At 40.1% G+C, this 72089-nt stretch overlaps 2 protein-coding genes, 3 non-coding genes and 1 pseudogene across 5 annotated transcripts; all 6 read right to left on the bottom strand.

The window, feature by feature from the left end:
* Window positions 1-12086: 12086 nt before the first annotated feature.
* LOC124896494 lies at window positions 12087-12242 on the bottom strand (annotated as a pseudogene).
* A 4661-nt stretch (window positions 12243-16903) lies between these two features.
* Window positions 16904-20289, bottom strand: LOC124896466. Its single transcript, XR_007052828.1, has one exon. It is a non-coding gene; the product is annotated as a 28S ribosomal RNA (ribosomal RNA).
* Window positions 20290-20517: 228 nt separating this feature from the next.
* Window positions 20518-20672, bottom strand: LOC124896451. The gene has a single exon (XR_007052814.1). It is a non-coding gene; the product is annotated as a 5.8S ribosomal RNA (ribosomal RNA).
* Window positions 20673-24278: 3606 nt separating this feature from the next.
* Window positions 24279-25746, bottom strand: LOC124896156 (uncharacterized mitochondrial protein AtMg00860-like). Its single transcript, XM_047407694.1, has 3 exons — window positions 25446-25746; window positions 24508-24585; window positions 24279-24421 (listed from the first exon to the last, which is right to left on the bottom strand). The coding sequence occupies exons 1-3, from the start codon at window positions 25744-25746 to the stop codon at window positions 24279-24281; spliced, it is 522 nt and encodes a 173-aa protein (XP_047263650.1).
* Window positions 25747-54526: 28780 nt separating this feature from the next.
* LOC124896440 lies at window positions 54527-54682 on the bottom strand. The gene has a single exon (XR_007052803.1). It is a non-coding gene; the product is annotated as a 5.8S ribosomal RNA (ribosomal RNA).
* A 13995-nt stretch (window positions 54683-68677) lies between these two features.
* LOC124896157 lies at window positions 68678-69619 on the bottom strand. The gene is made up of 2 exons (XM_047407695.1): window positions 69269-69619; window positions 68678-69226 (listed from the first exon to the last, which is right to left on the bottom strand). The coding sequence occupies exons 1-2, from the start codon at window positions 69617-69619 to the stop codon at window positions 68678-68680; spliced, it is 900 nt and encodes a 299-aa protein (XP_047263651.1).
* Window positions 69620-72089: the final 2470 nt, after the last annotated feature.

A 72089-nucleotide genomic window follows, 5' to 3' on the forward strand; every position in this document is an offset into this window, starting at 1 on the left:
GCAGTTCAGGGTGTGATTCTTAGAAGTCATCCTTGTGTTCCAGAACTATGTAGCCAGCGTAGGTTGAGACATCTTAACCTGTCAAATTTGGGTTGATGAGGTGGCTTAACCTATTAGTTTAGGGTCCCACCGTTCTCACTTTGAGTACCTACCGGATAAGGGTCACTCATAACTGTCCTTACCTGTGGTGCGGTATTGACATCCCTCTAGTCGGGATAGAGATTGGACCCCAGCTTAGTTGTAACGGTATACATAGGGCATGTTGGTTAAACAACTACCTCCCATAGTTTTAGTATTAGTCTCAATAAAAGAACTCAGATAGTTCTTCAGATATTAGTATACCAGGACTGTTAGATATAGTCAAATTCAATTAGAGCATAGGAATCAGAGAGTTCTACCAGATTCAGGACTGTCAGATATAGTCACTCATATTATCAGAACTACAGTTCCAGTTATGTATTAGCGTACAAATTTAGCTACCATGTACTCATGATCTCAGTTACTATGTATGTATATTTGTACTCTTACATTTATATCAGTCAGTTAGTTAGCATTATTCATGCATGTAGACCCTTTGCATTAGCCTACCTCACTCATATACTTAGTACTCCAATTGTACTGACGCATTTGTGCTATGGTGCTTTCTTTTCATGTTACACCATAGGCCCAGAGCCATAAGTTCCAGACCAGCAGTAGCTTTCCAGTCGCAGTGTTGTAGTGAGTCCTCATCCATCCAAGGATAATATGATTTGATTTATTCATTTATTACTTCAGTTCAATTTTACAGAGTTAGTTGGAGACATGTTCCTTTAACTCCTTAGTCAGACAGTGCTTAAAGGCTTTCAGATTTAGTCAGATTTAGCTATTAGATTCAGTGTTCAGTTTTATATTCAGTTGTTTTAGGTATTCATTACTGCTTGAATGTTACTATATCTCTTCAGTTGAACCTTATGTCCTAAATGTTCAGGTTTTCCACATATTATATGTATATTATGCAGTGTACAGGGACAAATATCAGTCATGAGTTAGCTTGTGGTCCCTCAGGGTCGTAGCACTATGTAACATTCCAATTTAGAAAATTGAGGCATTACAAACTTGGTATCAGAGCCTAAGGTTCAATAGAGTCCTAGGAATTCTTAAAGCCGCATGTAGTAGAGTCTTGTGCATGGGTGTGTTGCGTGCCATATTTATGTACAGGAGGCTATAAGATGTTTTAGGAACTATTTCCCTTCTTTCAATAATCATTTCATGCTAATGAGCATAATCTCAAGTTAAACTCCCACTCCAATCCATTCTTCTCTTGTTTTAGAATATGGCCGCAAAGAGAAGAAACCAGCCAGCTCCTCTGCCGAAGATCCTTTTGGCAAACATGTTTCTCATGCAGAGTTTAGAGCCGTATTCACCACACTTGCTCAGTATATGGCTGCCCAAAATGAAAGGGCACCAGCTATTTCGGCCAATCCAGTGGCAAATTCTACAGTAGCTAGGATTAGGGACTTTACCCGAATGAACCCTCCATATTTTCATGGGTCTAAGTCTGATGAAAACCCTAAGGAGTTCATTGACAAAGTTCAGAAGGTCATTGACATCATAGGTGTTACTTTTATTTAGAGTGCTGAGTTAGTTGTATATCAGTTGCAATATGTGGCTCATACTTAGTATAAATAGTAAAAGTCCAAGAGGGTAGATGGAGCAGGTCCCATTGGGTGGTAGGAATTTGTCACAGCTTTGTTAGATAAATTCTTTCCCCAAGAGCTGAGGGAAGCCAAGGTTCTTGAGTTCATCAACCTCAGGCAGGGAAATATGACGGTTAGGGAGTATTCTCTCAGATTTACTCAGCTATCCAGGTATGCCCCTCATGTGGTTACAGACAATAGGGCTACGATAAGCAAGTTTGTGTCAGGGGTGAATGATAGCATGGTGAATGAGTGTAGATCTCTGAAGCTGAACAATGATATGACCTTAGCTAGACTCATGGACCATGCTCAGTAGATAGAGGAGTAGAAGGTTAGGACTAGAGAGAGGCAGAATAAAAGAGCAAAATCAAGCAGTTTCAGTTTTGCTCAGCCCAACTTAGAGAGAGAGAACCGTTCACAGTTTCATCCCAAGTTAGCAGCTCCAGCTCCTTCCTCCGTTAGTACCCCAGTGCTAAAATTCACAGACGGTAGCAGAGATAAAACGCCAGGCTCTAAATCTAAGGGTAGCGTTAACAGAGCCCGACCAGATCCCCTTTGTCAGGCTTGTGGTAAGAACCATAAGGGTATTTGCAGAGTCGGTAGTGATGTGTCTTTTGGTTGTGGAAAGCCAGGCCACAGGATTAGAGAGTGTCCACAGTCAGGTTCAGGGCCAACAAATTTATTTCGGAGCTCAGTCCGGTCACCTGAATTAGAAGGGTGCCACTTCCAGTCCTACTAGTGGGAAACGTCCAAATAGACTCCAGGCATTTCTCCTGAAAGGAAAATAGACTTTGGCATAGACCTTCTCCTAGATACTCAACCTATCTTTATCCCGCCATACAGAATGGCACCAGTAGAACTTAAGGAACTAAAAGATCAGTTGAAGGATCTCTTAGATAAGGGATTCATCAAGCCTAGTGTATCCCCATAGGGTGAGCCAATCTTATTCGTGCGCAAAAAAGATGGTTCTCTCAGGATGTGTATTGATTACCATCAACTCAACAAAGTTACGATCAAGAATAGGTATCCACTTCCCAGAATAGATAATCTGTTCAACCAACTTCAGGGTGCCAGTTATTTCTCTAAGATAGACCTCAGATCAGGCTATCATCATTTCAGAGTTAGAGAATGTGACATCCCGAAGACAGCTTTCCATACTCGGTATGGTTTTTTCAAATTTCTAGTCATGCCCTTTGGTCTAACCAATGCCCCTGCAGCTTTCATGGACTTAATGAACCCTATGTTCAAGAAGTACTTGGACATGTTTGTCATAGTCTTTATAGATGATATTTTGCTCTATTCTCGCACTGAGTGTGATCATTCAGACAATCTTAGAATTGTTCTTTAGACCCTCAGAAATCATCAGTTATTTGCCAAGTTTAGTAAGTGCGAGTTTTGGCTAAGATCAATATCATTTCTTTGCTATATTATTTTCAGTGAGGGCATTAGAGTAGATCCTCAGAAAACCAAAGTTGTAAGAAATTGGCCCAGACTCATATCTCCAACAGATATCAGGAGTTTCTTGGGTTGGGCTGGCTATTACAGATGGTTTGTTGAGGGATTTTCTTTTATTGTGTCTCCTATGTCTAGGTTGACTCAGAAAAAGGTCAAGTTTCAGTTGTCAGATTCATGCGAGAAGAGTTTTTAGGAATTAAAGACTCGACTCACTATAACTCCAATTCTAGCTCTTCCAGATAGTTCATATGGGTTCATAGTATATTGTGATGCATCCATAGTGGGTTTAGGTTGTGTCCTCATGCAGTATGGTAAGGTCATAGCCTACGTCTCCCGACAATTAAAGCCCCATGAGAAGAATTATCCTACTCATGATCTTCAGTTAGAAGCTGTAGTTTTTGCCTTAAAGATTTGGAGGCATTATCTTTAAAGAGTTCATGTAGACGTCTTCACAGATCATAAGAGTCTCTACTATGTCTTTTCTAAAAAAGATGTCAATCTTTGTTAGAGCAGGTGGTTAGAGCTCTTGAAGGACTATGACATAAGTGTCCTTTATCATTTGGGTAAGGCCAACGTGGTGGCCGATGCTCTCAATAGACTCTCCATGGGCAGTATTTCTCATGATGAAGATAGTAAGAAAAAGATAGCTCAGGAAATCCATCAGCTTGCCAGACTAGACGTTCACTTAGTCGACTCTTCAGAGGGTGGTGTATGCGTTTAGAGTAGTTCAGAGTCATCTCTAGTTTCCAATGTGTAAGAAAAGCAAGACATGGATCCTGGCCTTGTCAAGCTGAAAGAGTCAGTTCAGAATCAGAAAGTTCAGTTTTTTTCCCAAGGGGGAGATAGTGTTCTTCATTGTTAGGGTCATTTGTGCATTCCAGGTGTAGATGACTTGAGGCAACGAATTCTTACAGAAGCGCATGGTGCGTGATACTCCATTCATCCAGGGGCTACTAAGATGTACCATAATTTGTGGGAGATCTATTGGTGGAGTGGGATGAAGAGTGATGTTGCAGAGTTTGTGGCTAAGTGCTCTACATATCAGTAGGTTAAGATAGAGCATCAGAAACCTAGTGGTTCCATACAGGAGTTCACTATTCCTACTTGGAAGTAGGAACAAGTGAACATGGACTTCGTGATTGTTTTACCTAGAACTCGTCATCAACATGATTCAGTTTAGGTCATTGTAGATAGAATGGCCAAGTTAGCCCATTTCCTTCCAATTTGTACCTCCTATTCAGCCGAGGATTATGCCAAACTCTACATCAGGGACTTGGTCAGATTACATGGTGTTCCTTCATCTATTATCTCAGACAGAGGTACCCAATTCACCTCTCACTTCTGGAAAGCATTCCAAAAAGGTCTCGGTACCCAAGTTCATCTCAGTACAACATTTCATCCTCAGATAGATGGTCAAATAGAAAGGACCATTCAAACTCTTGAAGATATTCTAAGGGCGTGTGCAATTGATTTCAAGGGAAGTTCGGATGACCACTTCGCCTTGATTGAGTTTGCATACAACAATAGCTATCATTCCAGTATTCAGATGGCTCCATTCAAAGCTCTCTATAGTAGGAGATGTAGATCTCCGATCGGTTGGTTCGAAGTTAGTGAGGCCTCAGTCATAGGTCCTGACTTAGTATTTGCCGCCTTAGATAAAGTTCAGTTGATCAGAGAGAGACTCCGGGATGTTCAGAGCCAACAGAAGTTTTATTCAGATGTTCATAGGAAGGATCTCGAGTTCGAGGTCAATGACTATGTCTATCTTAAGATCTCTCCCATGAAAGGAGTGAAGAGGTTCGGCAAGAAAGGGAAACTCAGTCCCCGATATATCGGTCCCTTCAGGATTCTCAGTTGCTTCAGCAAGGTAGATTATGAGCTAGAATTGCCTTCAGATCTAGCCTCAGTTCATCCATTCTTCCATGTTTCTTTGCTCAAAAAGTGCATAGGTGACCCAACAGTTGTAGTCCCTGTTCAGAGCATTGACATTCAGAACAGCCTCTCTTATGAAGAGATTCTAGTGGAAATCTTAGACTATCAGACTCATCGATTGAGGAACAAAGAAGTCCCTCTAGTTAAGGTTCTTTGGATAAATCAGTATCATGAGGGAGCTATTTGGGAAATAGAAATAGATATGCGTACCAAGTACCCTCACCTCTTCCCCTCAAATTCATATCAAGATCAAGGTAACAGTTCTCCTAAATCTTATTCAGTTTCATATTCATGTCCCCATTTTAAACTTGGTATCTATTACCATTGCATCCTCAATCATGCATTCATGTATCAATTCAATTATAAGGTCATGCATCAGATATGTATTCTTATCTTAAGAAGCTCAGTTTATCAGATTGCTCAGTTACTCATCCATGTACCAGTTATCCATGCATCAAATATACATGAGTTTAGTATGTTTATAATGTCAGTCATGAGATCATGTTTCAGTTATTCATGTTCAGTTCATGTTTGGATTTTCTCATTCTTCCCTCTCAGTTAAGTCTCATTCGAGGTCAAATATTCCCAAAGGAGAGATATTATAATACCCCAAAAATCCAACTCAGTATTAGCTCTATGTTTCAATCTCATGCATAGTACATCATGGTTCCTTGGTAGTTTTATGATCAAGGTTTATGTGAATTAAGGTCTCAAATATGTCCTAGCTATTGTGTGAATCAAAACATTCCGTACCGATTGAATTCTTGCAAAGGATATTAGTATCGTCATCTTCAAACAATTATATCTCTCATTATACTATGATTTTTTGATCCCATGACCTACCAATGGATAGATAGTTTAATAATATTTTTGTTGATACCAAATTCACCTAAAACGGACAGCCGGTGAAGAAGTTATAGCTATTATAAGTTTCAGTTGTAAGACGAATGCCATTTCAGTGTATCGCGCGTTGCGCCGAAGGCTAAAATGGCACTCGTCAATTTCTATAAAGCCTCCGCGATAGCCCTGCTTCACACCAAGCTTCCAAGTCGCAATAATTGGTATTTTAACAAGCTCCGTGTTGCGTCGGGGCCCTAAATCGGGATAAATTTTGCGTAGTTTTCAGTTTAAATTCCTCAGGGCAATATGGTAACACCCCAAAACCCTATATATACTCTTTAAAAAAAGGATTGAAGCCCTAAAGAATCCCTTTACATTAATTTTATCAAAATTCACTCAAGAACAGTCAAGAACAAGTCCATGGTTTCCATTGGGGTTTCAAGCTTCAAGCAAATTCAACCGTAAATTCCACAAATTCTTAATCTAAGTTATGCGCAGTGTTCATCTATGGATACAATCTATTCATAGAGCTCAAGAACCATGTTTTTAAATGTTATTTTGTAAACTTTTTGTGGTGATATAATCATGTACATGTTGATGATTGTTGTTTAAGTTTCAAAATGATATCTAAAGATGTTTTCATGAAATATATGTGGTTGTTAGTTGAAAAATATGAACTTTAGGTGGTTTGATGTGATGCAAGTATGAAATCCACCTATGCTTTAAAGAATGCATGCAAGGTATTTGATATAATGCCTAGGATGTTAGAAACCCATAATTACATGATTCCATGATATCTAAATGACAAGTCCATATTAGCTATATACTTCCATATGAGTTTCCATGCTATTTATGTATTGTTGTTGTTGTGGCATGAAGCATGTGTGATAATGTAAATATGAATTATACACACGAAATGTATCCATGCTTTCCTTACCATGTTGAGATGTGAATAAATATATGAAGTATACTATCCCCTACTTATAATATTATGAATTGTGGACTCTAATCTTGTGATCAAGTCATGTCATGTGTGCCAGTTTCCTTTTATCGAGTCCTGGGGGTATTCGTGCCCAAAAAATATAGATCTGTGCCTAGAGCTATTTCATGTGCCACGATAAATCTGATTCAAGCTATACTCTATAGAACTCAGTCAGTCATGTGACTCAGGACACATCATAAATCTCATGATCTCAGTTAACTCTCAGATAATAGTACTACTCCATCAGTCAACAGATGTCAGTTATTCAGTCCATGTACAGACAGTTGAATCATGTTCAGTCCCTTTAGATGGAAGTAGAAGTTAGCACCGAGTGAACCCAAGGATGGGAACTCACCTGGCAGTTCAGGGTGTGATTCTTAGCAGTCATTATTGTGTTCCAGAACTACATAGCCAGCGTAGGTTGAGACATCTTAACCTGTCAGATTTGGGTTGATGAGGTGGCTTAACCTGTCAGTTTAGGGTCCCACCATTCTCAGTTTGAGTACCTGCCAGATAAGGGTCACTCAGAACTATCCTTACCAGTGGTGCGGTATTGACACCCCTCCAGTCGGGGCAGAGATTGGACCCAACTTAGCTGTAATGGTATACATGGGGCATGTCGGTTAAACAACTACCTCTCACAGTTTCAGTATCAGTCTCAATAAAAGAACTTAGACAGTTCTTCAGATATCAGTATACCAGGACTGTTAGATATAATCAAATTCAATTATAGCACGGGACTCAAAGAGTTCTACCAGATTTAGGATTGTCAGACACAGTTGCACATGTTATCAAAACTACAGTTCCAGTCATGTATTAGTATAAAAATTTAGCTACCATGTACTCACGATCTTAGTTACTATGTATGTATGTTTGTACTCTTACATTCATATCAGTTAGTTAGTTAGCATTATTCATGCATGTAAACCCTTTGCATTAGCCTACCTCACTCATATACTCAGTACTTTGGTTGTACTAACGCATTTGCGCTATGGTGATTTATTTTAATGTTACACCATAGGTCTAGAACCACGCATTCCAAACCAGCAGTAGCTTTTCTGTCGTAGTGTTGCAGTGATTCCTTATCCATCCATGGATAATATGATTTTATTTATTCATTTATTACTTCAGTTTAGTTTTACGGAGTTAGTTGGAGACATGTTCCTTCAACTTCTTATTCAGATAGTACTTAGAGGCTTTTAGATTTAGTCAGGTTTAGCTATCAAATTCAGTATTCAGTTTTATATTAAGTTGTTTTGGGTATTCATTACCCCATGGATGTTACTATATCTCTTCAATTTAGCCTTATGGCCTACATGTTCAGGTTTTCCGCATATTATATGTATATTAGGCAGTGTATTGGTACAAATATTAGTCATGGGTTAGCTTGTGGTCCCTCGGGGTCATGAGCACCGTGTAGCATTCTGATTTAGAAAATCACGGTGTTATAGGCCGGCATGTGGCAACCCAGTCTAGCCGCAAAAGCAGCTCAAGTAGTCCACCGATAGCCAACGGGTTTGGTACTTGGACTCCCGCGCCCAAACCTCAGAGCCAATTCTTTTCCCAAAGTTATGGATCTGTTTTTCTGACTTTCCTTGCCCATATTGTTCCATCGACCAGAGGCTGTTCAACTTGGAGACCTAATGTGGTTATGAGTACGACCGGGCATGGACAACATTCGATCCTTCAAATTTTCATGGGCCGCCAGGAGTGCACCATACACCATGCGACGTGCGGTGCTCTTCTAGCAGATAGACACTACCTCTAACCCAGCCGATTCCAGGGTAGGCAGGCTATTAAACAGAAAAGATAACTTTTCCCGAGGCTCCCGCTGATGTCTCCGAACTTCCTAACATTTTCGTCGACCGCCACATCCCGGTTCAGGAATCTTAACTTGATTCTCTTTTTGAGTACGTGTGAAATACGCTATCTGTCAGGTTTCCCCCGACCCTCAGGGTCGACTAACCCATGTGCAAGTGTCTTTCACATGGAGCCTTTCCCCTCTGTAGTGTTCAAAGTTCTCATTTGAATATTTGTTACTACCATCAAGATATGCGCCGACGGCCGCTCCGCTCAGGCTCGTGCCCAAGGTTTTGCAACGACCACCGCGCCCTCCTACTTATCAAGGCCTGGCACTTGCCTTTATGGCTAGGTATAGGTCATGTGCTCTAACCATTTTCAGGGCTATTTGATTCGGCAGGTGGGTTTTTACACACTCCTTAGCGTATTTCAACTTCCATGACCACTGTCCGACTGTCTTAATCGACCAACACCCTTTCTGCGATATAGGTTAGCGCATAGTTTGGCACCATAACCCGGCTTCTAGTTCATCCCGCATCACTAGTTCTGCTTACAGAAAATGCCCCACTTGGAGCTCTTGATTCTGTGGCACGACTCAATAAAGCAGCCGCGCCAATCCTTCCTATTTAAAGTTTAAGAATATGTCAAGGGTATTGCGCCAACGAAGCCTCTAATCATTGGCTTTACCCGATTGAACTTGTACACGAGCTCCAGCTATCTTGATGGAAACTTCGAAGGGAACCATTTACTAGATCGTTTGATTAGTTTTTTGCCCCTATACCCAAGTCAGATGAACAATTTCCATGTCAGTATCGCTGTGGGCCTCCACCAGAGTTTTCTCGGGCTGCACCCTGAACAGGAGTAGTTCACCATCTTTAGGGTCCCGATAGGTATGCTCACACTCAAATCCTTCTCAAAAGATCAAGGTTAGTCGGTGGTGCAACCCTCAGGGGGATCCCACCAATCAACTTCCTTACGCCTTACGGGTTTACTCGCCCGTTGACTTGTACAAATGTCAGACTTCTTGGTCTGTGTTTCAAGATGGGTCGAATGGGGAGACCACAGGCCAACGTCCGAGCGCGCAGATGCCGAAGCACACCAGGGGTGCATGCTACTTGCCAAAATCAAGGAGATGGCATTCCATGAATGAATTGAGAACCTAGGCTTTGGCTACCCTTTTAACCTATGCTTGTCCACGCCTTGAGTCGATCGGTGGACCGACTCGTCACTGTTCCACATCTAACCAGGCCGCATCGCGGCCCCCATCTACTTCTCTCCCGATAATTACAAGCACTCTTTGACTTTTTTTTCAAAGTGCTTTTAATCTTTCCCTCACGGTACTTGTTTCTATCGTTCTCTCGCCTGTGTTTAGCCTTGGATGAAATTCACCACCTGATTTGGGATGCATTCCCAAATAACCCAACTTGTTAATAACGTCTTATGATATGACAGGTTCCAGACACAACGGGGCTCTCACCCTCTCTGGCGCCCCTTCCTGGGGACTTAGGCCTGGTTTGCCACTGAGGACACTTCTCTAGACTACAATTTGGATGATGAAGTCGCCCGATTCAAAGGTTGGGCTATTCTTGGTTCGCTCGTCATTACTAATGAAATCCTTGTAAGTTTCTTTTCTTTCGCTTATTGATATGCTTAAAATTAGTGGGTAATCTCGCCTGACCTGGGGTCACAGTTGGAGCAACTAAGCACGATAGGGTCCTAGAGTCCAGATATACGATGGGCTATAGCCATGACAACAAAGAGAGTTGATTTACAACCACCACTTGCCGTGATGTCCATTGATGTGGACTCATATTTAGGCCAGCCACGAGCTCAGGCGTATGAGAGGCCAGTATCTGATAACACTCAAACTAACCTCTCTAATGAGAATGTAAGTGATCGTTGTCAATATAAAACCCAACTAGGTTAGGGTCGAATCCCATAGGGAATATGGTGTGAACGTAAGTCGTTTGAGATTTAATCAACTGATAGTTGGATGTTTTCAAGAAAAGGTTTTTTTTAGTTTAACAAGTAATTGTTGGTTACTTTAGATTCAGTGTTCGTAATCAAGAGTTTATAAAAAAAATCAGAATTATGTTCACTTGGGGTTTTGGTACTTGACAGATGCTACTAGTGGTTCAATATTCTCAAGGTAGGTAGGTCAACAAGTTATCTTTATTGAAGTTATGCTTAAATGTCTCTTGACCTACCTAAGTATTTAATTACCTAATCCTCTCACACATAGGGAATTTATATTCACTGCCTAGATTTTACCTCAGGTTAACCAACCTTGTTACAACGCTGATTATTAAATGGAGTATTTTCAAGTCCCTATTGATAATTCACTTCCTACTATATTTGATTTCTTTCTCAAGCAAATCAAAGAAGGTGGTATCTATTATTTGCAACCAACAGACAATAATTAGAATATCAAAATCATCAAGGAGTCCTACCACCTTTCGAATCTTGAACACTCAACACCTTATCAAGACCTAACCCTAGATCTCATAATCCAGGTTAAAGAAATTTAGCCGCTGATGATGTAATAATAGAAACACCTAGATGAATTCATGCTTTGAAAGATAAACTTACCACAAGATGAATAGAAACTAGAAATTCTCAGATTAACTCACAAAGGAAATCCCAAAATAATGAATATAATCTCTTCAAAGTAATTTCTTTCTCAAGCCAAGAAATTAAAGAGAGAGAAAATCAAAGTATATTGCTCAAAACTCAAGGTCTGGAACTCCTAAGAAAACCATAAACAAGGCTTTAAATAGTTCACCCTAATTATGGAAACAAAATAAAACAATTCAGAAATTCTTTGGATTAGGTGATGCCATTTGTGATAGCCTATCAGGAGGTCGACGACTTATCACAAATATCGGTAACTTTCTTTATGATTTGGTGCTTGCTTCCTACCGCTAACGACAAAAAGTGATGCCCTATCAGCTTCTTGATGACCTATCAAAAACTATCATCAAATCTCTTCTTCAGTTCTTATGTGCTGCCTTAGGTTGATGACATTATTGACGGCTTATCAGATCCTTGACGACCTATCTTAAAATTTTGTCACAGCTTTCAATCTTAGGCTAATTCTCTATCTTTGGCTGACGATGAATCTGATAGCTTATCACAACGCTGATGAATTATCAGAAATATTGTCAGCCACACTTTTGCCTCTATTTACTTCTGATTTCAACTCCTTTGCTTCCATTGTTGTTGGTTCTTCTGCAAAACCAAACATAAACCAATCAAAAACGACAAAAGTTTCTTAAGACTTCACAATTATTCTTATTTAAAAGCCTTAAATGTGTTATCATTAGCTCACATATCAGTATTCGCCCCGCGATGATAGTGCGCCAGGTGATTTAGGAATGATGCGATGGGGGCGATGCAATGCAAGATGCCCAGAGAGATGTGCCCTCGGTCTAATGGCTTTGGGAAAAACCTACGTTCAAAGACTCGATAATTCACGATATTCTGAAATTCACACCAAGTATCGCACTTCACTACATTCTTCATCAATGCGAGAGCTGAGATATCTATTGTCGAGAGTCATTTTTGTTTACAAAAGAAGCACAGGTCCCCCCGACACTTGCTATGTATGGGGCATGAGTGGCAGACTATCAATTTTAGTATTTCTTGGTGCTTTTTGCATCGAGGGGGAGGCGCTCGTGCTGAGGTCTGAAGCACCCTGTCCGTGAGGATTCACCAGGTATTAAACACGTTTGCAGGTTGTTCTGCTGTGCAGGTTTTGACAATGATCCTTTCGTAGGTTCACCTATGAAAACCTCGTTACGACTTCTCTTTTCTCTAAATGATAAGGTTCATTTGACTTCTCATGACATCATGGGCTGCGAACCACCAACGTCAACGCGATTTGAACATTTCACCGTATCATTCAATCGGTAGGAGCATCGGGTGGTGTATGCAATGGTTAGGGAAGTCTTCAACGCAAGCTGATGAGTGGCGCTTACTAGGAAATCTTTGTTGAAGACCAACAACGTATCCCATCACGATGAAATTTCAAAGATTACCCAGGCCTGTCAGCCAAGGCTATAAACTTGATGAATACATCAAAGTATCACGCGTAAGGCCCAGAATATCTAAGGGCATCAAAGACCTGTTATTGCCTCAAACTTTCATGGCCTAAAATACCGTAGTCCCTCTAAGATACTGGCTGCGAAGGGATACCTCTGCAAAGCTAGTTAGCAGGCTGAGGTCTCATTCGTTAATAGAATTAACCAGATAAATTGCTCCTCCAACTAAGAAAGACCATGCACCACTACCCATAGAATCAAGAAAGAGCTCTCATTCTGTCATTCCTTACTATGTTTGGACCTGGTAAGTTTCCCTGGGATGAGTCAAATTAAGCTGTAGGCTCCACTCCTAGTGGTGCCCTTCCGTTAATTCCTTTAAGTTTTAGCCTTGCGACCATACTCCCTTTGGAACCCAAGAACTTTGATTTCTTGTAAGGTATCGGCGGAGTCCTAAAAGCAACATCTGCTGATCCCTGGTCAACATCATTTATGGTTGAGACTAGGATGGTATCTGATTATTTTTGAGCCCCCAAATTTTGTTCTTGATTAATGAAAACATTCTTGGTAAATACTTTCGCATTTGTTCGTCTTTCATAAATCCAAGAATTTTACCTCTAACTCCAAAATATGAATTCCCTCGACTGTCCCTATTAATTATTACTCCGATTCCAGAGGCCAACATAATAGGACTGAAATTCTATAATTTTATCCCATGCTAGTGTATACATAGCGTAGGCTTGCTTTGAGCACTCTAATTTTTTCAAAGTAACAGCACCGCAGCACGACCTTACCAGTTAAGGCCAGGAGCATTCACCGACAGAAGGGATGAGATGACTGATGCACACCATAGACAGACCAGCCGACCCATCCCAAAGTCCAACTACGAGCTTTTTAACCGCAAAAACTTAAATATACGTTATTAGAGATGGAATTACTGCGGGTAAAGGCACCAAACTTTCCCTCTAATGGATCCTTGTTAAGGGATTTAGATTGTACTCATTCCAATTACCAAACTCATTGAGCCCGGTATTGTAACTCATTGTCACTACCTCCTCGTGTCAGGATTGGGTAATTTGAGCGTCTGCAGCCTTTCTTGGATGTGGTAGCCATTTCTTAGGCCCCCTCTCCAGAATCGAACCCTAATTTACCATCACCTATCACCATCATGGTAGGCCACCATCCTACCATAAAAAGTTGATAGGGTAAAAATTTGAATAATGCATCGACGGCATGATGGCCGTCTGATCCATCGAGTTATCATGAATTATCACAACAATGGGTAGAGACCACATCGACCTTTTATCTAATAAATGCATCCCTTCCAGAATTTGGGGTTTGTTTCAAGTATTAGCTCTATAATTACTATGGTTATCCGATTAGTAGTTACCTTCAAACAAACTATAACTGATTTAATGAGCCATTCGCAGTTTCATAGTCTAAATTTTTTTATACTTACACATGCATGGCTTAATATTTGAGACAAGAATATGACTAATGGAAGGATCAACCAGGTAGCATTACTCATAGACGTCGGTATCGCATGAGCCCGGCCTGCCTGAAAGTGCGCGGATGGGTTCAAGGCAAGCGCGACCATCGTTTGCAAGGAGCATCATATATGGCAGATAGGAGCCGATGAAGACCCCATGCCCACTCCATATATCGCATTCGAGAATCTCGACCGCCACTCATAGACTATAATATCGCATGACGAAGAGAGGAAAACGTGGGACACGGTGACAACCTTTTGTTTTACCCCACGCATGAAATGCAAGAGGCGAAAGGCGATCGATAAAACTTGATAATGCCTTGGCATTAGGTATGTAGCACAGGAAACAGACTTTAAGCAAGCCTAAATTGCACTTGCCTCATGACTGAGATGGCAGGTAGGTCAGGACTTCACTGCTCCAGTAGGGATCTAACCTAACCGCACATGCCGAACATGACTCACGCACCATGCATCCAAATGCTTCCTAGATATATGCCCATCACCGACCCTAACGCCCAGCAATATATGTCGTGCACTGCTGCCCATGCAGATGTTGCAAGGATAAAGTAAGTTTGTCTTGATACAATAGCCCACCCTTGGGGAGAGTAGAGGTGATGAAGCCGTGTTGAGGCTAGTGCACGAGTGCCACCCATGTCGGCCACCAGCGCTTTATGCAGATTTGGCTCGGCCCCATGCATACAACACTTGGAGCTTGCCCCGAGAGGAGCATCCAGAACTCGCCGTATGCACAAAAGCACCGCCTCATCCGAAATCAAGCGGCAATAGCCCTGTTGTGGATGACGCCACTGATAGCAGTCACGAGCACATAATAAAGTGTGGTCGACGTTGTTCACGGGCACCGGTTGCTCGCATGGACTAGCCATGCATGCTGTCATATACCCACACTGCACCCCGACATGCCCTGTGAGCGCCTATTCCAACTAGCGACAGTTACCTTGAAGTGCCTTCAACTCCTCTACCCCCTTATATACGTTTAAAAAAATCCAAGTGATAGAAGTAGACATGATTTTTCTAGAGAATCATACTAGACATGTATGGACCAGAACTACACGTTTTGATGTAATACTGAGCCAATGCTCTCACAAAAGAGTCACATAATTTGTAAATGATAATTTTCATTATGAAAATATTTTTTTCAAATATTATTTATGAAAATTAAAAAAATAAATAAAAATATAAAAAATATTTTAAAAATAGAAAAACAATAGAAAATTATTCCCAACGCATGAAGTAACCTTAAATCAATAATTGAGTGCATATTTGTACTTATAACGTAACGATATAAAATATCAAAATTTAAGGATACTAAATAAAATATTTAAAAAAATATAAAAATAATGTGGGGGCATTAGTAAAATCGTTCAGAATGCAGCAGATAAGTAACAACCCAAGACATGCATATTAGAATGAAGTAACCTTAAACCAATAATTGAGTGAATATGTATAAGTTTAACGTAACAATATAAAATATCAAAATTTAAGGATATTCAATATAAAAATTGAAAAAATATAAATAACGTGGGGGACATTAGGAAAACCGCCTAGAATGAAATTGATAAGTAACAACCCCAAAAGATGCATATTAGAATGACCTTATACCAATAATTGAGTGCATATTTGATATTAAAATTTAAATATTTAAGGATTAAATAAAAAATTGAAAAACAAAACTCAGAGACATTACAAAAATTTCCCTTACATATGAGGTAATATTGAAATATCGTTAAAAAAAATACTTAGAGCATGTATTTAACGAAAGGAGTATGCAACGGTGAGGATGATGATGGATGAATGTTATGAATATATTTGGATGATCAAACCTAGGTTTACGCTCTTTTGATTTTTACACGGTGCCTTCACCATACCCATGGTGTCCTAGTGTCTTGATGCGCTCGCGACGGGTGTACGAGCACTCGGGTGCCTAGCACATAGTTTCTAGCTTAGGATACATGGGTGCCATGGTGCGTGGCGACTTGGTTCCATGGTGCGCGGTGCCATGGTGCCTTGGTACTATGGTGCGCGGTGCCTTGGTTCTATGGTGCGCGATGCCGTGGTGCGCCGGTGCCATGGTGCCATGGTGTGTGGTACCTTGGTGCCATGGTGTGTGCCATGGTACGCGGTACCATGGTGCCTTAGCACCATGGTGCCATGGAGTGCGGTGCCGTGGTGCCTTGGTTCCATGGATCATGGTGCATGGTGCCGTGGTGCCTTGGTGCAACCAACTCGACAAAGACACCACTATGGTAGGATAATATAGCTCCTTCGGCATTCTCTTCATGGCACATGACGACACTTGTTTTTCACGCTGTCGATTTCGCTGGACATCGGAGCCCGGGTCATTGGACATGTCTCTAGGATTGCACTTGATGGTCACCTAAACCTCTAATTACGATATGCCTCCATGCACCGACATTGGCCTCGCAACGCATCACTGGGCTCTTGAGCCGCACTTTACATCCTAAAAAACCGCTAATTGTTATGCCATAGTTTTGCGTGAAATTCCACTTGATATCATACTTAACCATTTAGAATGAAACGCACGTGACACTTAAAAAACAAGCGGTGAACTAGGGTGAGGTGAACTCTTAACACTTAGTGGGATTTTCCAAATACGGATGCACAAACCTCCTTTGGAGATGGACGGAAAAATGATTGGATTGGAGGGAGAGGGACGAACAGGAGCGACAAAGGACTGAATCTTAATGGATCATTACAGCAAGGCCACTCTTTCACTTACAATACCCTGTCACGTATTTAAGTCTTCTACAAAGGATTCTACCCGCTGTTTGATGGAAATTGTACTTCAAGACAACCACTGTGACCCTTTCGCCGCGATGGCTTAGGCAACGACACGTGCCCTTGGGGGCCGAGGCCCCTACTATGGATCAAAAAGTGGACGGCAGATGCATGCATCACTTCAAGCCCTAATTCTTACTTTGAGGCGTTCAGTCATTATCCAGCACACGGTAGCTTCGCACCACTGGCTTTTCAGGCAATCAAGATGACCAATTATGTGAATCAACAGTTCCTCTTACACTTGGTTGAATTACTATTGTGACACTATCATCAGTAGGGTAATACTAACCTATCTCACAATGGTCTAAACCCAGCTCACGTTCCCTATTGGTGGGTGAACAATCCAACACTTGGTGAGTTCTGCTTCACAATGATAGGAAGAGCCGACATCTAAGGATAAAAAGGAAATGTCGCTATGAATTCTTAGCTGCCACAAACCAGTTATCCCTGTGGTAACTTTTCTAATATCTCTAGCTTCAAATTTTGAAGGTCTAAAGAATCATTAGGACATGATTTCATGATTCATATTCACACTGGAACTCAGAATCAAAAGAGCTTTTACGCTTCTATCTCACACGAGATTTCTGTTCTCGTTGAGCTCATCTTAGGATACCTATGTTATCTTTTAACAGATGTGCCTCCCTAGCCAAACTCCCCACTTAACAATGTCATCTACCCAGATTGGCCTACAGAGCAAGCCTTGGGTACAAAAAGAGGGGCAATGCCCCACTTTAGATTCACGGAATAAGTAAAATAACATTAAAAGTAGAGGTATTTCACTTTTGCCTATCGGATCCCACTTATACTACACCTCTTGAGTCATTTCACAAAGTTGGACTAGAGTCAAGCTCAACAGGGTCTTCTTTCCCCACTTATTCTGCCAAACCCATTCCCTTGGCCGTGGTTTTGCTGGATAGTACATAGGGATAGTGGAAAGTCGATAATCCATTCATGCGCGTCACCAATTAGATAAAGAGGCATTTGGCTACCTTAAGTGAGTCATAGTTACTCTTGCCGTTTACCCGTACTTGTTTGAATTTCTTCACTTTGACATTCAGAGAACTGGGGCAGAAATCACATTGCATGAACATCCGTTGGGACCATTGCAATGATTTATTTTCATTAAACACTCGGATTTCCCTTGTTCATACCAGTTCTGAGTTGGCTGTTCGACGCACGGAGAAGGCCCCCGAAGGAACCGTTCCTAGTCCGTCCCCCGACCGGCCCGTGGTGACCCATTCTCGCCGCAGAAGCAGCTTTAGTAGTCCACTAACAGCCGATGGGTTCAGGACTGGGACCCTCGTTCCTATTCTTCAGAGCCAATTCTTTTTCCAAAGTTACAGATCTATTTTGCCGACTACCCTTGCCTATATTATTCCATCGACCAGAGGTTGTTTACCTTGGAGACCTGATGCGGTTACGAGTATGACCAGGGGTGGAAGACATTCAGTCCTCCAGATTTTCAAGGGCCACTAGGAGCGCACCGGACATTACATGACGTGTGGTGCTCTTCCAGTCACTAGACCCTACCTCCGACTAAACCGATTTCAGGGTTGGCAGGATATTAAATAGAAAAGATAACTCTTCCCGAGGCTCCCACCGACATCTCCAAACTTTCTAACATTGCCTTCGACCACTACGTCCTGGTTTAGGAATTTTAATCCGAATCCCTTTTGGAGTACGCACAAAATGCGCTATCTATCAGGGTTTCCCCGACCCTTAGGATAGACTAACCCATGTGCAAGTGTTGTTAACATGGAACCTTTCCGCTCTTTGGCATTCAGAGTTCTCATTTGAATATTTTCTACTACCACCATGATTTGCACTGACAACCACTAGCACTTGGGCTCGCACCTAAGGTTTTGCAGCGACTGCCGCACCTTTCTAATTATCAGGGCCTGGCACTTACCCCTATGATCGGGTGTAGGTCACGTGCTTAAACGCCATCTATTTTTGGGTCTAGTTGATTCTACAGGTGAGTTGTTTCACACTCCTTGGAGGATTTTGACTTACATAAACACTGTCCTACTGTCTTAATCGACCACCACCCTTTGTGGGATCCAGATTAGCATAAAGTTTTGCATCGTAACCCGGCTTCCGTTTCATCACGCATCGCCGGTTCTACTAATAAAAAATGGCCTACTTAGAGCTCTTGATACCTAGGTGCGGCTCAACAAAGCATCTACGCCGTCCTACCTATTTTAAGTTTGAGAATAAGTCGAATGCATTGCGCCCCTGAGGCCTCTAATTATTGGCTTTACCTAAGAGAACTCTCACGCGAGCTCCAGCTATCCTGAATGAAAATTAAGAGGGAACCAGCTACTAGACGGTTTGATTAGACTTTCACCCCTATACTCAAGTAAGATAAAAAATTTGCACGTCAGTATCGCTGCGGTTCTCTACCAGAATTTCCTCTGGCTTTGCCCCGCTCAGGTATAGTTTACCATATTTCAGGTCCCGACAGGTATGCTCACACTCGAACCCTTCTTAGAATATCAAGGTCGGTTGATGGTGCATTCCTTTGAGGGATCCCACCAATCAACTTCCTTAAGCCTTACGGGTTTACTCGCTCATTGACTCGCACACATGGCAGACTCCTTAATCCGTGTTTTAAGACGGGTCGAATGGGGAACCTACAGGCCAGTGTCCGAAATACAAAAATTCTGAAGCATAGTAGAGGTACGCACTACCTTCCATAATTGAGGAGACGACGTTCCACGATCGTATTGAGAGCCTGGGCTTTTGCAATGCCCCAAATTGATGTTGGTCCATGCCCTAAGTCGATGGGCAGATCAGCTTATCGCCGTTCCATATCTGACCGGGGCTCATCACTGACCCTCATCCACTTTCCTCCCAATAATTTCAAGCATTCTTTGAATCTCTTTTCAAAGTCCTTTTCACTTTCCCTTGCGGTACTTGTTTGCTATCGATCTCTCACCCGTATTTAGCCTTAGACAAAATTCATCGCTTGATTTGGGATGCATTGCCAAACAAACCGACTGGTAGATACCTCATGGTGCGATAGGGTCTAGGCATAATGGGGCCCTTACCATCTCTGACGCCCATTTCCAGGGGACTTGGGCCCGGTTCGCCACTGAGGACGCTTCTCCAGACTATAATTCAGACGATAGAGATGCTCGATTCTAAGGCTGCGCTATTCTCTTTTTGCTCACTCTTACTAAGGGAATCCTTGTAAGTTTCTTTTTCTTAGCTTATTGATATGCTTAAACTCAACGGGTAATCTTGCCTGACATGGGGTTGCTATCGGAGCGCCTAAGCGCAATAAGGTCCTGGAGTCCGGACGCACAATGGGCTGTACCACAACAACGAAGAGAGTTAAGTTACAACCACCACTTGCCGCAACATCCATCGATGTGGACTCGTATTTAGTCTAGCCGTGAGCTCGACGTGCATGGGAGGCTGGTATCCACCCCGCAATGACAGCATACCCTGTGATTGAGGGGCGATGCAAGGGGGTGACGCGATGCGTGACAACCAGGCGACGTGCCCTTAGCCTAATGGCTTTGGGTGCAACTTGCATTCAAAGACTCGATGGTTCACGGGATTCTGCAATTCACACTAAGTATCATATTTTGCTATATTCTTTATCGATGCGAGAGTCGAAATATCCGTTGCCAAAAGTCATTTTAATTTACAAAAGAAGCACAGGCCCCCAGATGCACACTGTGGACAAGGCGCGAGGGGAAGGTTATCATTAACAACTCCAAAACATGCATATTAGAATGACCTTAAACCAATAATTGAGTGAGTATTCGATATTTAAATTTAAATATTTAAGGATTAAATAAAAAAAATTGGGGACATTACAAAAACTTCCTTAACATATGAGGTAATATTAAAATATCATTAAAAAATACTTAGAGTATGTATTTAATGAAAAGAGTATGCAACCGTGATGATGATAATGGATGAACATTATGAATATATTCGGATGATCGAACCTAGGTTTACGCTCTTTTGATTTTTGCATGGTGCCTTCACCATGCCCATGGTGTCATGGTGCCTTGATACACTTGCGGTGGGTGCACGGGCGCACGGTTGCCAAGCACACAGTTCCTAGCTTAGGATTCATGGGTGTCATGGTGCACGATGCCTTGGTGCCATAGTGCCTTGGTACCTTGGTGCGTGGTGCCTTGGTACTATGTTACGTGGTGCCATGGTGCATGGTGCCTTGGTGCTATGGTGTGCAGTGCCATGGTGTCATGGTACGCAGTACCTTGGTACCATGGTTCCATGGCGTCGTGGCGCCATTGTGCCATGGTGTCATGAAGCCTTGGTGCCTTGGCGCCATGGTACCTTGGTTCCATGGCGCTATGGTTCACGGTACCATGGTGCCTTGGTGATACCAACTCGACAAAGACACCACCATGGTAGGTGGGACAGGGGCTTTTTCTTTTTTGCAACACCACTGCTTGACAGTCACACGACACTATGCAACTTCAGCCATAACATACACTACACAGACTAAGTGTATTAGATTATCTTTGTGGAAACAAAAAGCACACAACAATATACTGGAACCGCATCCCCAACCTTTATATTTCACTCAAAATTACAAAGGAAATATTACAGGAATTGTACAAAGGAATACAACACTCTTACTTATTGCTTTTTACAATTTCCAGTAGCACTTAAATAGACTGCACATGGGCAGTTACAATAGTTACAACCTACGACACCTGGCAACATGTCATTGGACATGGCTGCATACTTATCACATGACTCAATATCCTGATCTAAGCGTTCAAATACATTTTGAAAATAACACATGTTTACAATATTCAAAATTCAAACTTAGTAACTGCCCCATGTGACTAGCACATAGGTAGCCTTGCCCACTTAGCCAATTTCTCCAATGTTCAACACTTATCCAATTTCCAGCTTTTTAAACACTTGATCATTTCATCTTTGTCTTGCCCTACTTCTCAGCCATGCCTCGCCTAACCAGAAGTATGATATGCCAGTGTCATGTTATTGCCTACGCCTGTGCTATGACGCTGTCCACGCCATGTTGTTGTATCAATGATAACACTCAAATTGCCCCTCTCTTACGAGAGAGTAAGCGGTCGTTGTCAAATATATAACCCAACTAGGTTGGGGTCGAATCCCATAGAGAATATAGTGCTAATTAAGTTGTATGCAGATTAGTTAAGTTTTAATCATTTGTTTCTGTAAAATAAATAGGAGGGATTTGGTTCAAATCACAAATTAATGGTTTCAGTTTAACAAGATGCAATATGTGTAGTAGTATCCAAATTCAGAGAAATAGCAAGCTAGGGTTATGTCCACCTTGTAGTTTTCAATACATTCTAACTATGGGCTTTACGAATTCATACTTGCATCGTGTTTATAAAGAAACGTATTGTATTTAACAACATAATCCTAGTGTTTCTCAACCATCAAGGACTAATTCACTTTATTTCTCTTGAATCAAAAGTCTTTACCAAAAACAATACGAAATCTCCAAGTAGTTAATCCTGTTAAGGCATTAACTTATAAAATAGGGGTCGGTAATCCTATTTTCTTGTCACTACTCTCTTTTTCGAACATCAACCTTTATTTCAAACAAGTTGCGTTTTAAGACATATCTTCTATGTTTGTAACCATGAGAATTCAAGATAAGCGAAGAGAGTATGATGTAAACAAATCAATGCATAATGAATTCAAAACCCAAAGTGATAGATTGTATTCTACAAGGCTTCCATAACCCTAACTAATAAACTTAGCTACTCATGAATAAAACGAAAAGCATCATAAATATATTCATCATACCAAAAACTAGAAGACGATATTGGTGTGTGAATAGTGAAACAAGAGATGAACATTTTTCTCTCTCCACCCTAAGCCATTATTCCCTTCTCAAAATACTACAGAATAATTCAATAATGAATAAAAATTCAGCAATTAAGTCTTTTAATAATCTCTTCTCTCATAATTTCCTTCTAAGTCCCTGAACTAATTATAAATGACAAATTAGTCTTGGACATAGTTTCTAGGCGCCACATTTAGTCCAGACTACTACTCTCTCTTGTGTCATATGCCATCCGCATTGCATAGTCCCATTATGTCTTCATCTACCTCATTAATACCAGAAATCATGCTAATCACATCGGTTAGCTCAATTACATAGAAGTAGAGTAAAAACATAAGAAACTAGGCACTTTGTTCTCTAAACATAGCTAAAATATGGATAAGTTATGGTGCTTAGGAGTATAAATACACCTAAGATCACTCAACCATGTCACTGTCTAGGCCACACCACTGCCTATGCTGTGACACTATCTTAACCATTCCAATGCCCATGGCTGTGCCATGCCATTGCCTGTGCTATGCCAGTGCCGTGCCATAACAATGGCACTACCGGCACGCATGCCTACATAGGTGCCATGCACCTGCCATTGCCTGATGTTCCCAATGCTGCCTTTCCATCACTCCAGCCACCTTGGTCATCATCATCTGCCTGCTATCTCATAGTTATCACAATATCACATTGCTTCTCTTGGCCCAAGTCAAGGCCTATATGCACCTTGACATAGTCGTGTCAGCCATCATGCCTTAGACTGGGGTTCTAACAAAGCACCCCCACCAGATAAACTCGACGCCCTCGTCAAGGTTATTTATGAGGTAGTCCTCAATTCACTTATTGAACTACCACAAGTTCTAATCCTTTTCCCAAATAGCGTCTTCTTCTCTTGAACCTTTCTATTGAATCAAAAATTCTGCCTTGGTACTCTTTTTGCTGTTCCCCAGGATCCATTGATCAAGTATTTTATCTATTTTGGATTTATACTCTTTCAAAATCAAAGGAGTAGCCCTTTTGTTTTTATTCCTGCCAGGGACTTCAACATCTTCATTATACCTTTTCAGAAAACTGACATGAAAGGTAGGGTGAATTTTCAACCTTTCTGGAAATCCAACCTATAAGCAACTTCTACAACCTTCTCTATAACTTCGAATGGGCTATCATACCTTGGGATCAGTCTTATATACCTCTTCTTGCTCACAATCTATTTCCAGATTTATGGAGTGAGCTTCAAAAGTACTTTGTCTCCTATGCTGAACTCTACCACATGTCTATGCTGATCAACTTACTTGTTCATGTGTTTCTGGGCCTTCCTCAAGCTGTCTTGTGCTTCAACAAGCATCTCATGCTTGTATTTTACATATCTATAAGCAGCAGGACACTTGTGATCAACCTTCAGCATCACCACCTCCAATGGTGTCATAGGCTACATGCCTAAGACAAGTTCAAATAGGCTCTTTTCTGTTGCCGCCGACCTATGCAGATTGTAGCAAAACTGCGCTGTATCCAACAAGTCTTCCCAATTCCATTGTCTTGCTGTCATATAGTGCCTTAGGTGACTTATCCTCTCTGTTTGGACATTGTTTAACAATGGTTTACTATGGAAAACTTCAGTTTAGTCCCCATCATCCTAAAAAATGAGAACCAGAACCGACCAGTGAACCACGCATCTTTATCACTCACAATATCACTTAGCAAACTGAAGTGCTTCACCACGTTCATATAGAATAACCCTGCAACAAATTCTGACGAGCAAGTAATTGGAGCAGGAACAAAAATAACATACTTTGAGAAACTGTCCGCCACCACTATTATGGATGCACTGCCATCCACCATAGGAAATCCAGATATAAAGTCCATACAGACAGATAACTATGGTCTTTTAGGAATAGGCAGAGGCTGAAACAAACCTGTCGATTTCATACGTTCAGTCTTGTCTCTTTGGCATATCTGATAAGTCTTCACATATGCTTCAATATTGTCTTCCATTTTTGGCTAGAAATATACATAGGACAGTAGGGCTAACATCTGCTCAACACCTGGATGACCAGGCCAAGCAGTGTTGTGCGCCTCTTTCATCATGTCTTTACGCAGTCCACTACCTTGAGGTACCACGGTTCTCCCCCTTTAAAGTAAAGGAGATGGTCCTCCATATAATACCTTCAAATGATCCCATCTTTCACTTGACCCATCCACTTGACATAGAGTGGGTCATTAATGCCACATAACTTAATTTTGTCTAAAATATCAGATTCAAGTCTAGCAATAGAGTATACTACAACAAATACCTCTTTCCGCCTTATTGCATCCGCAAGCTGGTTGTGCTTTCCTAGTTTGGCTCCAATGTGAAGTCATACTCAGCAGGAATTCTTACCATTAAGACTACTTTGGACTCAGCTTCTTTTGTGTCTTAAAGAACATGTTCACAATATTGTTTGTCCGTACCACAAACCAAGTACCTAGCAAATACACCCTCTAAGTATGTAAACAATGCACTACTGAAACTATCTTTTTTTCATGGGTCAAATATTTTTGCTCAATATCACTCAATTTTTTTCTGTCAAAGGCCAAAGGATGGCCTTCCTGTACTAACACGCCCCCATAGCCTTGTCCAACGCATCAATGTGTACTTCAAATGGTAACTCAAAGTTTGATAGCTTTAATATGGGTTTTGAGGAAATAGCTTCCTTCAGCGTCTGAAATGCTGCATCGCACTTGTCAGACCATACCCACTTGACATCTTTCTTTAGAAAATCTATTAAAGACGTAGCTTTCTTAGAGTAACCTGCAATGAACTTGCGGTAATAGTTTGCCAGCCCCAAGAATGATCTCAACTCTTTGACCTCACTAGGCGCCTGCCATTTGACAATCGCTTGCACCTTTTTCGGATCCATCCTAACTTGGTTTTGACTAACCAGATGCCTAAGGAACTTCACTTCCTTTTTAGTAAACTTTCACTTTTCCATCTTGACATAAAGTTTGTACTCGCTCAATCGGGACAATACTAACTTTAAAGGTTCCAAATATTCATCAAAGGAGCAACTATAAATGACTATGTCGTCTAGATATACTACAACAAAATCGTCCAGGTAATCAAACAACACATTATTCATCAAGTTGTAGAAAGTTGCCGGGGCATTTGTCAACCCAAATGGAATAACCAGAAACTCATAAGAGCCATATCTCGTCACAAATATGGTTTTGGATTTATCACCCTCTGCTATTCGAACCTGCCAATACCCTGATCGTAGATCAAGTTTAGTGAACTAGCATGCCCTGGTCAGCCTATCCATGAGATCTTGCACCAATGGAATAGGATACTTGTTCTTCACAGTCACTTTATTCAATGCCCGGTAGTCCACACACATCCTCATTTAACCATTTTTCTTATTTTGGAATAAAACATGAGCACCATAAGGAACCTTAGATGGTTGAATCAATCCCGCATCCAACAATTTATTTAACTATTCTGCAATTCAACAAACTCTTTAGGGGCCATTCGATAAGGAGCCTGTGTTGGAACTACTAAACCTGGCAGCAACTCTATTTTGTGATCAATGTCCCTCCTTGGCGGCATCTCTTTTGGCAATTAGGGGGTATCATATCAGCATATTGACTTAGTAAATCAGTAACACAATATGGTACCTCCACTATTACATCAGGTTTCACTTCAATCATGGTAGCAAGAAAAGTTTCAGCACCTTTCTTCAATCCTTTCTCAACCGAAATAGCAGAAATGATAGGGCCCTTATTTTTACTTTCTTTGGTTCTCCATAAGGATTATAAGCCTTTATGAAAGTTGGATTGGATTCGTGTTCGATCATCACTCCATCTAAGTGGGGAAAAGGAACGAAGCAAAACATTCTAAGGAAATCTATCCCTAGAATTGCTTCAAAATCACCCAATGGCATAACCTTCAAATTATGTTTCCCCGTCCAACTTCCAATCACTCTTTGCACATCATAAGATATGCCTATAATGGCTTGTTCCTTGGAACTAACCGTCTGGACAAAGGATGGACTCTTCTTCAACTTCAGTCAATATTTTGCAGCAACTTTGGCATCCACAAAAGTATGAGTGGCTCCAGTATCTACATTGCTATCACACTATTGCCATCAATTTTCATCTCTATGTGCATTAAGGCAGCATGGGGGTTGGATAACTTTGAGGATTCACCCACAACATTCAGCAAACTGAAATAATTAAGTGACAAACCTGAAGGATTTGATAACGCAGCAACAACTTCGTCATCCCTACCTTGATTCACATTTCCATCAATCATAACATTCACTCTTTCACGATTGGGACAACTCTTGGCCAAATACGGTCCACCATAAGTCCAACAGCCCTTCGTATTGCCATCTTTCCCTTTGTTCTTGTTATTTCTGGCATTCATTGAGGCTTTACCCTTTTCACCTTTATCATTACGTCAATCTTTATTCCTTTTCCCTTTCTTCTCAGCCTTTATCTTTGACTTTGAAGAAGTAGGAGTGTCAGAACTAGAATAGGTTAAGAGAAAATCCACCAATGAGTTAGCGGCAACAATTGCACTAGGCAAGTCTTTCTTATTATGCCTCCTTAATTGGTTTTGGGCCCATACCTGTATCCATGGGATGAACTTATGTAACTTGTCTTCATCAGACATGTTTTTGATGTCCAACATTAAAGAAGTAAATTCCTTGAAATATTCACAAATCATTCCATGTTACCTTAACCTTTTCAACTTATCTCAAGCAATCCATGAGGTATTGCTAGAAAGAAATTGGTCCCTTATTTCCTTATTTAACTTTTACAAAGTATTAATTTTAGGACATCTAGCACTTTCATCTTCCTCATTCTGAGTCCTCCACCAGAATTTTGCATCACCCGTTAAGTACATCATGGTGATGTTCAATTTGTCCATCGCAGCAACTTGGGAAGTAGAGAAATACTGCTTCATGTTCCAAAGGAAATTTTCCAATTCCTTGGCACTTCTAGCACCACCAAAAGGTTTGGGCTCAGGAAATTTAACCTTGGAACTATTTTCATGGGGCTGCCTAGACGCAGCCATAGCATGTCATAGAACCATCACTTCTGTCTACAAATCTGCTATCACCTTGCATTAGTCCTACACCAGCGACATCAAGGAATCGTGTGAACTCAGATATTCTACAGAATGTTCATCATACTAGTTACGTAACTGAACCAGTTCATCCTTTAAGGCATTGATCTGAGTTATCAAATCCACTACGCCTTCAATTTTTTTGAGTTCATACGTAATACCAATGAAGTTTTGAACTCGTGTAACATCTTTATTTAATTTAGTAGTAGTTACAATTTTCATACCGCAATGCTCTGATACCAATTAAGACAGGGGCATTTTTTTTCACAACACCACTGCTTGGAAGTCGCACCACACTGCACCGTTTCAGCCACTACACATACTGCACAGTCTAAGTGTAATAGACTATCTTTGCAGAAACGTAAAGCACACAATAATATACAGGAACCGCATCCCCAACCTTTATACTTCACTCAGAATTACAAAGGAAATGTTACACAAATTGTACAAAGGCATACAACTCTCTCACTCATTGCCTTTTATGATTTCCAGTAACACTTAAATAGACTACACATGGGATATTACAACAATTACAACCTACGGCACCTGGCAGCATGTCATTGGACATGGCTACATGCTTATCAAATGACTCAACATACTGATATAAGCATTCAAACACATTCTGAAAATAACACATATTTACAATATTCAAAATTCAAACTTAGTAACTGCCCCATGTGACTAGAACATGAGTAGTCTTGTCCACTTAGCCAATTTCCATCTTTTTCAACACTTGATCATTTCGTCTTTGTCTTTCCATGCTTCTCAGCCATGCCTCGCCTTGCCAGCATCATGCTATGCCAGTGTCATGTCGTTGCTAGCGCCTACGCCATGCTACTGTCCACGCCATGCTGCTATCTTCACCATGTCACTGTCTAGGCCACACCACTGCCTATGCTATGACACTATCTTAACCATGCCAATGCCCACGCTTGTTCCATACCATTGCCTGTGCCATGCTATTGCCTATGCTATACCAGTTCTAATGTCATACCAGTGCCATCACTCTATCCACCTTGGTAATCATCAACTGCCTGCTATCTCATCGTTATCACAGTATCAAATTACTTTTACAAGCACACGTTAAAGCTGATGTGTACCTTGACATGGCCGTGTCAGCCATCATGCCTTAGACTGGAGGTCTAACAGTAGGCCACTATAGGTCCTTCAGTATTTTTCATTATAGCACTTGTCGACACTTGTTTTTCATACTGTCAATTTCGTTGGACGTCAGAGCTCAGGTCAATGGACATGTCTTTGGGATTGCCCTTAACGGTCACCTAAATCTTTAATTGCGACATGCCTCCATGCATCGATGTTGTCCTTGTGATGCATCGTTGGACTCCTGATCCTCACTCTATATTGTGAAAAACCTGTAATTGTGACACCGTATATTTGTACGAAAGGCCACTTGTTATTATACTTAACCGTTTAGAATGAAATGCATGCGACACTTGAAAAACAAATGGCGAACTCAAGTGAGGCTATGCCGCGGTATGCTTAAGGGTAAGCTAAAGTTACAACACTTAGTGGTATTTTCTAAGTATGAATGCACAAACCTCCTTTGGAGATGGATGAAAAAATGATTGGATTGGAGGGAGAGGGACGAACCAGAGCGACAAAGGGATGAATCTTATTGGATTATGGAAGCAAGGCCACTCTACCACTTACAATACCTCATTGCATATTTAAGTCTTCTGCAAAGGATTCTACCCATCGCTCGATGGAAATTGTACTTAAAGATGGTAACCATGACCCTTCCGCCGTGATAGCTTAGCCAATGACACGTGCCCTTAGGGGCCGAGGCCCCTACTGTGGGTCGGCAAGCAGACAAAGGGTTCATGCATCACTTCAATCCTGGATTCTGACGTAGAGGCGTTCAGTCATAATCCAGCATACAGTAGCTTTGTGCCATTGTTTTTTCAACCAAGTACGATGACCAATTATGTGAAATAACTGTTCCTCTCGTACTTGGTTGAATTACTATTGTGACACAATCATCAATAGGGTAAAACTAACCTATCTCCCGATGGTCTAAACCCAGCTCACATTCCCTATTGGTGGGTGAACAATCCAACAATTGGTGAATTTTGCTTCGTAATGATAGGAAGAGCCAACATCGATGGATAAAAAAACAATGTCACTATGAATTCTTGGATGCCACAAGCCAGTTATCCCTATGGTAACTTTTATGACATCTTTATCTTTGAATTCCAAAGGTCTAAAGGATCGTTAGGCCATGCTTTCACGATTTGTATTCGTACTGGAAATCAAATCAAATGAGCTTTTACCCTTTTGTTTCACATGAGATTTCTGATCTCGTTGAGCTCATCTTAGGACACATGTATTATCTTTTAACAGATATGCTGCCGAAACCAAACTCCCCACCTGACAATGTCTTCTACCCAGATCGGCCCGTAGAGCTAACCTTGGGTTAAAAAAAAGGGTCAGTGCCCCACTTTTGATTCAGGACATAAGTAAAATAATGTCAAAAGTAGTGGTATTTCACTTCCGCCTTATGGATCCCACTTATACTACACCTCTCAAGTCATTTCATAAAGTCGGACTAGAGTAAAGCTCAACAGGGTCTTCTTTCCCCGTTGATTCTTCCAAGCCCGTTCCCTTGGCTGTGGTTTTACTGGATATTAGAAAGGGACAGTGGAAATCTTGTTAATCTATTCATGCACATCACTAATTAGATGATGAGGCATTTGGCTACCTTAAGAGAGTCATAGTTACTCCCGCCGTTTACCTACGTTTGGTTGAATTGCTTCACTTTGACATTCAAAGCACTGGGTAGAAATCACATTGCGTGAACATCCATGGGGACCATTGAAATACTTTGTTTTAATTAAACAGTTGGATTCACCTTGTCCGTATTAGATTTGAGGTAGCTGTTTGATGCACAGGGAAGGTCTCCAAAGGAACCATTTCTAGTCCATCCCCCAGCTATCCCGCGGTGACCCGCTCTCATCGTGGGAGCAAATTGAGTAGTCAAGCGATAACCGATGGGTTTGGGACTGGGACCTGCGTGCCCATCCATTAAGCCAATCTTTTTCCCAAAGTTACAAATCTATTTTGCTGACTTTCCTTGCCTACATTATTCCATCGATCAGAGGCTATTAACCTTGGAGACCTGATGCAGTTATGAGTATGACCAGGCATGGATGAAATTCAGTTATCCAAATTTTAAAGAGCCGGCAGGAGCACACCTGATACCACGTGACGTGCGGTGCTCTTCTAGTCGTTGGACCCTACTTCTGGCTGAGCTAATTCTAGGGTGGGCAGGTAGTTAAAAAGAAAAGATAACTCTTCCTGAGGCTCCCACCAATGTCTCTAGACTTCCTAACGTTGTCGTTAACTACTATGTCCCGGTTCAGGAATTTTAACCTGATTCCCTTTTAGAGTACCTATGAAACACGCTATTTGTCAGGATTCCCCCGACCCTTACGATTGACTATCCCATGTGCAAGTGTCGTTCACATGGAACCTTTCCCCTATTTAGCCTTCAAAGTTATCATTTGAATATTTTCTACTACTACCAAGATCTGCACCAATGGACGCTTTGCTCGGGCTTGCGCCTAAGGTTTTGCAGCATCGTCGCGCCCTACTACTTATCGAGGCCTGGTACTTTCCTAGATGGCCGAGTGTAGGTCGCGCACTTAAGTGCCATCTAATTTTGGGGCTAGTTGATTCGGCAGGTGAGTTGTTACATACACAATCCTTAGTGGATTTCGACTTCTATGACCATCGTCCTACTGTCTTAATCGACCAATACCCTTTTTAGGATCTAGGTTAGCGTGCAGTTTGGCACCGTAACTTGACTTTTGATACATCCCTCCTTGTCGGTTCTACTTTCCAAAAATAGCCCACTTGGAGCTCTTGATTCTATGGCACGACTCAACAAAGCAGCCGCACCGTCCTACCTATTTAAAGTTTGAGAATAGGTCAAGGGAATTGTGCCCCTGAGGCCTCTAATAATTGGCTTTACCTGATAGACCTTGCACGCAAGCTCCATCTATTTTGAGGGAAACTTTAGAAATAACCAGCTACTAGACAGTTCGATTACTCTTTCGCTTCTATACCTAAGTCAGATGAATGATTTACTTATCAGTATCGCTGAAGGCCTCCACCAGAGTTTTCTCTAGCTTCGCCCCACTCAGGCATAGTTCACCATCTTTTGAGTCCTGCTAGGTATGCCCACAATTGAACCCTTCTACGAAGATTAAGGTCGATCAGCGGTACACCCCTCAGGGGATCCTACCAATCAGCTTCCTTATGCCTTACGAGTTTACTCACTTATTGAATCATATATATGTTAGAATCATTGGTTCGTATTTCAAGACGGGTTAAATGGGGAGCCCACTGGCCAGCATTTGGAGTGTGCAGATGCCAAAGCATTCCAGAGATGTGTGTTGCCTGTCACAATGGTTTTCAACCATAACTGTTTGAACATCTTGGTGAGCTTAACTCTAGTTAATTCATTCTCATTGAAATTACATCTACATTAACTCTCATTAGCTGGACCTTGTGTGGTACAACTACGAAATAATATTGTTAACTCATCCAAACCCCCTTGTATTCAGGAACCTTAGATCAACAGTCTAATAATCACAATACTTAGTGAACATAGTATTCCCTATGGGATTCGGCACCCAATCCAGTTGGGTTCTATATTTGATATTTACCGCTTAATATCTCATAAGAGAGGCATAATTTAGGTGTATCAAATTTTGGCACCGTTGTCATGGATTACAGTTGGCAATTAAGTTTGTGTTTGTTAATTGACTTTTGGTCAAGTTTCCCAAATTTAACTTTTGTTTGTTGTTTTTCTTTTGTGCAGGGGAGTTATTGTGTATGCCAAGTACATGGAGATATGGTGCACCATTATTACCAATACATCCAAAACCACAGCTAATTGGAAGAATGGTAGATTCCCAAGATGCTGAAAGGCTAGCCACTGCTCAACTAAATCAGTAGGATGATGGTCAACAGGCACATCATCCTAATCCCAATGACAATAATTTGAGGGATGTCGACTTTTTAGATCATATTAATCTAAGAAATACAAAAAATATGGCTGCGCCAGTAAATCAGAATATCAACAGAAATCGCTCCCTTAGGGTAATGTAAGAGTGTCAAATAATGTAGTTTAATCTAAACGACGATGAAGATGGAATGGATGGAGTAGGTGCAACTGGAGCTATCATTCCTTCACCTCTATCACCAGGAGCTAAATTTAATAGTACCAGTATGATGATTTAACTCCTTCATCTTTAAGGGTTGTTTGGTGGTCTTCCTGGAAATGATCCAAACATATATTTGGTGAATTTTGTCACCATTTACAAGTCCTTTGATAATCTAGGAGTGAGTTAGAATGCTATCTGTCTATGTTTTTTTTCATTGTCTCTATCTGGGAAGGCAACACTATGGTTGAACAAACCGACTCCTGACTATAACCAATTGAAGGAAGTTGAAAGAGGCTTTCCTAGAAAGGTTCTTTCCACCCTCCAGAAGAGTACAGTTGAGGTATAAAATCAGTAACTTTTGATATCTTCCTACTGAAGCTCTTTATGAGACTTGGGAGAGATTTAAATAGAAGTTAAACCAATGCCCAAACCATAATATGATGGATATTCATCTGATAGAGACTCTTTATTGGGCTTTGAATTCTATTACAAATCCAGTCATGGATAATGCTGCAGGAGGGTCATTTGTTGACCTTACTTTCCCAGAGGCCTCAGAGTTGCTTGATCGGATGATCAAACAAAGTAGAGCTTAGCATACCAGGGATTCTGTGGTAGCAAGCTATACTGTGTCTGGTAGTTTGACTGTAGAGAAATACAACAAAGTGAAAGAACGTGACCAGGATATGGCACATTTAAAGACTTAGATAGATTTGTTGACTAAGCATCTATTGTTTGGAAAAATAGAGAAGGTGAAAGCTGTTGCATCCCAAGCAAGAGCTAATTCTGATTCGAACGAAGAGGTAAACTATCTAAATAATCAGGGATTTTTTTGAGGCAGTAGCCAAGGAAATCAAAGTCGGAACTATTACGATAAAGCTAGTTACAAGGATAGAGATCAAGGAAATTAAAAGAGAAAAATGATAGAAGTGGACTATATATACTTCCTAGAAGTAGAAAAAATACTGAAACTAGCTCTGCCAAGATTTCCATGGAGGATATGATAGAGATATTATTAAAGAAAGTTGAGGCTACGAACTCTAGGGTAACCACTATGAAGAGTGACTTGTCTTCCATGAGTCAGTTACTAAACTCACACTCTACTTTTATCAAGCAGTTGGCGTAACAAATGAGCTAACTCTCAGCAGCATTGAATCAGAGAAAGAGCAGAACTTTGCAAAGTGATACAATTTAGAATCCTCAAAATGATGGCTCCTACATGGCAATTGCCACACGGAGTGGTAAGGTATTACCAGGCCCGTCCGTGGGCAAAACTATGATTGTAGAGGATAATGGGCATCAAGAAACTTATCCAGTGAAGTCTAAAAAATTGGATTAAGTTATTAATAATACACCATCCAATCATCATCAGGTTGATAAGTTAGAGAAAATCAAGGGAAATGAGACTGAAGTGGTGGTTATTGTGCTCCCAATACCACCTCCTCCATTTCCTTATCAGTTGAAAAAGAAGGCCGACGACATAAATTTTAGCAAGTTTGTGGCCATGCTTAAGTAGTTGATAATCAACTGCCATTGGTTAAAGCATTAGAGAAAATGCCCAGTTATGGAAAGTTCATGAAAGACCTTATTACAAAGAAGCGAACAATTAGTTATGAGATGATGGACAATCTTTAGCATTGTGGTTCTATTTCCAAAAGGTCGTTGGTACAAAAGATGGCAGACCCGGGAGCATTTACCATCCCGTGCACTATTAGGCCTCTTGAAATCTCAAAAGCTCTTTGTGATTTGGGATCATTATAAACTTGATTCCACTTGCTGTGTATAAAACATAGGGTTCGGGGGATCTTACTCCCACAAATATAAGATTAGTTATGGCAGACAAATCTATGAAGCGACCCGTGAGGATTTTATATTACGTATTAGTGAAAGTGGCCAGTTTTATATTTCCAGCTGATTTTGTCATTCTTGATTGAGAGGTGGACTTTTAGGTACCCATAATCTTGGGTAGACCTTTCCTCACAACGGGGAGTGTACTTATTGATCTTAAGGCAAATGAGCTACTATTCAAGCTGAATGATGAAGTAATTTGATTCGATGTCTGCCAGTCCATGAAATAGCATAAAGATATGAACGTATTTTCTTTTGTTGGTGCTTATTATTAGGAGGATTAGGAAGTAACTATAGAAGAAAAATTTGTTGTGGGGACTTTTGCTGCCGTATTAATGAATTTTGATCAAAACGGTATTGAAGATTATGAGGAGACTGTATGTGCCTTGATAGGCATGGGGTCTTATTCTTATGCACCTAATAAGCTGGATTTGAACTTGAAAAATTGTCCCAGTCCATCAACCAAGCCGTCTATTGAAGAGCTACCCACTTTGCAGATAAAAGAGTTGCCTGGTCATTTGAGGTATGTGTTCCTGGGTAGATGGAATACATTACCTATTATCGTTATGGATGACTTTGGAGAAAAATAGGTGAAAGCCCTCATTTTTGTTCTTAAGAGTTATAAGAGGGCTATTGGTTGGACGATTATAGACATTATCATCATTCCTCCTGGTATATGCACACATAGAATCCAGCTAGAAGAGGATTATGTCTCGACTATTAAGCATCAGTGCCATCTTAACCTACCTATGCAATAGATGGTGAAGAAAAAAATTATTAAGTGACTAGTGATAACACTCAACTTACACGTCAATTAAGTGCAAGGTGATCATCGTCAATATATTCACCCAACTTTGGAGTCGGGGTCGAATCCATAGGGAATAATGTTAGTGGCGATTAAACTACTTTAAAAATAAAGCTACAATTTAAATTCAAACAAATGGTATGAAAAGATAAAATGAGGATTTTAAATGATCAAACAAATGTTAAAGTTTAATTTGCTTCACAGCTCAAGTCTTTAACTGCAATATTTCAAATTAATGATATAGAGAAACTAGAGTTGTGATCACTATGATTTGTAATCCTCCATTTAATAACAGTTGTAGTATTGGATTCTCGTGACTTATGGATAACGTCAAATTATCATTTTCGACAGTCCATCTATGTGTTTAAAAACCTACCTAGATGTTGAATTCCCTAATTCTCTCGAACTTAGGAAAGCATTCTATTCATACTAATTTTATCTCGAGTTTATCAATCTTGTTACAATATTAATCATTAGATGAGAACTTAACCTTCCCAAATCCTCGTTGATAATTCACTTCTTACTAGGGTTGATTTCTTATCCCAAGTAAATCAATAGTAAGCAATGCCTATTATTTGCAACCAACAGAAAATAATCAATACAAAAGAATTATCAAGATGTTCCCACAATTACTTGAACCCTAACCAAATATTAAATCCATGGAGGAATAATCAGAGATCCCACAACCCTAGTTGTGGGTTTTAGTTCCATATAAGAAAGAAAGAGATAACAACAATTATATTCATCATTCAAAGTAATTAAACTTACAAAAGATAAATTCTGAAGTTGATTCTCTTCCAAGTTCAAGAGAAAAATCTCAAAACCCAATCAAAGAGTTACATATTGAATTCCAAGTTAAAGCCACAAAAAGAAAAGTAAAATCCCTTTGAATAAGTTCCAGATGTTCCCCTCTATGAATGAACCCTAAAAGCTGCTATTTATACCCATAACTTAAGAAAAATTCAAAATTTTCCTTTTAGGTAATGACATGTGTGATAACTTATCACAAATCTGATAAGTTAACAGATATATCAACAAATCCTCTCATTTAATGTGATGACATGTCTGATCACTTATTAGATTTATGATAAGTTATCACATATGTCGTTAGACATGCTTTTAGTTTCTTGTCAGACTTGTCATCAGAAGTTCTTCCAATTTCTTATCCTATGCTTCAGGGTGACAACATATGTGATAGCTTATCAGAAATCTGATAATTTATCATACATGGACATGTCTCTAGGTGATATCTTTAAAATTCAATTATTTTAATCAAAAATCATCCTTCTTGATGTAGCTTTTATGTATTTTCATGCATCTTGACTTTTACTGCAATATCAAAGAGAAAACAATAAAAAATAACAAAATTTGCTTTAGACTTTGCAATTATTCTTAGGTAAGAGCCTCAAATGTGTTAGCATCTTCTCACACATCAGCTAGATGTAGGAGTGGTGTACCCCATCTTAGATAGTAAATAGGTAAGTCCTGTTCAGGGTGTGCCTAAGAAAAGGGGTATGACAATGGTGGCTAATGAGAAGAACGAGTTGATTTCACTCAGGCCGGTTACTAAATGAAGGGTGTGTATGGATTACAGAAAACTCAACTTATGGACATTGAAGGATCATTTCCCAATGACTTTTATAGATCAGATGCTTGATCAACTAGTGGGAAGAGGTTGGTACTATTTCTTAGATAGGTATTCTGGTTACAACCAGATTTCTATTGCTCCCTAAGATCATGAGAAGATGATATTCACGTGCCCATATGGCACATTTTCTTTCAAGAGGATGCCTTTTAGGTTGTGTAATGCACTTACCATTTTTCAGCGGTGCATGATGTCAATATTCTCTAATATGGTTGAAGACACCTTATAGGTGTTTATGAATGATTTCTGGTTTGTCAGTGATTCTTTTGAGCTCTGCTTGGTAAATCTAAGTAGGACCTTACAGCGAAGTGAGGAGTTCAATCTTGTGCTTAATTGGGAGAAACTCCACTTCATGGTGAAAGGGGGCATTGTTCTCAGACACAAAATTCCAGAAAAGGGGATTGAAATTGATCGAGCTAAATTTAAAGTTATAGAGAATCTTTCACCTCCTATTTTAGTGAAAGGAGTATGAAGTTTCCTTTGTTGTGTTGGATTCTATAGGAGGTTTTTAAAGGGATTCTCAAAGATTACGAACCCTCTTTGCAAACTTTTGGAGAAGGATGTCAAATTCTCCTTTGATGATAATTGCTTAAAGGCATTTAAATTCCTTAAAGGGAAGCTGGTTGATGCTCCTATTATTGTTGCACCGAATTGGTCAAAACCGTTTGAGATAATGTATGATGCAAATGGTGTTGCCCTTGGAGTTATGTTGGGACAAAAGAAAGACAAATTGTTTCAACCAATCTATTATGCTAAACTAGTGCTGAATTGAGCTCAGAAGAACTACACTGCCACAGAATAGGAACTTCTTGTAGTTGTCTATGCCTTTGAAAAGTTCTGGGCTTATTTACTAGAAACCAAGGTGGTGGTCCATAATGACCACGCATCCTTGAGATATCTGAGGGAGAAAAAAGATGCGAAGCCAAGGTTGATTAGATGGGTGCTGCTACTTTAAGAATTTGCCTTTGAATTCAAAGATAGGAAGGGGTGCTAAAACCAAGTTGCAGATCATCTGTCCAGGCTGGAAATTGAACAAGCAGTTAGAGATGAATTTAAGATCAACGATGCATTTCCAGATGAGGAAATCTTAGCTATTGTTATGGAGAAAATACCTTGGTATGTTGATGTCACAAATTATGTAGCGACCGAGGTAATACCAGAGAATATTTCCTTTAGTCAAAGGTAAAAGTTTCTCCATGATGTGACCCATTACTTTTGGGATTATTCGTATCTTTTTTAGTGATGTGTGGATGGTATTATTAGATGGTGCATCCCAAAAGTAGATATGTTGAGTATACTGGAAGCAAACTATGCTTCCCCAGTTGGAGGTCATCATGCAGGTAATCGGACTGCAAGGAAAGTTCTTCAGAGTGGCTACTATTGGCCGTCTTTGTTTAAGGATGCTTATGAGTTCTTGAAGAGATGTGACCAATGTCAAAGAAAATGGTCCATATCAAATCACCATGAGATGCCAATGTCTAAAATGATAGAGGTTGAATTATTTGATGTGTGGAGCATTGATTTCATGGGGCATTTCATGAGATTATTTGGGATGAAGTACATACTAGTTGTTGTTGATTACATGTCAAAATGGGTTTAGGCTGTGGCTCTGGAAGATAATAAAGGAAAGCGGGTTATGGTATTATTAAAGAAAAATATTTTCTCTCATTTTGGGGTACCACATACCATCATAAGCGATGGAGGATCACACTTTGGCAGTAAGATATTCAGAGCCGCCTTGGCAAAATATGGAGTCAAACAGCATAAGGTGGTTACCCCATACCACCCACAAACCACTGGGAAAGCGGAGGTCTCTAATCGAAAAATTAAAGCTATACTTGCCAAGACTGTAAATGGTAGCAAGAAAAAATGGTCTAGGAAGCTAGATAATGCCTTATAGGCATATCGAATGGCTTTTAAGACACCAATTGGCATGTCACCATACCAATTAGTTTATGGCAAGGCATGTCATTTGCCGATAGAACTGGAGCATAAAGCATTGTGCGCATTGAAGCGGCTTAATCTGAACTGGAATGAGGCAGTGGATATGAAGCTGGGGTAGCTAAATGAGATGGATAAGTTCTATCTTGGAGCTTATGAAAGAGTGACTTTTACAAAGAAAGAATAAAGAAGTACCATGACCACAGAATTAAGAAGAAGGATTTTTAGAAAGGTGACTTGGTGCTCCTCTTCAACTCCCGACTCAAGCTTTTTCCAGGTAAGCTTAAATCCAAATGGTCTGGCCCATTTAGAGTTAACCAAGTTTACTCATCTAGAGTGGTGGAAATCGAAAATAAAGATGGCAGTGTCTTGAAAGTCAATGGGCAACGAGTCAAACTATACATTGGTCCAATGGACTCGATGAGAAGTATTGATACTATCTATCTTGATGAAATCTGAGTAATCGAGATAACTGAGTCGTGCCACAATGATAAATCAGGCTTTAGTGGGAGGCAACCCACGGTGTGTTGTTGTAAAGCATAAGTTTTAGTTATTTCATTGTTTTATGCAAGATGAAGGTTTTGTGTAAGTGTGAAGGTCTAACAACATAGGAAAACAAAAGCTGAGAAAGTTTGGGGGTGACCAATGGGTTACCCGATGGATCATTGATGTCTCGATGGACTGTTGTGGTAGTCATTGCCGCAAAGTCTAGAAACAAGGTTACTAAAAGAGTAGTGACGGTTTGGCCAATGGACTATCGCATACTTGATGGATCGTCGACTCAACTGTCACCAGTATGTCTCCAGGTATATTCACTGGAAAGGAATGACGGTTTGACCGATGGACCGTTGCACATGTGATGAATCGTCGTTTGAACCATTGCATGAACCCTATTTCAGTGGATTGGGTCGCATGAATTTAAAAAGTCAAATTTTTCATTTTTTATCTGATCCAAACAATTTTAAATTGATAAGTTAAGGTGGTTGAATAACGCCCCAACTATTCAAATACCTGAGGCTATTTATTGTCCCTGCATTTAAAGAATTTGAGACTTTTCATTACCTACTTAAACTTCTTATGTTCCCTTCCCCCATCTATTTAAACTTCATCTCCTCTTTAGTCTTTAAAACATAAGCAGCAACAACTCTTCTTAAAAGTAAAAAGGGTGAACTTTTTCCAGAGTTTAGAGTGCAAGGGAGGATACTGTTCAAGTACTGCAATACTCAGTTATGATCATTTTGTTGTCTAAATTTTATTCATCTCTAAGAACAAAGATAACCATGTGAAGTCTGTGAATTTTGAAATACTTCTTTTGATTTTGATTTGGTTCTGTGAGAGGCCAAAATTTAGAAAACATTATCCTGGGTAAAGTATGAGTAACCCATGGACCAAAGATGTCAAAATATGGTGATATACTATTGATAAAAATTCCATAAAAAATCATCCTTAATGGAAGTGTATGCAAGGTGTTTGATAAAATGCCGAAATGAGGCCTGAAAGTGAAAATGACAGGCGATGGTTAGGGCGACTGACCGTCGAATACCTAAAAACCCATCTCCTAAACCCATCACTACTTTCTCAAAATTAGTGTTACTGGAATGACCCCAACGATTTGGATCGATGGACCGTCGCAGGCCCAACGACCCGTCGTCCTAACAATTGCTGGTAAATAATTTTCTTCTATTTTCTGGTTTTAGTCTACATATTGATAAACATTTCACTTGCAGGTATCATGAAAAACAAATTACCAACCACCAGAGGTAGAAGTAGAGGCGAAGGGGCCAGAAAAGAGCTATCACAAGATGCAGATGCCCCGGCATACAACACTAGACGTAATGTCAAGTCATCTCTTCATTCTCCCAGTATGAAGAAGATAATAAAACTAGTAGCAGCAGTAGCTCAAGTTCAAGTTTGGTTGATAAAGTGGTTAAATTATCTAACCCTGTCCAAGAAAAGAGTCCAGAACAAGGGGTAAAGTATCTAACCTTGTCCAAGAAGAGAGTCCAGAACAAGGGGACCCAAATTTGGTTCAACACAAGGATTCACAAGTACGGGAACCTATAAGATGGTAGGTTGAGGGTGATCGAGAGCATTTCTACAAAGGGTTGGAACCAACAGACATGGTAGCCATAAAGAGGTCTATTTTTGAAGAACATCAGATTGTTACAATAAACTTGCCCGATTACCCAGAACTTGAACGCCGATTCAATGAATATGAGTTGGCATAGATGAGCAGACCACTTGGATCCTATCAGCCAAACTTGGTACATGAGTTTTTCTCTAATTACTTAGAATTACTTAAGAAGAATTATTTCCCAGGTAAATCAGCTGTGACATGAACTAGCTGGATACAATTCCTGTTTGTGGAGTTAGCATAGACATCTAAGAGCATACGTTTAACAGATTCTTATTCGGGGTTGAACATCAAATACCAGGTTCAATACCGGACTTGTAGCATCGGTTGTTAATGAAGACACAACAAAAACCGTGGTTAGCTAGAATATTGACAGATGAAGGAGAGCCTGCATGGCTACACAATCCCGCAAAAAGATATCCAAGTCGTCCCTAAGCTTTAAGACTAAGTTTTGATGGGAAATTTTGAGGATGAGGTTGATGCTAATAGGTGGGGATAACTATCTAAAACTCACTAGAGCTATGAATGTTGCTGCTTTGATTGAGGGTTTGACAGTGGATTTTGGCCACATTATTTTTGACTAGTTGTTTTACTGCTCTCACAAGACTTAGACTGCACTGCCATTTCAATGCCTTATCATAGAATTCAGCAAGTAAGCAAAGGTACCTTTGATTAGCGGAATAGATAATACAATCCAAGAAATACACAAGAAGAATATTAAAAAGAGTAGGAATGACCCGAAGTTCGACATACGAGTCAATAGATCTCAAGCTCAACAAACTCAGTTGGCGCCAATTCTTGAATCATCAAAATTTCCTTTAAGAATGCCACTATCTCTTGCTTGTATGTGCCTCCAACCATATTTGAAAGTTTAGCTTCGATGACCATGGGTGGTACCATAGATTCTGCATCAGTACCACCCCAATATTTTGAGTATAGGCTGAACTAAGAGAACTTTGGAAGGATAGTTTGAGCACCAAAGAGGTTGGCAAAGTAGTTGGCTATATGGGGGGAAAATTTCAAACCCTTCAATGAAAGAATTATAGAGGAAGTAGTAAGGCCTTTCAGAAACATGCAGCTAAGAATGTACAACATGAAGGAGAGAATCAATAAGAAGTTAGATGCCATGTCCATCCCAGATTTTGTAAAATTGATAGAGAAAGTTAGACAAATCTGGGATGATATTGAAAAGACGAATCAACAGCCACAACAACCTATATTTGATCCAGTCTAGATTGAAAGTGATGAAGATAAAGGTCTTGTTTACTTAATGGTGCGACCAATCAAAGATAAGGGTAAGAAAGTAGTAGAGACTGATGAAAAAGCTACATGAAAAGCTGCTAAAATAAAGAGACTTGAAGCCGTGTCGCTAGAGGAGCGAGAGAATCATGACATCAAGAAAGCAAGAAGAAATCAAGGAAAGATAAAGAGAGAAAAAGAAAGAAAGTAGAGGACGAAGTAACTGGAGTGTCTACTAGTTCTGCCCTAGCTAGGTGGCAAACTGTAGATCCTGTTGAGATATGGTACCTCCGATTTCGGAGGGTGAGATTGTGAGCACCCCCACCACCATGGGGGTCAATATTGCACCTGGTGAGGACACTAGAGCCTTACCACAGTTCACAGATGCCTCAGTTGAATAAGATGCACTAAAAGTATTTCCCCTTCTTTGTAATTCAATTATCTGCATTGAGGACAAAGCATTCTTTTCTGTGGGGGTGGGATGTGCTTGTACCATTGGGGGTTGTGTTTTTGATATTCTTTTTCTCCCATGTTCTATCTAGGAGAATCGATATGTCTAGGTTGTTGTTAAGTTGTTGCATTTTTATTTCTTGTCTAGGAGTTATTGCATTTTCATTTCTTGTCTAGGATTAACTGTAGATATGAATTTCTTTTCCTAAGTTATGTTCTGTTGGTAATACTTTTCTATCAAATAAAAGTGTTTGTTTATGTTAGCATCAGTTTATATATGTGAATGATAAGTGACTGCGGCAAAGTATTTTATACATTTGTTATATAATTAACTATCCTTTTACTGTTGGCAAAAGTGTTGAGTGACCATCTGTGACTCTGAAACTGGCATACGAATGTAAGTGATTATAGCCATATATTAAGAATCCCAAGAGCTAGTAGAATAGGAATTAACTTAGTGCTTATGTGTGTGAGTGTTTGTATAGTTCTTACTTAGATGCTACACCCAGAACTTTCCCGGTTCATTTGCTATTGTTTTGTTTTTGACTCTATAAGATAGGGTAGTAGGCCTCCTTGTTTGTTAGTCTGTTTAGCAAAAATAATGACCCACCAAAAATATTTTGTTTCTGTTGCAACCCTATTGGACCTTGTTAATGCTTGTTCTACCCAAATAAATAGTTATTCACTCTCTAGAAGGCATTAGTACTTAGCTTTGGCCCTAGTCCAATTTTGGACATTATGCTCTTTAACTCAAGCAAATTACCTAAGTTGAGGGTGGCTACTGTTGGATTGTTGGTAGCCTGGGAGGTTGAGTAGAAATTGATTTGAGAGGTAGCATCCGACCCTGGTCTAGTTAGCCATCTAAATAGATATTGTGCACCTTAATTTTCCATATCAGCATAAGTCAAGGGTGGCTGATGCTATTGTTTAAAAAAAAATCTGGGTTATGACAAGGGCACAAATGGATAATATTAATTGCAAATGAGTGAAATGAACTTTAATTCTGGTGAGTAGCTACCGAAAAGGGTAAATAGAGTGAAGTTTTATACTTTAAGTCACTTATCCAAATAAATAACCCTCACCAAGCCTAAAACCTCTTTACAATCCTTAGAAAGTTCTACTTGATCTTAACGAGTAAATCATGAGAGAACATTAGATGATATGGGCAAGCCTATTGGTGTGCACTACGTTTGCAACTTCTGTTCTGAGAGTGAGAGTATTAGTTTTGTTCACAGATTGATTATATATAAGGAGAGGTGGACTTCATTGGCTGTAAGAGCACAACAGTTAACCATAGACTACTGATTCCTTTGGGATATTATATCTGTGGCTAAAAATATGCTGAGTAGTACTTGATGAAAGTTATAGATCCTTATGTGTTAGAGCACTTAGACGAATGGGCAAGTGAATGATTGTATAGTTGTGTTAATATGAATATTGAGTGCTCGTCATGATGTTATTCGTATATGTATCTTGATGTTGAGTTGCTTGAGGACAAGCAATTGCCTTAAGTTGAGGGTGTTGATGTTCCAGCTTTTGACAGAACATTTTATACCTTTTACTTAGGATAATTGTGTGTTTTCAAGTAACTATTGTTGAATTTAACTGTGTACTTTACTGTTTTCGGGATAAGAACTAAGTGTAAAGGATAACTTTCATAAACTGGGAAAAACAAATGAAAAAGATCATCAACAGCTCAGGTGACGGACTGTCGACTTTTTGATGAACCATCGGCCTGAACTGTTGCTAAAAAATATAAGACAGTGGCACTAGATAGCCTGTGACGGTCCAGGAGATGGACCATCAACTTTGCGATGAACCATCAGCCTAAACCATTGCCACAAAATAGAATGAGGAAACACTAGATGTCATGCGAGGGTCCAGGAGATGAACCTTCGACCCTGGGATAAACCGTTACCCTACCCATCGACAAGAAATAGAACATAGACTCATTGGAGCTCTTGCGATGGTCCAGGCGACGAACCGTTGGCCCTGCGATGAACTGTCGCTTGATCCGTCGACCATGAAGTGGAAAATCCAAGTTTGAATTTTAAAACCCCAGTTCTAGAATCATATAAATACCAAGTATTAGGGTTTATTCCATATCTTTTTCCATTAGTTTCATACTTTCTCCTCTATTGAGAGTTGTGTAACACTTTTCATTAAGATTTGAATCTAGAGATTAAGATCTGATTATTAGTTTTTATATTTTCCATTGAAGATTATGAAGAACAATATTGTGACTTTTGTAAGTAATTTTTTGAAGCCATTTATGAACATCAATATATATTTGATTTCTTACATGGAGATGAATAGCTAAACTCCCATAACTAGGGTTACGGGAGCCTTGATGTAGAGAACTATTTTGGGATGTGAATCAGTTTGATTTCTAACATCTATCGAAACTGCATGAATATTTCTTCATTATAATGACATCTCTTGGTTGCAAAATTGAGAAGTGAGCCAATGCAAATCACTTGTCTGACAAGAAATTGAATATTGGGAAAATAAGTGATTCACATTACCCTTTGGCTTAACAGGTTGATGCCTTAGCAGGATCAACCCTCATGAGAGTGTTATTGATTAATGTGTGAATACTTTAAGTTTGAGAGAATTAAAGGGTGAAACACTCATTAGGTTGAGAAACACATGGGTAATTCTTAGAATTCAACAATTCTTGCAATTAAATACATAAGTTAGAATTCTAGCACAAATTCACAACCATAACTGTTTGAATATCTTGGTGAGCTTAACTCTAGTTAATTCATTCTCATTGAAATTACATCTACATTAACTCTCATTAGCTGGACCTTGTGTGATACAACTATGAAAGAATATTGTTAACACATCTAAACTCCCTTGTACTCAGGAACCTTAGATCAACAGTCTAATAACAATCACAATATTTAGTGAACACAATATTCCTTGTGCGATTCGACACCCAACCCAGTTGAGTTCTATATTTGATAGAGATCACTTACTCTCTCAAAAAAGAGGTGTAATTTAGGCGTATCAGTAATTAACTAGAAAAATCACTCCATATAGTAAGAATGGCCATGAACCACCACCCATTATATCAAGAAAAGCTCTCAGTCTATCAATCCTTACCATGTTTGGACTTAGTAAGTTTTCCTATGTTGAGTCAAATTAAGCTATAGGCTCCACTCCTGGTGGTTCCCTTCCATCAATTCCTTTAAGATTCAGCCTGACAACCATACTCCCACTAAAACCCAAAAACTTTTATTTCTATTAAGGTGTCGACGGAGTCCTAAAAGTAACATCCGCTGATCCCTAGTCGACATCATTTATGGTTGAGACTAGGACGGTATTTGTTCATCTTTGAGCCCCCAACTTTCATTCTTGATTTATGAAAACATCCTTGGAAAATGGATTCGCAGTTGTTCGTCTTTCATAAATCCAAGAATTTCACCTCTGACTATGAAATACGAATGCCCCCGACTGTCCCTGTTAATCATTACTCCGATCCCGAAGGCCAATGTAATAGGACCAAAATCCTATAATGTTATCCCATGCTAATGAATACAGAGTGTAGGCTTGCTTTGAGCAATCTAAGTTCTTCAAAGTAATAGCACTGAAGGCATGATCCGGCCATTTAAGGCCAGGAGCGAATCACCGATAAAAGGGACGGGATGACCGGTGCACGCCATAGGTGGACCGACCGGCACATCCTAAAGTACAACTATGAGTTTTTTAACTGCAACAATGTAAATATACGCTATTGGAGCTAAAATTACTATGGCTGCAGGCACCAGACTTGCCCTCCAATCGATCCTCATTAAGGGATTTAGATTGTACTCATTCAAAATTACCAGACTCATTGAGCCCGGTATTATTATGAATTGTCACTACCTCCCTCTATCAGGATTGGGTAATTTGAGCGCCTACTGCCTTTCTTGGATGTAGTAGCTGTTTCTAAGGCTTCCTCTCTTGAATTGAACCCTAATTATCCATCAACCATCACCACCATGGTAGGCCACTATCCTACCATCGAAAGTTGATAGGGAAGAAATTTGAATGATGCATCGTTGACACGATGGCTGTGTGATCCATCAAGTTATTATGAATAATCGCAGCAACGGGCAGAGCCCACATCGACCTTTTATCTAATAAATGCATCCCTTCCAATAGTTGGGGTTGTTACGCATATTAGCTCAAGAATTACTAAGGTTATCCTAGTAGTGGATACCATCAAACACACTATAACTTATTTAATGAGCCATTAAAAATCTGAATTTGTTCATACTTACACATACATGGCTTAATCTTTGAGACACGCATATGACTACTGGAAGGATCAACTAGATTGCATTTCTTATCGACACCGGCATTACACGAGCCCTGCCTGCCTGAAAAGGCATGGACAGGTTCAAGGCGAGTGTGATCGTTGTTTGTAAGGAGCATCATATAGGGCAGATAAGAGCCAATGAAGACCCTATGCCCACTACGTCTACCGCATCCTAGAATACCGACTGCCACTCATAGACCATGACATCGCATGATGAAGCGAGAAAGGCATGGAACACGGGGGCAACCTTTAGGTTTACCCCACGCATAAAATGCGGGGGGCAAAAGGTGATTGATAAAACTTGACAATGACTGGGCATTAGGTATGTAACACAGGAAACTGACTTCGAGTAAGACTAAATTGCACTTGTCCTATGACTAAGATGGTAGGCTGGTCAGGACGTCATTGCTCCAGCAGGGATCCAACCTAACCGCATATACCGAACATAACTCAGGCATGATGCATCCAAATACTCCGTCGATGTATGCCCATCACCCGCCTCAACACCCAGAATGAGACGTCATGTGCTGCTGCCCATGTGAATGTTGCAAGGCTAAAGCAAGTCTCGCTTGACATGATAGCCCACAGTTGGGAGGAGTAGAGAAGATGAAGGCGCTTCGAGGCTAGTACATGGGTGCTGCCCACGTCGGCCGCCGGTGCTCTATGCGGATTCAGCTTAGCCCCATGCGTGCAGCGCCTAGAATTTTCCCTGAGAGCAGCATCCAGAACTCTCCACAAGAACAAAAGCATCGCCTCATCCCCAATAAAGCGCTAACAGCCCCGTCGTGGATGACACTACCGATAGTAGACACGAGTGAATAATAAAGCGCAGTAAATGATAGCCATGTATGCTACCATGTGCCCATACTGCACGCCGACATGCCTAGAGAGCGCCTATGCCAACTAGCGACAGTCACCTTAGAGTGCCTTCAACACCTCAACTCACTTATATATGCTTTACAAAAAACCCAAGTAATGGTAGTAGACATGATTTTGCTAGAGAATCACACTAGATATGTACGGACAAGAACTGCACATTTTGACGTAATACTGAGCCAATGCACTCACAAAAGAGTCACATAATTTGTAAATGATAATTTTCATTAAGAAATTTATTTTTCAAATATTATTTATGAAAATTCAATAAATAAATAAATAAATATGAAAACTATTTTTAAAATATAATAACATTAGAAAAATATTCCCAACGCATGAAGTAACCTTAAACCAATAATTCAGTGCATATTTGCACTTATAACGTAATGATATAAAATATCAAAAATTAAGAATATTAAACAAAAGATTTAAAAAAGTATTAAAATAACGTGGGGGCATTAGTAAAATCATCCAGAATGCAACAGATAAGTGACAACCCCAAAACATGTATATTAGAATGAAGTAACCTTAAACCAATAATTGAGGGAATACGTATACACATAACGTAATGATATAAAATATTAAAATTTAAAGATATTCAATGAAAAAATTGAATAAATATAAAAATAACGTGGGGGACATTAGAAAAACAACCTAGAATAAAATAGATAAGTAGCAACCCTAAAACATGCATATTAGAATGACCTTAAGCCAATGGAAATTATCCTTCAAGGCGGCCACCGTAACCTTTCTGCCATGATGGCTTAGCCAACAACACGTTCCCTTAAGGGCCGAGGCCCCTACTGCGGGTCGACAAGCAGATGGCGGGTGCATGCATCGCTTCTAGTCCGGATTCTAACTTAGAGGCGTTCTATCATAATCCTGGACATGATAGCTTTGTGCTATTGGCTTTTCAACCATGCGCGATGACCAATTATGTGAATCAACAGTTTCTCTCGTATTAAGTTAAATTACTATTGCAATACTGCCATCAGTTGGGTAAAACTAGCTTATCTCACAATGGTTTAAACCCAACTTATGTTCCCTGTTGGTTGGTGAACAATCCAACACTTGGTGAATTCTTCTTCACAATGATAGGGAAAGCCGACATTGAAGGATAAAAAAGCAACGTCGCTATGAACGCTTGGCTACCATAAGCTAGTTATCCCTGTGGTAACTTTTTGATACCTCTAGATTTGAATCTCGAAGGTCTAAAGGATCGTTAGGCCATGCTTTCACGATTTGTATTCGTACTAGAAATCAGAATTAAATGAGCTTCTACCCTTCTGTCCCATACGATATTTCTGTTCTCGTTGAGCTTATCTTAGAACACGTGTTATCTCTTAAAAGATGTGCCGCCCCAGCCAAACTCCCTACCTGACAGTGTCTACTGCCCGAATTAACCTGCAGAGTGATCCTTGGGTCTAAAAAGGGGCAGTTCCCTACTTTCGATTCACGGATCGGCCCGCAGGTTGGTCGGTGGTGCACCCCTCAGAGGAATTCCACCAATTAGCTTCCTTAAGTCTTACGGGTTTAATCACCCATTGACTCGCAAACATGTTAGACTCCTTGGTCCGTGTTTCAAGATGGGTTGGATAGGGAGCCCACAGGTGATCTTGGGTGTATTTATTCGCCTAAGCTCCATAATTTATCCATATTTAGTTGTTTAGAGAATAAAGTGCCTAGTTTCATGTTTTTACTCTACTTCTATGTAATTGAGATAACCGATGTGATTAGCATGATTTCAAGTATTAATGAGGTATATGAAAACATTATGGGACTATGGAATGCGGATGGCATATGACACAAGAGAGAGTAGAAACCTGCACCAAATGTGGCGCCTAGAAACTACAATCTGGACCAAATGTGATGCATGGGAACTTTCTCCTGGGAAAATTTACCATTTATAATAAGTTGAGGACTTAGAAGGAAATTATGAGATAGAAGACTATTAAAAGACTTGTTGCTGAATTTTTATGGAGGATTCACATTCTGTATTATTTTGAAAACAAGAGAAAGCGGCTTAGCTTGAGGAGAGAGAGAGAGAAACATTTTTCTTTTTTATTTTTGCTATTCATCTTCTCCACCAAGATCATTCTAAGTTTTGGTATGATGAATATTTCTATTGTGATTTCTGTTTTATTCATGAGTAGCTAAGTTTATTTGTTAGGGTTATGGAAACCTTGTAGTATACTCTCTATTGCTATGGGTTTTTGAATTTATGATGTGTTAATCCACTTATATCATTACTCTATTCGTTATGATTGAATTCTCGTGGTTGCAAACATAGGGAATGTGCCATTATAGCAATAACTTTTTCGACAAAAAAGTTACTATTTGGAAAAGAGAGTAGTGACAAGAAAATAGGGTTTCCAACCTCTATTTTACACGTTAGTGCCTTAGCAGGATTAACTACATGGAGTGTTCGTATGATTGGTTGTACACTTTGGATTCGAGAGAACTAAGGTGAATAAATCCTTGATGGTTGAGAAACACTTGGATTTAGAATTAGAATACATCTCTCTATAAGTGCATGCATGTATAAATCCTTATTACTCATAGTTAATAGAGAAGTAAAAGCTACAAGGTGGACATAACCCTAACTTGTCATTCTCTGTGATCAAATATTAATACACATATCGCGTCATTGTTATATTGTAACTATCATTTCAAATTTAAACAAAACCCCCCCATTTAGGAACCTCTGACCAATAGTCCAGTAACAACTACAATACTTAGTAACACAGTATTCCCTGTGGGATTCAACACCCAACCTGGTTGGGTTCTATATTTGACAGCGACCACTAACTCTCTCGTCAGAGAGGTGTAGTTTGGGTGTATCAATAAGCTAGCGTCTGGAGCGCATAGATACCGAAACATGCTAGAGGCGCGCGCTTCTTGCCACAATCAAGGAGCTGACATTCTACAAGAGTATCGAGAGCCCGGGCTTTGGCCGTCCACCAATCCACGCTGGTCCACGCCCTGAGTCGATCAACAGACCAGCATCACCATTCCATATCTGATCGGGGCACATCACCGGCCTCCATCCTTTTCCCTCCCGATAATTTCAAGCACTCTTGGACTCTCTTTTCAAAGTCCTTTTTATATTTCCCTCACGGTACATGTTCGCCCGATTTGTGCTGCATTCCCAAGCAACCCAACTCATAGAAAGCACCTTATAGTGCAATAGGGTCTGGGCACAATAGGGATCTAACCCTCTCTGGTACCCCTTTACAGGGGACTTAGGCCTAGTCCACCACTGAGGATGCTTCTCCAGACTATAATTTGGATGATGGAGCCGCCCGATTCTAACTAAGGCTGGGCTATTCCTATTTCGCTTGCTGATACTAAGGGAATCCTTATAAATTTCTAGTCCTCCACTTATTGATATGCTTAAACTCAGTAGGTAATCCCGCCTGATATGGGGTCACGGTCGGAGCGCCAAAGCATGATAGGGTCCTGGAGTTCGGACGCACGATAGGTTGTAGCTGCAATAACAAAGAAAGTTGAGTTACAACCACCACTTGCCGCGACATCCATCGATGTAGACTTGCATTTAGTCTAGTCGCGAGCTCGACGCATATGGGATGCTAGTATCCGCCTCTCAATGAGAATAAGCCCTATGATTGAGTCGCGATGCGAGGGGGTAACGTGATGCGTGATGCCCAGGCAGACGTCCCCTTGGCCTAATGGCTTCAGGCGCAACTTGCGTTCAAACACTCGATGGTTCCATGGCGCCATGGTCCACGGTGCCATAGTTCCTTGGTGCAACCAGCTCGACAAAGACACAACCATGGTAGGCCACTATAGGTTATTCAGTATTTTTCATCACGACACTTGACAAACCATGTTTTTCACGCTACCGATTTCACCGAAAGTTGAAGCCCGGGTCACTGGACATGTCTCTAGGATTGCACTTGACAGTCACCTAAACCTCTAATTACAATATGCTTCCACGCACCGAAGTTAGCCTCACAACCCATCCCTGGGCTTTTGATTCGCACTCCACATTGCAGAAAACCCCTAATTGTGACTCTGTAGTTTTGCACGAAAGGCTACTTGATATCATACTTAACTCTTTGGAATGAAACACACGCGACACTTTTAAATCAAGCGGCAAACTCGGGTGAGGCTATGTTTCGGCATGCTCGAGGGTGAGGTGATCTCACAACACTTAGTGGTATTTTCCTAGTACAGACGGACAAACCTCCTTTGGCGATAGACAAAAAAATAATTGGATTAGAGGGGAAGGGATGAACCAAAGCAATAAAGGGATGAATCTCAGTGGATCATCGCAGCAAGGCCACTCTGCCACTTACAATACCCCATTGCATATCTAAGTCATCTACAAAGAATTCTACCCAGCGTTAGATTGAAATTGTACTTCAAGGTGGCCACCGCGACCTTTCCGTCGTGATGGCATAGCCAACGACACGTGCACTTAGGGGATGAGGCCCCTAATGTGGGTTGGCAAGCGGACGGTGGGCGCATGTATTGCTTGTTGCTCGAATTCTTACTTAGAGGCATTCAGTCATAATCCAGTACATGGTAGCTTCGTGCTACTGGATTTTCAACCAAGCACGATAACCAATTATCTGAATCAACAGTTCCTCTCGTACTAGGTTGAATTACTATTGGAATACTGTCATCAGTAGGGTAAAACTAACCAGTCTCACAACGGTCTAACCCCATCTCACATTCCCTATTGGTGGGTGAACAATCCAACACTTGGTGAATTCTGCCTCTCAATGATAGGAAGAGCCAACATCAAAGGATCAAAAAGCAACGTCGCTATAAATTCTTGGCTGCCACAAACCAGTTATCCCTATGGTAAATTTTGTGACACCTCTAGCATCAAATTTCAAAGGTCTAAAGAATCATTAGGCCACACTTTTACGGTTCGTATTCGTACTGGAAATCAAAATTGAAAGAGCTTTTACTCTTTTATTCCACATGAGATTTCTATTCTCATTGAGCTCATCTTAGGACACCTGCATTTTCTTTTAACAAATGTGCCATCCCAGCCACACTCCCCACATGACAATGTCTTTAACCAGGATCGTCCCGTAGAGCATGCCTTGGGTCCAAAAAGAGGGGCAGTGCTCCACTTTCAATTCGCAAAATAAGTAAAATAACATTAAAAGTAATAGTATTTCACTTTGGCCTTTTGGATCCCATTTATACTACATCTCTCAAGTTATTTCACAAAGTTGGACTAGAGGCAAATTCTACAGGGTCTTCTTTCCTTATAGATTCTGCGAAGCCCGTTCCCTTGGCTGTGGTTTTTCTGGATGGTAGACAGGGACAGTGGGAATCTCATTAATCCAATCATGCGTGTCACTAATTAGATGATGAGGCATTTGGCTACCTTAAGAGAGTCATAGTTACTCCCGCCATTTACACGCGCTTGGTTGAATTTCTTTACTTTGACATTCAGAGAATTGGGTATAAATCATATTGCGGTGAACATCCGTTAGGACTATCGCAATGATTTGTTTTAATTAAAAAGTCAGATTTCTCTTGTTTGTACCAGTTATGAGTTATTTGTTCAATACGCGGGGAAGGCCCCTGAAGGAACCATTGCTAGTACGTTACCCAACCAGCCCACAACAACCCGCTCTCATCGCGGGAGCAGCTCAAGCATTCCACCAATAGCATACAGGTTCGAGATTGGGACCCCCATGCCCAGCTCTCAGAGCCAATCCTTTTCCCGAAGTTACGGGTCAATTTTACTGAATTCCCTTGCATACATTATTCCATTGACCAGAGATTGTTCATCTTGGAGACCTAATGCAGTTATTAGTACGACCAGGCATGTACGACACTCGGTCCTCCAAATTTTCAAGGGCCACCGGGAGTACACCAGATACCACGCGTCGTGTGGTGATCTTTAAGCTGCTGGACCCTACCTCTGGCTGAGCCGATTCCAGGGTGGGCAGGCTGCTAAACAGAAAGGATAACTATTCTCCAGGTTCCCACCGACGTCTCCAAACTTCCTAACCAGCTCTTGCTGTGACGTCCATCGATGTAGACTCACATTTAGTCTAGCTGCTAGCTCAACGCACATAGGAGGCCAGTATTCGCCCCGTAAAGATAGTACACCCCCTGATTGAGGCACGATGTGAGGGGGGAAACACTATGCGTGATGCCCAGGAAGACATGCCCTCGGCCTAATGGCTTCTGGCACAACTTGCGTTCAAAGACTCTATGGTTCATGGGATTCTGCAATTCACACCAAGTATCATATTTTGCTATATTCTTCGTTGATATGAGAGCTGAGATATCCATTGCTATGATTTCTTTTTATTTACAAATGAAGCATAGGTCCCCCTGATGCACTCTGTAGATAGGGAGCGAGGGGCAAACTATTAATTTATGTATTTCTTGGTGCTTTCCGCGCTGGGGTTTATTGGTCACCCGATGCGCATGCTGGGCACGCGCACTGGGGAAAAGGGTGAGGTGCTCATGCGGAAGGCTGAAGCACCCCACCCACGCAGACTCCCCAGTTAGTAAACATATTCACAGGTCATTCTGCTATGCAGGTTTCAACAATGATCCTTCCATAGGTTCACCTACAGAAACCTTATTAGGACTTCTATTCCTCTAAATAATAAGGTTTAATGGACTTCTTGTGACGTTGTGGGCAGCAAACCACCTTTGTCTCCACGATCCAAACATTTCACCATATCAGTCATTCGATAGGAGCGACGGGTGGTATGTGCATAGGGCATGGACGTAGTCAACACGAGATGATGAGTCACTCTTACTAGGAATTCCTCATTGAATACCAACAATTGCAATGATCTATCCCCATCACGATTAAATTTCAAAGATTACCAAGGCCTTTCGACTAAGGCTATAAACTGGTTGAATACATCAGTGTAGCGCGCATGCGGTCAAAAACATCTAAGGGCATCACAGTCCTTTTATTGCCTCAAACTTTCGTGTCCTAAAATGCCGTAGTTCCTCTTAAAAGCTGGCCGCGAAGGGATACCTCCGCATAGCTAGTTAGCAGGTTGAGGTCTCATTCGTTAACAGAATTAACCAGACAAATTACTCCACCAACTAAGAACATCCATGCACCACAACCCATAGAAGCAAGAAAGAGCTCTCAGTCTGTCAATCCTTACTTTATCTGCACCTGGTAAGTTTCCCTGTGTTGAGTCAAATTAAGCCACAGGATCTACTCCAGGAGTTGCTCTTCCATCAATTCTATTACGTTTCAGTCTTGCGACCATACTCCCCCTCAACCCAAAAACTTTGATTTCTCATATTGTGTCGACGGAGACCTAAAAGCAACATCCACCAATCCCTGGTTTGCATTAATTATGGTTGAGATTAGGACGGTATCTGATCGGCTTCGAGCACCCAATTTTTGTTCTTGATAAATGAAAACATCCTTGGAAAATTCTTTGCAGTTGTTCGTATTTCATAGATCCAAGAATTTTACCTCTGACTATGAAATGCGAATGCGCCCGACTGTCCCTGTTAATCATTTCTATAATCCCAAAGGCCAACGTAGAAGGACCAAAATCATATAATGTTATCCCATGCTAATGTATACACATCATAGGCTTTCTTTAAGCACCCTAATTTCTTCAAAGTAACAACGCCGGAGGCATGACCTAGCTAGTTAAGGCCAGGAGAGCATCGCCGATAGAAGGAATGAGACAATCGGTGCTCACCATAGGCGGACCGATCAGCCCATCCCAAAGTCCAACTACGAGCTTTTTGACTGCAACAACTTAAATATATGCTATTGGAGATGGAATTATCGAAGATACTGGCACCAGACTTTCCTTCCAATGGATCCTCATTAAGGGATTTGGATTGTACTCATTCTAATTACCATACTCATTGAGCCCGGTACTGTTATTTATTTTCACTACCTCTCCGTGTTAGGATTAGGTAGTTTACGTGCCTGCTGCCTTCCTTGGGATATAGTAGCCATTTCGCAGGCTCCTTCTCCAGAATCAAACACTAATTCTCCGCCACTCGTCACCACCATGGTAGGCCATTATCCTTCCATCAAAAGTTAATAGAGCAAAAATTTGAATGATGTATCGCCGGCACAATGGTCGTGTGATCTATCGAGTTATCATGAATCATCACAGCAATGGGCAGAGTCTGGCTGACCTATTATCTAATAAATGCATCCCTTTCAGAAGTCGGGTTTTGTTGTACATATTATCTCTAGAATTACTATGATTATCCAAGTAGTAGATACCATCAAACAAACTATAACTGATTTAATGAGCCATTCGCAGTTTCATAGTTTGAATTTTTTCATACTTACACATGCATGAATTAATCTTTGAGACAAGTATATGACTACTGGAAGGATCAACCAGGTAGCATACCTCATCGACGCCAGCATTCCATGAGCCTGTCCTACCCGAAAGGCAACAGACAGGTTCAAGGCAAGCGCGACTGTAGTTTGCAAGGAGCATCGTATAGGACAGATAGGAGCTGATGAATATCCTATTCTCACTGTGTCTATCACATCCGAGAATCCTAAACGCCACTTATGGACCACGATATTGCATGACAAAGTGAGGAAGGCGTGGGAAATGGGGGCGGCCTTTCGATTTACTCTGTGCGTGGAATGCGAGGGGCAAAATATGATTGATAAAACTTAATAATGCCTAGGTATTAGGTATGCAACACAGGAAATCGAATTCTATAAAGACTAAATTATTCTTGTCCCACGACTGAAATGGTAGACGGGTCAGTACGTCGCTGCTCCATCAGGGATCCTACCTAGCCGCACATGCCGAACACAACAAAAACGTCGTGTGTCCAAATGCTCCATCGACGTTCACCCAGCACCGTCCCCAACACCCAGCAATAGATGTCGTGCGCTACTGGCCATGCAGACGTTGCAAGGCTAAAACAAGTCCCGCTTGACATGATAGCCCACCCTTAGGGGGAGTAAAGGAGATGAAGGTGCGTTGAGGCTAGTGTATGGGCATCGGACACGTCGGCCATCGGAACTCTATGCGTATACAGCTTGGCCCCATGCGTGCAGTGCCTGGATTTTGCCACGAGAGAAGCATTCATAACTCACCGCACACAAAAAAGCACTGCCTTATCCAAAATCAAGCGACAACAGCTCCATCATGGAAGACGCCACCAATAACAGACATGAGCATATAATGAGGCACAATCGACGTTGTTTCGCGGGCACCGGCGGCTCGCACGGACTATCCATGGATGCTGCCATGTGCCCACTATGCATGCTAACATGCCCAGTGAGTGCCTATGCCTACTAACAACAGGCACCTTGAAGTGCCTTCAATATGTCTACCCACCTTATATATGCTTAGAAAAAAAATTCAAGTGACAGGAGTAGACATGATTTTCCGAGAGAATCATACTAGACATGTACAGACCAAAAATGGACGTTTTGACATAAGACTGAGCCAATGCACTCACAAAAGAGTCATATAATTTGTAAATAATAATTTTCATTAAAAAAAAATTTCAAATATTATTTACGAAAATTCAAAAAATAAATAAAAAATATGAAAATATTTTTAAATTATACAAATATTATAAAAATATTCTCAACGCATGAAGTAACCTTAAACCAATAATTAAGTGCATATTTGTACTTATAACGTAGCGATTAAACTATCAAAATTTAGGAATATTAAATAAAAAAATTTAAAAATATAAAAATAACATGGGGACATTAGTAATATCACCCAGAATGCAACAGATAAGTAACTACCCCAAAACATGCATATTAGAATGAAGTAGCCAATAACTGAGTGCATTTGTATATGTATAACGTAACGATATAAAATATCAAAATTTTAGGATATTTAATAAAAAATTAAAAATATATAAAAATAACGTGGGGGACATTAGAAAAATTGCCTAAAATGACATAGATAAGTAACAACCCCAAAACATGTATATTAGAATGATCTTAAACCGATAATTGAGTGCATATTCAATATTTGAACTTAAATATTTAAAGATTAAATAAAAAATTCAATATTTACACTCTTTTGATTTTTGCACGGTACCTTTACCATACCCATGGTGTCATAGTTCCTTGATGCGCTCACGGTGGGTGCAGGGGCATGCGGGTACCAACTATACAGTTCCTAACTTAGGATGCATGGGTTCCATGGTGCGCGGTGCCATGGTGCCTTGGTAACATGGTGCGTGTTGCCTTGGTGCCATTGTGTGTTGTGCCTTGGTGCCATGGTGCGCGGTGCCATGGTGTGCGGTGCCTTGGTGCAATAGTGCGCGGTGCCATGGTGTGCGGTGCCGTGGAGCTTTGGTGCCTTGGTTTAATGGCGCCATGGTGCACGGTGCCGTGGTGCCTTCGTGCAACCAACTCGAGAAAGACACCACCATGGTGGGCCACTATAGGTCCTTCAATATTTTTCATCACGTTACTTGACGATACTTGTTTTTCACACTACCGATTTCACCGGACGTCGGAGCCCAGGTCATTGGACATATCTCTAGGATTGCACTTGATGGTCACCTAAACCTCTTATTACAATATGCTTCCCTTCACCGACGTTAGCTTCATGACGTATCGTTGGGCTCTTGATCCATACTCCGTGTCATATAAAACCTCTAATTGTGACTCTTTAGTTTTGCATGAAAGGCCACTTGATTTCATACTGAACCGTTTGGAATGAAACGCACGCGACACTTGAAAAACAAGCGGCGAACTCGGGTGAGGCTATGCCGTGGCATGCTCGAGGGTAAGCTAAACTCACAACACTTAGTGGGATTTTCAAAGTACGGATACACAAAAACTCCTTTGGAGATGGACGGAAAAATTATTGGATTGGAAGGAGAGAGACGAACCAGAGTGACAAAGGGCTGAATCTCAGTGGATCGTGAAAGCAAGGACACTCCTCCACTTAGAATACCCCATCACATATTTAAGTTGTCTGCAAAGGATTTTACCCCTCACTCGATGGAAATTGTACTTCAAGGCGGCCACCGCGATCCTACCACTGCGATGGCTTAGCCAACGACACGTGCCCTTGGGGGCTGAGGCCTATATGCAGGTCGACAAGCAGACGGTGGGTGCATGCATCAGTTCTAGCCCAAATTCTGACTTAGAGGCATTGATAATGCCCAAAATACACCTCTCTTATGAGAGAGTAAGTGGTCATTATCAAATATATAACTCAACTAGGTTGGGTGTCGAATCCCACAGGGAATGCGATGTTCACTAAGTATTATGGTAGTTATTAGACTGTTGATCGAAGATTCTTGAGCAAAAAATAGGGTTTTGATTTATCAATTGTATTAGAATACTTGTCACAGAAAGTAATCCACTTTTTGATTGTAGTTAAAATAGTAATTCAGTAAGAGTAGTCAAACTAGAGTTATGGTTACAAAGATAGTTAAGTTACTAGGGTTGTGAACTATTTCGATTTCCCTAAGAACAATTCTAATTGCAAGAGTAATTTAATTCTATGGTTTACCCATTAGTTTCTCAACCCAAATGACTAATTTTATCCCTTAATTCTTTCAAACATAAGGAACATATCATTTATTCAACTATATTCTCACATGGGTTGATCCGGTTAAGGCATCTACCCTCTATCCAAAGGTTAAAGCCTTTAGATTTGTGTAAACCCTTTCTTTTCCCCAAAAAAACTTTTCTATTCGAACAAATGATGTTCTTGGGCTCACTTTTCAAGTTTGAAACCAAGAAATGTCATTAAAGTGAAGAAGGGTTTATGCAATATCAATTAATGATGGGAATTTGCTAGATTCTTAACCCAAATCAGCTTTTTAAATCAAGGGTCCCATAACCCTAGTTATGGGAGCTTAGCCAGACATCTCCATAATAGAAAGAGAAGAAATCATTGTGTTATTCATAAATTAATTCAAGATTTACTTACAAAGGTTACAATAATTTGTTCTTGAATCTTCAATAGAGATGGAATGATTAGATCCACAATATTTTCTTAATTCCCAAAAATACTACCTTCAGAGTGTTTCAAGTGTGGAGACTATGATAAAAGATGAATAGAAATATATCTCTCCAATAATAAAACCTAAAACTAGTATTTATATGTTCCCAGGTAAAAAGAATCTAAAATATGAATTCAGAAAACCGCGTCCAAACTGATGGCCAAATCTGGTGGTCCATCGAAAGACTGACAGTGTATCATCCGGTCTGTCACCAAGTCTTACATGAGGCTGTGTTTTGGATAAGAGTGATTGCCAAGATAGCGGTCCATCGCAGATATGACAGTTCATCATTTGGTCCGTCGCTGAGTCTTTCAGGAGGCAATATTCTGGATAAAAATGACGGCCAAGTTGGTGGTCCATCATACATCTGACGGTCCACCATTTGGTTCGTCGCTGAAATTTCTGAAACCTTGGATTCTACTTAAGACTTGATGACAAGGTTTGTGGTCCATCGTAGGTTTGACAGTTCACCATTTCAACCGTCAGAAGCACTTTTTTGCCACTTTCCAGAGTCTTTTTGTTCAGCTAACTCCATGCCCTGTAATACTAAAAGCTGTCATCAAATACAACTTTGGTGGCTTGAAAACATCCAATTTTCCCAAGAAAAGATGAAAAATATTTCGTCAAAAGAAGGAACATCAACACCCTTAACTTAAGATCATTACTTGTCCTCAAGAAACTCAACACCTAATTGTGAACATGAATAATATCATGACAAGCAACCAACTAATGAATTATTTTGTCGCAATCATTCACTCTTCATTTCACTTACGTGAATTTAACACATCAGGCTCTACACCTAGCTTTGATTTTAATTCTGCACACACACATGGATATTATGTCCCACAGATAAAATCAAACTGAAGTAAACTCTAGTTGCCCTCACAACAAAGAAGTCCACCACTTGTTATATTATGTGGACAAAATCTAAGCTCTCACACTGACAAAGAAGTTACAAGCATAGTCCAAGTTCCCATAGGCTTTTCCTTGCCGTAAGACTCACCCTCAAAGCTGATTCACTAAGATTAAACAAGTATTTTCTATGCTTGCAATAAGGCTTTAGGCTAGGTGAGGATATGCTTTTGGGTAACGTGACTCATTAAGACTCAATTATTCTTGCTCTGGCATCTTTGAAACCCCAATCTACTAATTTAAAAAGTATGTTTTCACTCTTCATTATTCACTTCTACTTTTTTTTCTTTATTTTTTCCTTTTTTTTGAAAGGGATCAGCCATTCTTAACTTATGCTGATGTACCCAACTAAGGTGCATAATATCTTTGACAGATCAGGGCCAAATGCTTTTAACTAAGTTCTAAACCAACTTTACACTAGGCACTTTTATTTTGACAATAGCCACCCTTAATTTAGGAGCACAATACCCAATATTTGGTTAGTTCCAGAGTTGAACTTGAATGCTAAAGTCTTTTGGAGAGTTAATTAAAATTATTGGTCACGAAGTAAACTACTAAAAGCTCTAAACGGGTTCAAGGGAGGGAGTAATCGTTATGGTAGGGATAATTATTTAGGCTAAGCGGACTAAAGGTACAAGGAGGCCTGCCATCCTATCCTAGTGAATCAGCTAGAAGATAGTATTAATGACTTAGGAAAGTTCTAGGCATTAGACTATGCAAGAACTAAAGAAAAATCCTCACACCCACAGGCATCTGAGTTAAACTTTTTTTGCCACCCTTAGAATCTTCATCACATGATTCATGCACCTCTAACAAATTAATGCCAAATGCAGATTTACTGAAGGTTATGTACACATGCTTACGTGAATAAAGTAAATAATTACACACACATACTCATAGTCTTATGCCAACATCATTCATTATTCATATCTACAAAGGAACTCAAACTGAGCATTTTATAAATAACATTGAACACAAATATTTACATCACAAGCTTAAGAAATTTGACATACATAACTAAAACACCCTAGACATGCCGCTTCTACTAGATAATGCAAGAATTGATAGGGTTCAAAATATTGGAAACATAACCCAACCATGAGACAAGTACACCTACCCCCATAAAATCATATGCATTGTCCTCAAACATTAAAAGTAAGGTACAAAGGATTGAGTTTACTTGTCTTGCCTCTTATTCAGTCTGAGGTGTCTGTCAAGTGTGGTGAGATATCTGCATCCTCGCTTGGTGCAATGTTATCCCCTATGGTGGTAGGGGTACTCATAACCTCACCCTTCACAATCGGAGGGGTCATCTCCTGAAACCTATATTTTACCCCCTTGTTGGGGCAACGCTAGTAGATAACCCTGCTGCTTCTTTTTTTGCTCTTTTTTGCCTTTCTGCTTCATATTTAAATGACTTATTTTTAACCTTCTTAATAGCATGCTATTCTTGTTCCTCTAGTGATATTGCTTCTCTCTTCCTCCTCCGTTCTTCTTTTCTTGCAGCTTTTTCATCCATTTACTGCTTTTTTTTATCCCTCATGGGTCTTGCCATCAGATCCATAATGTATTCATCATCATTGCTTACCGCTAAAATTGGGTCAAGCACAAGCTGCTGTGACTAATTTCCCTTTAACTCTTCTATGTTAGTCTTTGTTTGTTCGAATTCTTCCATGAACTTGGCAAGATCAGGGAAACACAATGAATCTAGCCTTTTGTTGATGCAGGCTTCTATGTTATCCATCCTAACTTGAATAGTTTGAAATGGCCTGACTATTTTAGCTACAATTTAGTCAACAAATGGCTTGAAGTCTCCAACACACTTTTCTAGTTGTCTCTGAAATCTCTTTTGAGTCTTCACCAATTTAGCAAAGTTTTCCAGATTAAAATTATACTCAGCAAAATCTGCTCCACCCATAGACTGTGAAGAACCTGACTCTGCAAATGTATCTTGGGGAACATAATCAGATGGTATATATGTGGTGATGGGCAAAGGCATACCTTTAGGCATTTCTGTATCATCGGGAGCTGGTGCAGAATGAGGATGATAAGCTGGAGGCTTGGTGACACATATCTCAAACTTTGATTTGTCTTTCGACTTCTTAATGTCTTGTCTATGTATAGCCTGTATTTTATTGTCAACTCCACGAATCAGTGGCACACCATCTTACATACATAACTCAGTGATTAAACATGGGAAAGGTACTGAAATAGTTATTTTATGTGACCTCACTAATATCTCGTCTACAATTAACTGGCCAAAATTAATCGGCAGCCCTGAAACCAAGTTAGCTACCAATACAGCTCTGTGATGATCCAAGTTCCCATCCCCTTTTGTTGGCATTAACCTCACTGAAAAATAGCCCACGAGAACTTAGCCTTGAAGCTAAGGGTAGATTTTGCAATACTCTCTCATGAGTTCATAAACTAGGAAGGGTTACCATCATCAGTCAATGATGAATCCACCCTAAGTATCTGAGTGGATGCACTTCTCATTCTATACTAAAAATTAGGGACAACAGGTGGAGCCTCGTATCCCGAATAATATTCTATTGATTGTTCAGCCTAAGATATCAACAGTGACCCCTCGGACCGGTACATACTCTCTGTTTGGTCTGTTTGGGTTTGTTATCCCATTAGAGTAGTCCTTTCTCACCATATAAAGATTGGTAACGAATTCTCTTACCCAGTTCAGTTGATATGCTCCTGGTGGCCTACTTATCTATGCTAGTCTATACTCAGTAAAACGACGTTCCAACTCAAGATATTTATGTAGCTCCTTCATCATGACATGATGTTCTTCCATGAATGACCTTGTAATACCTCTTGCTTTGGGTGTCAACCCGTCATAGAATTCTTTTTTCGCTCCTTCTATCTTCCACCTAATTATATCTCAAATTTGGGGATCCTTCCGTCTGATAACACTAGTATCCTCTGGTTCAGCTTCCATATATGGAACTTCCATTTGTTCTCCCAAGTTCATAGCTTCAGTTTTACTCTCTACAAGCAATGGTTGAGTTTCAAAAACCATTGCTTCATCGGGGCTTGAACTGGTGCTGCTAGTGCTGCTCTCACTCCCCTCCTCAGACTAGAAGAGTATGGTAGCTTCTCTTCCATGTTGTCTGGTGTTGTAGGAAGGTGCGGGTGTATTTTTACCCCTTTAAGATCTTCTGCCTTTGATTTGTGAAAGTTTGGGAGCCATAACGCCTGAAAAAGAAGTAAGAAATTAGTTTAAAGCTTAAAAATAGTCAAATAATTGCATTTTATGTCTTGAAGGTCAAAGTGGTGGTTCACCAGTGATGGGATGGTCCACCAGTTTGGCCGTAAAGCCATAACTAGTGTGCAGAAAATTTTAGAGCCCTGTGGTGCTCAATTTGGTGGTTCGTCACAAAGTTGACGACCCACCAGCTTATCCGTCGTAGTTTATCTAGTAAGTGCCATTTCAATTAGTCCTTCAATGGTCAATTTGGTGGTCTATCACAAAGTTGATAGTACACCAGTTTGGCCGTCGCACCTCCGTCTTCAGCTACAGCTTTAGATTCTACCTTATGTCGAGCAACATATGCCAAATCAATTTTTAGCTATAGAAATGACATGAAATTCTCATTTGAAGCACTATTTTTCTCATTTTAAGCAATTTAATTTATTTAGATTTCTCCCAACAGGATACGTTAAAGTTTCAACTCAAAACCTCCATACTCACCATAAAAAAAAAGCACTCCATGAGAACAAATCATGCTTTTACATCTCTTATAGAGAACAAAAAGAGAAGGTTATGCGTATACCTTGGTTTTGCAGTAATCTACTTGCTTGGAACTTCAGGGGAAAATAGAGCTTTAGCACTTCTGTTACTTTTTGTTTATGATAAAGAGAGGGAGAGATTGAGCTTGATTAAATAAGGGAAGTTGAAGGAGATGGGGAGTCTTAGATGGAAGAACTCTCTTCAGATTCTTTGAATCCTAAGGTAGTGGAACAGTCAAAGGATGCGAAACTATTACAAATAATGTAACCGCTCAATTTTATCCTTAACTCTCGATTGGGTCAAATACAGAGCACTTAAGAAAAGTATAGAATTAACCTGACCCAATTTCGAATTAGAGTTAAAATGATGGTGATCCTGATGGTCTGTCATATATAGGACGGACAACCACCCCGACCGTCACTCCTTACCAATATTTTGGTGATTCTGCTTCATTATGTTGGTCAGTGGGATAGACCACTAAGATTTTGATGGTCCACCAATTTGACCGTCATACCTTAGCAGAACGTAGGTCACCCATCTTGAGTTTGACGGTTGATTTGATGGCCCACCAAGTTTGTAACGTTCCACCACTTTTACCGTCAACTCAGTCCTGTGAATAAACTTTCTTTCTTTTTATGAAGATCAAAATGGTGGTCCATCAGATGACTGGTGGTTCACCAAATCAGCCGTTGATTTTGTTCTAGTGCTTAGATTTTGTCCTATCTTCAACTGTATCCCTTCTTCACCTTTTTTCTGCATTTTTGATCCTGCACACTCTACAAACACATCAAAAATTCACAACACATAACATGAACTCTAACTATGGTGACAACACCAATTTGTGGGTTGCCTCCCACTAGCGCCTTATTTATCATCGTGGCATGACTCAGATATCTTGATTACACAGAATTCTTTGAGATAAAAGGTATCAATAATTTTTATCAAGTCTTTTGGACCGATATAAAGTTTGATTCATTTCCCATTAACTTTGATGACACTTTTATCTTTATTTTCAAGTTCTATTACTCTAGATGAGTAGACTTGACTGAATTTAAATAGTCCGGATCACTTGGACTTGAGTTTACCCGGAAATAATTTGAGTTTGGAGTTGAATAGAAGCACCAAATCGTGTCTCCAGAAATATTTACTTTCAATCCTTCGATCATAGTACTTCTTCATTTTTTTTTTGTAAAGATTTGCCCTTTCGTAAGAACTGAGACGGAATTCATCTATCTCATTCAGTTGCCCCAATCTTAGCTCTGCTGCCTCTTTTCAATTCAGATTTAACCTTTTGAGGGCCCACAACCACAAAGCCTTATGTTCCATCTCGATCAATAAATGGCATGCTTTTTTGTAGACTAACTGATACGGTGACATACCAGTTGGTGTTTTAATAGAAGTTTGATGCGCCCACAAAGCTTCATCTAGATTTCAAGACCAATTTTCCCTATTAGCGTTCACTATTTTTACTAGGATAGCTTTAATCTCCCAATTCGACACCTCCACTTGCCCACTAGTTTATGGGTGGTATTGAGTTGCTACTCTATGCTGTTTCACCCCATATTTCACCAAAAAATCTCGGAACACTTTGTTGTAAAACTGAGATCCTCCGTCGCTTATAATAGTACGTGGTACTCAAAAGCGAGAGAAGATGTTCTTCTTGAGAAATTCCACAACTCTCTTCCCTTTGTTATCAGACAAGGCAACGGCTTCGACCCATTTTGACACATAATCCACAACAACTAAAATGTTCTTGATTCCATACGAGCTTACAAAAGGGCCCATGAAATCGATGCCCCAGACATCAAGCAATACTATTTCAAGTATCTTTGTCAAAGTCATATCATGCCTCTTGGATATCGACCCCTGCCTCTGATATTGGTCATACTTTATCACAAACTCATGAGTATCCTTGAATAACGTTGGCCAGTAGTAGCCACTCTGTAACACCTTTCTAGCTGTTTGGTCACTTGGATGGCGATCTCTAACTGGGGAAGTATGACATGCTCCCAATATGTACAATACATCCATTTCTAGCACACATCTCCTTAAAATGTTGTCAGCACATCACCAAAAAAGATACGGCTCTTCCCAGAAGTAGTGTGTCACATCATGAAGGACTTTCTTTCTTTGATGGAATAAAAGATTTTTTGGAATGACCTTTCTCACCACATAGTTTGAAAAATCAGTATACCAAGGCACTTTCTCCATAGCAGTAACTAAGATCTCTTCATCATGAAATGCATCATTTATCTCAACTTCCTCACCAACTACTTGCTCACCTTCCATCCTAGATAGATAACATGAAACTTGGTTTTTGCAACCCTTCCTATCTTTGACTTCAAAGTCAAATTCATGGAGCAGCAACACCTATCTAATTAACCTTGGTTTTGCGTTCTTCGTATGGACCACCACCTTGGTCCCTAGCAGATAAGCTCAAAATTTCTCAAAAGCATAGACTATAGCAAGGAGTTCCAGTTCGGTGATGGTGTAGTTCTTTTGAGCTCCATTCAGTGGTTTGCTAACATAATAAATCGGGTGAAACAATTTGTCCTTCTTCTGTCTCAACGCTACTCCAAGGGCAACACCTCTTGCATCACACATGATCTCAAACGGTTTTGACCAATCTGGTGCGATAATAATAGAGGCCTTAACCAGATCTTCTTTAAGGCATTTGAATGCCTTCATGCAACTATCATCAAAGACAAACTTAGCCTCTTTCTCTAAGATTTTGCAAAGTGGATTTGCAATCTTGGAGAAGTCCTTTATAAAACTCTGATAAAACCAACATGTCCAAGGAAACTACTCATTCCCTTCACTGAAATGGGGGATGGTAGCTTCTCAATAACCTCAACCTTGGCTCAATCAACTTTAATCCCCTTTACTAAAATTTTATGCCCGAGAATAATTCCTTTCTTCACCATAAAGTGACATTTTTCCCAACTAAGCACAAGGTTGAATTCCACACACCGCTGCAAGGCTTTACTCAGGTTCACTAAACATAACTCAAACGAATCTCCTACCATGGAAAATTCATCCATAAACACATCCAGGGTGTCTTCAACCATATTTGAGAAAATAGACATCATACATCGTTGGAAGGTAGTAGGGGCATTACATAACCCAAATGGCATCCTCTTAAATGAAAAAGTTCCATACGTGCATTTAAACGTTGTTTTCTATAGATCTTCAAGAGAAATAAATATCTGATTATATCTAGAATAACCATCCTAGAAGCAATACCACCCCCTTCTTGCCAATCGATCCATCACTTGATCCATGAACGGCATCGAAAAGTGGTCTTTCAAAGTCCATGAATTTAGTTTGTGGTAGTCCATGCAAACTCTCCACCCAATCATAGGCCTGAGTAGAATCAACTCATTCCGTTCATTTGAAATAACAGTCATACCTCTTTATTGGGAACACATTGAATTGGGCTCACCCATTTACTATCGAAAATAGGATAAACCAATTTTGCGTCCAACCACTTAATAATTTCCTTCTTAACCACCTCTTGCATCGGTGGTTTAAGACGGAGTTGGTCCTCGATGGTTGGAGTACAATATTCTTCAAGTTGTATCTTATGAGTGCAGATGCCAGAGGGAATGCCAATAATATCTGCAACAGTCCACCCTATTGCTCTTTTGTACCTCTGAAGTACTAAAATAATTGCTTCCACCTATTTCTCTCCCAAATCAGCTATAATAATAATAGGTAGAGTGTTTCTATTGCCCAGAAACACGTACTGCAGATGCCCTAGTAGTTTTTTTAATTCCAACTCTGGTGGCTCTTCAACAGATGGCTTAGCCGATGGTGTTAGTTGATTAAAAAGATCAAGATCTAAATGTTTAAGAGTATAATAGTATGAACCCATTCCTATCAGAGCACAAACAGTCTCTTCATACTCTGCAATGCCTTCACGATCAAAATTTATAAGCACTGTAGCTAAAGGCTCGACATCAAACTTCTCCTCTATTGGCACTTCCTGCTCATCCTCATAATATACATCAACAATTGAAAACACACTCATTTCCTTATCCTTCTTCATTGATTGGCACACATAAAAGAGTACCACTTCATCATTCATCCTGAATAAGAACTCATTAGCTTGCAAGTCAATCAACACACTTTCAGTTGCAAAGAAAGGTCGACCCAAGATTATGGGCACTTTGAAATCCACCTCATAATCCAGAATGACAAAATACATAGGAAATATGAAGCTAGCCACCTTCACCAACACATCATACAAAATACCAACTGGTCATTTTACCAATTTATCTGCCATCATAAGTCGCATATTAGTGGGTGTGGGATCTCCTAAACCCAAATTTTTATAAATAGCCAATGACATCAGATTGATGCTCACTCCCAGATCACATAAGGCCTTAGCAATTTCTAGAGATCTAATCGTACAAGAAATATTGAATGGCCCTGGATCTTCTTTCTTCTGTACCAAGGACCTTGTAGAAATAGCACTACAATAATGAAGATTATCCATCAGTTTATAACTCACTGCTCTTTTCTTCATCACAGGATCCTTTACAAATTTAGCATATCCTGACATTTGTTCTAGTGCCTCTTCCAAAGAAACATTCACAATCAGTTGCTGAAACATTTCCATGAATTTACTACACTTTGTATCATCAGCCTTCTTTTTCAATCTCTAAGGAAAAAGATATGGTGGTTTTGGGAGAGTATTAACCACTACTTTCTTTTTCTTCTCTTTTCCTTTTTCTAACTTATCAACCTATTGATGATTAGAAGGGATATCAATGCCATCCAGATTCTTAGACTCTACTGGATTACCCTTTTTAAGTTCAACATCTTCCTCGATCACCTCATCATTTATATCTTTGCCCAAAGAAGGGTCTGATAAAACCTTACCACTCCGTGTTATAATAGCCATGCATGAACCATCACTACGAGGGTTTTGAATTGTATCACTTGGTAGCATTCCATTCTTTCTCTTATTCAATGCTACAAAGAGTTGGCTCATTTATTGTTCCAACTGTTTGATCGAAGTGGAGTGCGAGCTTACCAAATGACTCATAGAGGAAAAATCAATCTTCACGGTAGTCACCCCAAAGTTGGTAGCCTTAGCTCCCTTTAGTAGTTTCTCTATTATGTCCTCCATGGACATCTTGCTAGAGCTACTTTCAGTATTATCTCTACTTCCAGGAGGTACATACAACCCACTTCTATCATTCTTGCTCTTTCAGTGTCCTTGATCCCGCTCCTTATATCTAGCCTTGTCATTATAAGTCCAACCGTGATTTCCTTGGCTATTGCGCCGAAAACCCCCTGGTTATTCAAATAATTTGCCTCTTTTTCTGAATCAGAATCATCTCTACCATGAGATGCAACGGCCTTCTCTTTTTCTGTCTTTGCAGATAATAAGTGCTTGGTCAACAAGTCCATTTGTATCTTCAAATATTCCATATCTTGATCGTATTTTTCCTCTTTCTTACGTTGTTTTGTAGTCATACCAATAGAAATAGTAGGTCTTCCTACCATAAAATCTTTGGTATACCAAGATCTACTTTGTTTGGTCATCTGATCAAGCATCTCCGAGGCCTCTAGAAAAGTGAGATCCATAAATGATCGTCCTGCTGCATTATCAACAACTGGTTTTGTAATAGAGTTCAAAGCTTGATAAAGAGTCTCCATCAGATGAATATCCATCATATTATGGTTTAGGTACTATATCAATTTCTTTTTAAACCTTTCCCAAGTTATGTAAAGAGCTTCGGTTGGGAGCTGTCTAAAATTACTGATCACATCCCTCAATTATACCCTCTTGGAGGGCAAATACAACCTTTCAAGGAAAGCCTCCTTCAAATGCCTCCAGTTGGTTATAGAATCAGGCGTCAGTTCGTTAAGCCATAATGTTGCCGCCCCAGATAGATAAAATGGAAATAACCTCAAGCGAATAGCATTCTGACCTACTCTAGGATTGTCAAAACACTTGCAAATAGTGACAAAATTCACCAAATGCATGTTAGGATTATCTCATGGAAGAACGCCAAATAACACTTTTAGATGCAGGAGTTGGATTATCGTATTGGTGATATTGAACTTTTCTCAAGGTGCTAGAGATGGAGGAATAATAGCTCCAGTTGCTCCTGCTCCATCCATTCCGTCATCATCATCATTACGATCATACTGAACAGGTTGGTGGTCCTGTCTTCCCCTAAAAAGGCAATTCCGATGTACATTGTGATTCACAGGTACAACTACATTCCCACCATGCCTTGGGTTTACAAGATCCAATAAGTCATCATCTCCTATGTTTTCATCATAAAGATTTGGCACCCGACTAGAGTTATCTGTATTTTACTGATTTACTTGAGCATTAGCCAAGGCAGCTAATCTTTCTGCCTCTTGTGGATCAGTCATTCTACAGATCAACTGAGGCTCCGAATGAATTGGTAATAATGGTCCACCTGATCTCCGTGTAATGTGCATACATAATTATCAAACTGCACAAACAAAAACAACAAATAAAAGTAAACCTTTAGGACACTTTGACCAAAGGGTCGATTAACAATCACAAACTTAATTGACAACCGTACTCCCCAGCAACGATGCCATTTTTGATAATGCTCAAACTACACCTATTTTATGAGAGACTAAGCGGTCATTGTCAAATATATAACCCAACAAGGTTAGGTGTCGAATCACACAGGGAATACTATGTTTACTTAGTATTGTGGTTGTTATTAGACTGTTGATTGAAGGTTCCTGAGCACAAAAAGGTGTTTTTTATTTATCAATTGTTTAAAAATGCTTGACACAGAAAGTAATCCATTTGTTGATTATATTAAAAATAGTAATTCAGTAAGAATAGTCAAACTAAGTTTATGGTTACCAAGATAGTTAAGTAGCTAGGGTTGTGAACTGTTTCGAATTCCCAATGAACAATTCTACTTGTAAGAGTAATTGAATTCTATGGTTTACCCATTACTTTCTCAACCTTAATGATTAATTTTATCCCTTTATTCTTTTAAACATAAGGAACATATCATTTATTCAACTATATTCTCACATGGGTTGATTCGGTTAAGGTATCTACCTTTAATCCAAAGGTTAAA

This window comes from Capsicum annuum, chromosome 2, assembly GCF_002878395.1.
Source record: "Capsicum annuum cultivar UCD-10X-F1 chromosome 2, UCD10Xv1.1, whole genome shotgun sequence".
NCBI lineage: Eukaryota > Viridiplantae > Streptophyta > Magnoliopsida > Solanales > Solanaceae > Capsicum > Capsicum annuum.

What these genes read in the sequence shown, in the direction of transcription:
- LOC124896156 (XM_047407694.1), bottom strand. Translation starts at nt 25,746, where the DNA reads ATGGATCCGAAAAAGGTGCAAGCGATTGTCAAATGGCAGGCGCCTAGT. An exon ending in GGACAAGGCTATGGGGGCGT is followed by an intron (nt 24,586 to 25,445) that starts GTTAGTACAGGA and finishes AATTTGTTGCAG; the next exon opens with GGTTATTCTATATGAACGTG. An exon ending in TAAAGATGCGTGGTTCACTG is followed by an intron (nt 24,422 to 24,507) that starts GTCGGTTCTGGT and finishes ATGTCCAAACAG; the next exon opens with AGAGGATAAGTCACCTAAGG.
- LOC124896157 (XM_047407695.1), bottom strand. Translation starts at nt 69,619, where the DNA reads ATGGAAATGTTTCAGCAACTGATTGTGAATGTTTCTTTGGAAGAGGCA. An exon ending in TTATGATGGCAGATAAATTG is followed by an intron (nt 69,227 to 69,268) that starts GTAAAATGACCA and finishes GTGTTGGTGAAG; the next exon opens with GTGGCTAGCTTCATATTTCC.